Source organism: Artemia franciscana, chromosome 13, assembly GCF_032884065.1.
Source record: "Artemia franciscana chromosome 13, ASM3288406v1, whole genome shotgun sequence".
NCBI lineage: Eukaryota > Metazoa > Arthropoda > Branchiopoda > Anostraca > Artemiidae > Artemia > Artemia franciscana.
The window spans coordinates 37268722-37329669 of NC_088875.1; the positions used below are offsets into that span (position 1 = coordinate 37268722).

Here is a 60948-nt window from a genome sequence, read left to right on the forward strand (position 1 = left end):
TACTTTCAGTAAAAAACTTTTTCATATTTATTTTTTCATTGTATTTTTTAATAATGCTGGAAAATCCTGTGCTCCCTTCATGGAAATTTTCTTCCCCCATGATAAATTCCTCAAAGGAAAGTTCACCCAATATATCACCCTCTTCTCACCCCCCCCAAACCAAAAATCCCCCTGAAAACGTCTGTACGCTTTCAAATAATCATTTCTATATGTAAGCACTGGTCAAAGCTTGTAACATGTAGTCTCTCCCACGGGGACTGTGGGGGAGTAAGTCGTTCCCAAAGACATAATTATAAGGTTTTTCGACTACGTTGAATAAAATGGCTATCTCAGAATTCTGATCCGGTGACTTTGGGAATATAAATAGCGTGGGAGGGGGCCTAGGTGCCCTCAAATTTTTTCGGTCTCTTAAAAAGGGCACTAGAACTTCTCATTTCAGTTAGAATGAGTCCTCTCGCAAGATTTTAGGACCACTGGGTCGATACGATCACCCCTGGGAAAAAAAACAAACAAATAAACACGCATCCGTGATCTGCCTTCTGGCAAAAAATACAAAATTCCACATTTTCGTAGATATTAGCTTGAAACTTCTACAATTGTGTTCCAAGATACGCTGAATCTGATGGTGTGATTTTCGTTAAGATTTTATGACTGTTAGGGGTTATTTCGCCCTATCTTCTAAAATAAGGCAAATTTTCTCAGGCTCGTAACTTTTGATGGGTAAGATTAAACTTAATGAAACTTATATATTTAAAATCAGCATTAAAATGCGATTCTTTTGATGTAGCTATTGGTATTAAAATTCCATTTTTTAGAGTTTTGGTTACTATTGAGCCGGGTCGCTCCGTAGTACAGTTCGTTGCCATGAACTGTTTGATTAACAGTAATTGGAGCCCTTTCTTTTAAATCGTTACTTTTCTTTTTGTCGATTGTTTTTAATTTTCTCGTATTTATTCAGAATAAAAGAGAAAGAGGGTAGACTGGACATTCTTAAAAAAAACAAAAAAAAACACGAGAACAGGAGCACCTTATTTCTCACTTTCATAATTTGATAATTGTTCAAAGGTTTTCTAGAGAGGGAGAGAGGCGGTGCATCTCTCATCTCAAAATAATTATAGCAAAGTAATTATAGTTAACATATTTTGCATTCAGCCTTGCTATACTTTAATTCCCCCCCCCCTTAATTTGCAGATATAGCCCCAAGTTTATATTTTCAATGCATTCTGCAACCGTAACTTATTTTTCCAGTAATGTTTCGTCACAGTTCATTTAATTTACAGGAAGATTTGCGGATTGAAATAAGAAGCACTAATAGCTAGAATAGCTGGAATATATATAATTTGGGTTATATACTCGCATATCAGGAGGGGGGGGGGTAAAGTAAAGTAGGGCTTCATGTAAGGTGTGCTAACTATGCTTATTCTGCATATTATGATGTAAGAATTGTTTTCTTAACATGTTTCCTTCTCTCCAGTTAGTTCTCTAGGTGCTGCGGTGAGTTGTTAGTAGTAGTGATAACTTTAATATGGTCGGCTAAAGTCCCTAAAATGAGTTAAATATCCCTAAAATACATCCTAACTAAATTAAAAAAATCATTTTACGTTTCCTTATTTTTTTTTCATATTAAAAAAAGCCCATCAGACTAACCGTGTTTCAAACAATAAGTTGTAGGAAAATTTGTTTTTTTTTTACAGCTTTAAAGTGTTACAGTGAGAAAAAAGCTGATGGCTAGGAGACCTGCTGCGAATGGAAGATGGCGGATATTCACAGATTCTCCTTTTTGGTCAATCATCCGGGGCCTAACGTAAAGCAGGCCACCCTCAATTTAATTAGGGGAGGTCATATGGAAGAATTTAAGGGAAATTAGAAATTTTTGGATGGGAGTAAAGAGGGAGGCCTCAGATATGCTGGTACAGAAGAGGAGCATGCCGAGCTATGTTGGTGTTCGGCAGCCTGGTGCTAGAGTGAGTTTAAGTACATGTAAAGAATCCACAAAAAGTAGTGATCAAAACGGATTCTCACCTAACAGTCTCCCTTATTTTTAATTATAATCCTAAATCAAATTAAAGTCAAAAAGGCTAAAGTCAAATTAAGTGCTAGTTTTCTATAGTCCTAGAAACATAGGGAAACATAATAAGTTGGTTTATTTGTACTAGTTTTATGGATATATATTAGATACGCTATGAAGCAATAATTTTTGTCCGTTTTAAGCTTCAACTTCGCTCTTTACTTCCCTCGGAAACTCTTTATTTAAATTTTTTTTTTTTTTACTTAGACAGCGCTATTGTGCTGCCTATGACTTTTGTTTAGATTTAATATGGTTCGCTGATGTCAAACCTATTTATTAATATAGATCGTTGAACCCAGGAACAAACAAATTTAATAAAGAATTGAATAATATTCCAATAAATCAAGTATATTAAAACTTTAGCACAACAAATTAAATCTTACAGTATAAATCCATTAAAAATTACGAGCAAATGAATAGCGCGATACCCTGGGATATTAGAGTAGAGCTTAGATCAATTATGTGATTGAATATGTTGTGTTGGGCGTGGGGGTTTGGGGAAATAGGGACATGTACTGCAGCACTAGTGGTGAATTTGGCTGAAAAATCCGTGTGTATACAACATTCACCTTCGCCCACCCCAAAGCTTGTTTATGCTATACAACTGCAGCACATACCCTGCAGCAGCTCATTGCTGACAATTTTAGTAAAAGTCAAGCACCAAGATCTACGATGGCTTAATTTTTATGACGCATTGCGCAATGCTTTTAAATTCACTAAGTAACGATTTGTTAAATAATTACTTTTCTTCACTACTGCTTGAATAGCGCCTACTTCAATAGTGCCCCTCCCCTCGTCAATAAAAATACCGTAGCTAAGCCCCAATCCAAAACAGAAGACATTTTTAGAAGGGAAATCCCCGAAGTGGAAACACATTGCTTATTAGCTACAAATAAACAGGTTCGACAGGGTATGTGTGAAAATATATGTGCGTGCGCGTCAGACTCTGGCCTCTTTCCAACATGAATTCTCTTCATATCTTGGTTTGTTCTTGCTAGGTGAAGGTCAGTCAATATAAATGATATTATTTTTTATATTTATATATGTGAGTTTCTGTTTTGTTTTCTTCTTTTGAGTATTGAAATAGGAATAAACGCAGTTTTGGGTCGTAGTCAAAAGACTGATATTGGCGGGAATGTTTATATTAACGGACTATTCAGGTAGCTAAGAAACAAACATGTCTCCATAGGACTGTTGGAATACCAATGGTAAAATTCTAGTTAATTGACTTCTTGCTATTTCAGAAAAGGTTTAGGTTAGGAAAATGAAACTTTCAGGGATGGGTCTACAGGCTAAAGTATGTCCCGGGAAGGTATTTTAAAGTACCCACCTCCACTCCTTCTCTCTCTAGAGGGCCCTAAAATTTGCTTACATGATAGGTCTATACCTATTGAAATTTAGACAAAACAACATTTTACCTTAATTTTCAGTTACTAGTTGCTTTTTCTCTGCCTTTAGTTCTGAAAATGCAATCCCTGTTATTTGAGTAGAATTTTGAGCCATATCAATGTTTTGTTTTCAAAATTTAGGAAATGTATTTGCATATCTTTAAAACCTTATAAAATGGAATTGAGCAAAGTTATGAAGCTGAAAACAATTTTGTTGTACTTCAATTAAGCAGAAGTTCTATTTTGTAAGGTTTCACTTTTATAACACACATATTTTTAAAGGTCATCAAAGGTCAGGGCCCTCTTGAGGGAGAAGGAGTGGAGGTAGTTGCTTCAAAATACCTCCCCGGGACATACTTTGGTCTGTAGGTTCATCTCTGAAAGTTTCATTTTCCTAACCTAAACCCTTTCTGAGATTGCAAGAAGTCAATTAACTAGAATTTTACCCGGAAACAATTCATACTTCATAATATGGTGAAAATTTTAGTTAGTACATTTAAAGGTGTTTCCACTGTACTTTGCCCTAACCAGAACCATCCAAAGGTGGTGGGGCAACTGGCTCAGTTGCTCCGAGTGCCATGGCTTAGAGGGCGGTGCTGCTGGGAATTTGATCATTTGACCTAATATTTCATATAGATGCGGCTTTATTTTTTCTTATTTTTGAATTGGGAAGAAGGGAGAGGGAACGTTAATTAATTTTTCCCCGGCACCATCAACCCTAGGAATAGCTCTGCCCCCTCTTTTCCCTAATGTGCAAATATTTAGCGTAAATTAGCCTATAGCCTGGGCAATTGCCTAGAGAAGAACTCTTGCTTGATATACTTAAACCTACCCTAAGTATAGCAGTCTTGCTATACTTAAACCTACCCTTCCTCTAATGTGCAAATATAGCCCAAACTTGGTATTTTCAATGCATTGTGCCACTCATAACTTGCTTCTCTAGCATTTGTTTTGTCACAGTTGGATTCATTAAGACAGTTGGATTCAAAGAAGGTATACGGGTTGAAACAAAAGACGCATTGCGAGAATAGCTGGAGAATATATCATTTCGGCTGTATATTTGCACATCAGGGGGGTGGGAGGGGGTCTGGGGGTAAAGTATAGCGAGGCTGCATGCAAGATGTGTTAACTATGCTTACTCTGCATATTATGAAGTAGGAATTGTTTTCGGAACATGTATCCGTCTCTCCAGTTAGTTTTTCAGGGAAGTATCCCTTGGGTATTTCCCATGTATTTTGCCAAGATTTGCTCCTGTTTCAACCCCTTTACTCATAAATCTATGGTGCTTTATCATCCGGCACTATTTGTTTTACTCGACGTGCATTTGGTCACAGAGTACACTAAGTATTTTATTTTATAATAGAAAACCCTGATTGAATGTTTGTTAAATATTGAGCAGTCCACATTCCTAACCTACGAATAAAGTGCTGTCCGGATATATGAATCCTTTTTTGTCACAAATCCAATATGGACCCTCAAAGATAATTAAATTAAAAAAACAAACAAGTTTTTCAACTGAAAATAAAGAGCAACGTTAAAACTTAAAGTGAATAGAGATTATTATGCATATGAGGCTGGTTGCCCCCCCTCAACACCTCAGTCTTTAAGCTAAAGTTTTGAAGTACTTTTGAAAAAGCTTCTTATTGTTCTAGTTAAACGAACCTATTGTTTCATGAGTCATTCTTAAAGAATTGGGACAAAATTTAAACTTTAGCGTTGAGGAGGGGACAATCCCCTTCATATGCGTAATAATTTCTGTTCGTTTCAAGTTTAAGTGTTGATCCTTACTTTCAGTTTAAAAAACTTGTTTTTTATTTAATTTCTGATCGTTGTTTAAATAATACCAGGAAATGTGGCTCCACGTCCATGAAAACATCCTCCTCCCTACGGATATATCCTGTAGACAATTCCATCCTGGCGAAAACTTCCCCGGACCACTACCCTTAAGATCTCTTCGCATAAAATTGAGTCAGCAAAGATAAAGCAAGCCATAAGAAAAATGTCTTATAGGAATTCTGGCAAAATCCTCCAGTGTAAAATTTCCACTGAAAATTCACCCACTGGCAACTTCCTTCCCCATGAAAAATTATCCCTGTGGAAAATTCCAAGCAGAAAATTTGTCCCCCAACCCGGAAAGTATATATATACTTCCTAATAACAAATACTATATTTAGACAATGGGCAAATCTTATAACTTAAAGACCCACCCCCAGGGATTGTGATGGGTCGTGTTCAGAAGTCGATTTTTTGGAAACATCTGTTGGTATCAAAATTCCATTTTCAAAGTTTTGTTTACTATTGAGCCTGGTCGCTCCTTACTTACAGCTCGTTACCACGATATTTTAGATATGGTTTGTACTCTGTTAGAGTCACCCTTGTTAAAACCGGCATATCTGTAAATTGAATCGACAGTGACAAAATAGAGAATCAATAAATGCATGGGAAAAATATTGCCTAATGTGGGCTATATATTTAGGCAATATTAGAAAGGTAAGATTAAGTTTGGTAGGGTATAAAAGCCTACTGTTATTACCGTGAAAATGAAACGTCAGAAGTGGGAACGCTATATATATATATATATATATATATATCATGAAAAGAGAAATCACCAATGCAACAGCACAAACACAAAAAAAAAGAAAAAAGAGAGAGACAGAAGGAGAAAAGGAAGACTGTTTTCCTAAACTAGTGATTAATATAGACAAGCACTTGAACGAGGCCTTAACACTACTCATCCATACAATCACATAGGTCAAACAGCATAGCCACACACAATCAACCATAAAGAATAATCCATGGACAGGCAGTCATGTCGTCAATAAGTATAAGTCGTCATTTACCAAACAATAGAAAAAATAATATAGACAAATAATTCAGAGGCAACACCCAACATAAGGGCGCATCAGGAGAATACACTGGCCTATATAGGGTTTCGCCTCTCTAAATTCTCTACCCAGCACAGTGTTGTGGCTACCACAGAATATCCATGGCATCCCCGCGTCAGGTATCACCCCCAAAATACATGCCTATGAAAGAAAAAAAAAAAAAAAACAGCAAATGTAAAACAACCAAGTAAAACCAAAACAAACTTATCCTGTTAATATATCCCTCCCTTTAGCAACAATAGGTAAACTAAATATTATAAATTTTACCAAATCACAAATATTAACACATTGCAAAAAACCTGAATAAACTAAACAATTATAGAATTCATCTTTACCATGTGGCTAATTTTTAAGAAAATCCGCTCAATTAGAAACACAATTCAAAATAAATGGCGCTGCAACAACATTTCTCGAACCTCCGAAATTAGTTGAAAATTTCTTTAAGTATTTCTAGATAATTCTTTTGATATTTATTTAAAAGTTCGTTATAATGAAAACTAAACTTTTTAAATTGCCAAGTTAATTTATTTGCAGAAAAACCTCGCGATATCAATTTTTGGCTTAAGATTTTACATCTATTTTTAAAATCAATATAATTACTACAAATCCTTGCATAACGAAGTAGCTGTGAGAAAAACGCTGAATATGTGATATTTGAGTGTATATTACTTTCAGGGAATGGGAAACTAATCACTTCAAAATCAAAATCATCCGTTTTATTATACATTTTAAAACTTAATTTATTATTATCACAAATATTAATATTTAAATCTAAGAAATGATCTTCATGACCAGCGCCATGACTAGGCTCAAGAATAAGCTCTGATGGATATATATTTTTAGAAATATCAATGAAATCCTTACAATTTAAGACCAAAATATCATCTAAATATCTTTTATTATTTGACAAAGCATGTTTTAAATTAATTGGATTATTCTTATCCATCATATATTTATATTCTAGTTGACTTAAAAACAAGTCAGCTATAAATGGGCTGGCATTCCCCCCCATGGGAATTCCCACAATTTGCTTGTACAAATCACCCCCAAATCTTATATAAGTATTGTATAAAACAAATTCTAATAACTCAAAAATCATATCCAAGCTGTAACATCTAAGTGAACTGTAGTATTAAAGCAATTTGTCCATATAGCTTTTTTATTATAAATGTCTATTTTTAAGAACCTTTTACTAGATAAGAGGAAAGATTTCTTGATAACAGTTTTTAAATTATCAAACACTACATTAAGTGATAAATTAGTATACATTGTCGCAAAATCGAAAGACTCAATTCTTTTAGCTGAAACCATTGTTAAAGAATCTATCACCTGCAGTGAATTATTAACACTCCAATATGGATTAAAATTCGAAAATTTTTTAATACCAGAACAATAGGTTTTAAGTTTATTTACAATTTCCTTTAAAATTAAAGAGAGGTCAGTAGCAGCAATGCGGGTTGGACATTTAGCTGCTACAGCAGTAAACCGTGGTTTAGGGGGATTCTTATGAAATTTTACAGTCCAATTTAGGAAAGGGAACTTTTTATCATTGTCATTTATTTTAATATTAAAATTTTTAAAAAGTATTTTTTCAGTCTTTTCAATTAAATTCTCATATATATATATATATATATATATATATATATATATATATATATATATATATACCTGTGCATATATATATGTGCATAATATATATATATATATATATATATATATATATATATATATATATATATATATATATATATAGAACTAGACCTGTGCATTCTTTTGATTGCTTTATTTGTTTTTAGTTTTGTAGTAAAAGTTTCCTTTAGGCTACTTTTGATTTTTATAAATTTATCGTGGAAAGAGAAAATGTCTTCAAAAAGTATTAAAAAATTTCATAAAATCAATTGCCAACTTAACTCAGTCTCCCACTTAAATCGTTGAAGTATGGTTATGTGTGATTTCAAGGCTTCTTCACTCTCAGTGAGTTTTGTATTAACAGTTCTCGAGATACGGTAGGATAAATTAAAGAATATGTAAACCACTATAATCAAGAATGCAGAATTTTTCTTGAGAATTCGCAATCGTCAGCGCACTAGGCTACTATCGAAATGAAAACAGAAAAAATTTCTACAAAACATGGGTCAATTTCTGGCCTTTCTTTCGCCATAGGCAAAATCTTGATTATTGCCTCTCCCCTCCCCGTCTCTCAAAAATTTTCCAGACCAAATTTTAGACCCTAGTGCAACTGAACCCTCGTGCCACTGAACCACCGTACTCAGTTTTCCAAAATCCTACAAATTTGAAGCAATAGGCCTATAATTGGGTAAAACACAAACTAGAATCTTGCTTGTTAAACTTCGTTGGAATTGTTTGTTTTTTAAAGTGATGATAGAAAAGCCTGTCAAGATGATGTACAAAAAAGCTGTTTTTTTTTGTCACAAAAACAAAGAAAATTGGACGTCACAAACCATTAAAGTCAGATTTATTTCTTCTTTATATGTTTGTTTATGCTTTATGTCTTCGCCCTGTTACTGTCGGAAAATACAACCTCCCCCTTAAAATACCCCCGTGGAAAATGCCCATCACCCCCCCCCCTCTGCGGCTGGTTTGTTTCCAGTCACTTTTGATTTACAAGAAAGGACTAGAGATCTCAATTACTGATAGAATGAGCATCCTCCAAAGTTTCTAAAACCATGAAGCAGAGGTGGGAATTAGCAAGGGGCAGCCCCCTCCTACATGGAATGAGTTCTGCTCATTAAGAAGTGTAATGTCACTCTTTACTCTCATAATAACAGCGGAAACCAGAAATATTCCCAGAAATCAAGAGATTAAATATCAGTTTCACTGAAGGTCTTTTCTCACTTCCCACAAAAAATATACCCCCAAACAAACGTCATAGATATAGCCCTGGGGTTTTTATATCAATATCTACCTTCACTCTCCCACCGTCTCTCCCTTAGAACTAATTCTGTGTTTAACTCTACCATACACTGTGAAATCTGTGATCAACAAATATTTTGACTAGTTTTGGAGGGATGGAGATGCCTCAAAGGGCGCAGTTTAATACCAACACATCGAAACTCTCATTGGGCCTTCAAATGAATTTAGAATCAGTTCTAAGAAAGAAACAAGAGGAGAGTGGCGGTAGAAATTGATTTGTAATCCCCAGGACCTTATTCAGGACTTTTGTTTGTTTTCTTTCTCCGAGGGAGGGGAACAAAACTTTAAAAACACATCAAAAATGTGAAATTTATATTTAATCCCTCTTAGTTTCTGGGAATATATCTGGTCTACACTTTTACTATGAAAGTAAAGAGCACCATAAACATCAATAAGAACATAACTTATTCTGTATAAGAGGGAAACTGCTCCTTCCCCACCTCTGCCTTTTGGTCATGGAAACTTCGGAGGATGCTCGTTGGATTAGAAACTGAGAAGGGAGAGAACCCTTTTGTATAAGTTTCAAGTTCCAATATACTAAAATTTTGAATTTTACATTTTTTGGCAGATAAAAGATTGATGGGCAGCTAACCTCACTCGCCCTCTTTACGTTAATTTCTACTTTTCTACGTTAATTTTTTTTGCAGAGCTTTAAGAAAGTTTATTATTCTAATAAAACAAACGTTATTCTTAAATAACGGAACAAAACTTCAAATTTTAGCTTAAAGGGCATGGTATTGAGGAGGTGGCAACCCTATTCATATACAGAATAGCTTCTGTTCGTTTTATGGTTTTATGCTACTCCGTACTTTCAGTTTAATAATCTTTATTTTTATTTATTTTTTATTTTCATCTACCTGGTCGTATTTTGTTATGAAGTTTTATAGGGACGGTACAGTCTATCCCATATAGAATTATGCACATATTATGGGATTGGTGATGTCGGGGTATTGGAGGTGGAGGGGGAATTCCTGGTGCTTGACCCTCATACGATCCCAGTTTGATGATTTACTATCATTCTATAATATCTGAATTCTCTTTATAGCTTCAAAAGTTTGTCATCTTACCATTTAAACATCTATCCAAAGAGCATGCTTCCATTCCATCCATCCAAAGGACCAAAGAAAGGGTAGGTTGTTCCCGAGTTGCCTAGGATGGGGTCTTAAGAGGGATTGACAGGTAATCGGAACTCCTTTTTTATTGTTACTTTTCTTTTTTTCGATATATTGAAAATTTGGAAAAAGACTGCAATGATTAAAAAAGCTATTTTACCAGCAAAATTGACAGGCCAGGAGCAGCACCATCATGCCTGATTTATTTTGTCGTATTTGTTTTTGATGGTCAAGGTCAGAAAATGAGGTAAACTAGAAATTCCTAAGACCAGAAAAACCTTATTTCTCATTTTCATACTTCGATAATTGTTCAGAGATACTAGAAAGAAGGGGAGGGGGGATTTGGCATCCCTGACCGAAACCGATGGAGCTCATTTAAAGATAATTACCTCCTCAAGTGAGTGAAATACCTCTAAAACAGGTATAAGCTAAGAAAAATGATTTTACATACCCTTTATAATTTTTTTTATTAAAAGAAACCCCATCAGGCTAAGCATCTTTCAAACAATAAGCTATTGGAAAAATTGGCACTCACAGATTCTCCTTTTCAGCCAATCATCTGGGGCCAAACGGAAAGCAAATTGTCCCCAAATTAGGCGGAGAAGGTAAGGAAGGATTTAAGGAAAATTAAAAATTTTTTGGGAAGTGTAAAGAGGGAGGCTTTAGATATGTTGATACGGAGGAGGAGCATGCTTAGCTGTGTTAGTGTTAGGCAGCTTGATGCTGGAGCAAGTTTTAATATATTGAAAGAAGAGGTCACCAATGCAATAGCACAAACACAGAAATAAACATAATAAACTTACACCATAAAAAAATTAAACCATATAAACAAAAAAGAAACACAGCAGGAGAAAGGACGACTGTTTTCTTACTTCAGTTATTAATATAAATCAGTACTTGAGTGAGGCCTTAACCCTACTCATCCATCCAATTACATAGGTCAAACAACATAGCCATACACAATCAACCGTAAAGAATAATCCATGGACAGGCAGTCGTGCTAAGAATCAGCTTTTTCAGTCTTTTGCAAGCTTTGGTGGTAAAAGTTACATATGTTTGGGTTAGGTTAAATTAAGTTAGAAATTCAGAAATGGGGGAAAACCTAACCCAACCTAACCTGTCACCCTGAGACATTGCATAAAACTGAAAAAGTTGATTGTAACTCTGACTAAATCCAAGGAAAAACAAGAGCTAAGAGCTCATATGGCACTTGTGACGAGGGCGGAAGAGCCAAGAGCTCATATGGCTTGAGCTCTAGCAAAATTCTAAGAATCAGTGGATTGATTTAAAAGGAAAATCAGAGGCTTAATGTCGGCCAGGATTTAAAATAAAAGCTCTGGGACATGAATTCCTTCTAAATATCAAATTTCATAAAGATCCGCTCACCCGTTCTTAAGTTAAAAATACCTCAATTTTTTCAATTTTTCTGAATTAACCCCCCCCCAACTCCTCCAAAGAGAGAGGATCCGTTCCAATTATGTCAATCACGTATCTAGAACTTGTGCTTATTCTTCCCATCAAGTTTAATCCCGATCTCTCCACTCTAAGCGTTTTCCAAGATTTCCGGTTTCCGAGATTTCTGTTTCCCCTTCAATCCCCTATGTCCCCGGATCCGATTCGAATGGAAATGCAGCATCTGAGACATAAAATCTTTCTATATATCAAGTTTCATTAAGATCTGTTCTAACAATCGTAAGATAAAGATACCTCAATTTTCACGTTTTCCAAGATTTCTGGTTTTTCCCTTCAACTCCCCCCAATGTCACCGGATCTGGTCAGGATTTAAAATAACAGCTTTCAAGCACAAAATCCTTCTAAATATCAAATTTCATTAAGATCTGATCGCCCGTTCGTAAGTTACAAATACCTAATTTTTTCTAATTTTTACGAATTATCCCCCCAGCTCCCCCAAAGAGAGCGAATCCGGTCCGGTTATGTCAGCCACGTATCTTGGACTTGTGCTTATTCTTCCCACCAAGTTTCATCCTGATCCCTCCACTTTAAGCCTTTTCCAAGATTTCCCGTTCCTTCCGCCCCAACCCCCCCCCATGACTGGATCCAGTCGGGATTTAAAATAAGAGATCTGTGTTACGAGGTCCCTCTGAATATGGAATGTCATTAAGATCCGATCACTCCTTCGGAAGTTAAAAAATACCCCCTTTTTTCTAATTTTTCAGAATTAACCCTCCCCCCCCCCAACTCCCCCAAGAGAGCGGATTCGTTCCGGTTATGTCAATCACGTATCTAGAACTTGTGCTTATTTTTCCCACCAAGTTTCATCCCGATCCTTCCACTCTAAGCGCTTTCCAAGATTTTAGGTTTCCCCCTCCAACTCTCCCCAATGTCATCAGATCAGGTCGGGATTTAAAATAACAGCTATGAGACACGATATCCTTCCGTATATCAAATCTCATTAAGATCCGATCACCCGTTCGTAAGTTAAAAATACCTAATTTTTTCTAATTTTTCCAAATTAACCGCCCCCCCCACTCCCCGCCCCAGATGGTTGAATTGGGAAAAATGCTGTTTATAATTTAATCTGGTCTGGTTCCTGATACGGCTGCCAAATGTTATCGTCTTAGCTTATCTGGATTTAAAATAACAGCTATGAGACACGATATCCTTCCGTATATCAAATCTCATTAAGATCCGATCACCCGTTCGTAAGTTAAAAATACCTCATTTTTTCTAATTTTTCCGAATTAACCGCCCCCCCCCACTCCCCGCCCCAGATGGTTGAATTGGGAAAAATGCTGTTTATAATTTAATCTGGTCTGGTTCCTGATACGGCTGCCAAATGTCTTAGCTTATCTGGAAGTGCCTAAACTAGCAAAACCGGGACAGACAGACCGATAGAAATTGCGATCGATATATGTCACATAGTTAATACCAAGTGCCATAAAAAAGGTATTTTGGACATTCACTGTTAAATGTCGACATTAGCCAGATTTCGGACATTCACGGTAACGCAGTAATTAAATGTTTTCTTTATTTCATCCTTTACCCCCTAAGAAACTTGTCACTTAGCAGGAACTACGCGCTCTTCATAATGTAACAAGAGTTAGTTGGATTTTCGTTTAAAAATGGATGTATTTGCAGACAACCTGTCTGATTCGTGGTTTTGTGACGACATCTCTCTGGTTCTATTACCTGCCCTTAGGGAAACTGTGGTTGATCTTATAGACACGACGATAATTACTCCTTTATGCTGTGCCTGTTTGAAAAGGAAGTCATAAAAGACATATATGTAAGGCAACTTAATTTATTGTATTTCTTTTTCTAGTAGTTAATTATTGATGTGAGCTATATATCATATATGTATGTAACAATAATCGATATTTATGCAAATATCGGTGTAATTGGCCATGGGGCAGGGGGGAGGAACTGTCCACTCCCGTTAGTCCCCCAGCTGAAATTTAGCTGGTACTTTTCTGTTATAGCGATTATGTATATAGAAGCTAAGCAGAACCAGTTTCATCGTCAGTTTTTTCTGCTTAGTGTTAAACAAACTAAACAAGTGACAGAATAGATGGAAAATATATAATTTGGGCTGTATAGGCCTATTTGAACATTGGAGGGTGGGATAGAATTTTTGACTGTGTGAGATTATAAAACAATTTTCACTCCATAATATGCAGAATAATTGTACCTAACATATTTTGGATGCACACCCGCTATACTTTACCTTCATCCCTCCGAATGTGCAAATTTATAGCTAAAATCTACTTTATAAATTTATAGCTAAATTTATACTTAAAATCTATAACAGACAATTACCATTTAGTTTCTTAAAAAATATGTCAAAATTAAGATTAGCCCGCATAATTCAAGTATCCAGAGTAACATTTCATAGTTTTCTTTAGTATATTTGGTAAAATTCTAGTTAATTGACTTCTTGCTATCTCAGAAAGGGTTTAGGTTAGGAAAATGAAACTTTCAGGGATGAATCTACAAACTAAAGTATGTCCCGGGAAGGTATTTTGAAGCAACTACCTCCAATCCTTCTCCCTCTAGAGGGCCCTGACCTTTGATGACCTTTAAAAACATGTGTGTTATAAAAGTGAAACCTTGCAAAATAGATCTTCTGCTTAATTGAAGTACAACAAAATTGTTTTCAGCTTCATAACTTCGCTCAATTCCATTTTATAAGGTTTTAAAGATATGAAAATACGTTTCCTAAATTTTGAAAAAAACACATTGATTGGCTCAAAATTCTACTCAAATAACAGGAATTGGAATTTTCAGAACTAAAGGCAGAGAAAAAAGCAACTAGTAACTGAAAATTAAGGTAAAATGCTGTTTTGTCAAAATTTCAATAGATGTAGACCTGTCATGTAGGCAAATTTCAGGGCCCTATAGAGGGAGAAGGAGTGGAGGTGGGTACTTTAAGATACCTTCCCGGGACAAACTTTAGCCCGTAGACCCATCCGTAAAAGTTTCATTTTCCTAACCTAAACCCTTTCCGAGATAGCAAGAAGTGAATTAACTAGAATTTTACCGTATATTTTTGTCGTTATGGCACTATATGGCTCATTTTTCGATGCCATTTTCACTTGATTAGGGAAAATTAGCTAAAACTTCGCCCCCCCATCCCTGGATTTTGGCAAATCTACGCCAATGGATATTGGTTTCATATGGGCTACTTATAAACAAAGACCATACAACTAATAAAATTCGTATTTCTCTCGGGACGTCATTTGTGGGAGGTGGATTCGTCCCCTAAATTGTTGTATACTTTTTTTGTTTTCATTGAAAGAAATGAAAACACCCCCTTCTATACTTAGAAAGATTACGCTTTGGTAAATTTGGAAACCAATTCTTTTCTTACATAGGGGTAATGTGGACCCTATATAATGCCTTTCTATGCTCCTTCCAGATGTTTTATCTGAATGGCAAATCCCCCCCCCCTCATATGTGTCATTATATTGTCTATCTTCTCCATAATATTCCATCTTCTCCTTAATGTTCTACCGCTCTAGATGTCCCTATGAAATTTCAAATGAAGCCTATCTTTTTTTATAGCTATGACACCCAAGAAGTGAAGTTAGGTTAATCCAAATGAAACAGTATTTACTTCATAATATGCAGGATAATTGCTGCTAAAACATTTTGTATGCAGACCCGCTTTATCCCAAACCCTCTCCCCTAATGTGCGATATTTTCCAGGTATTCTCGCAATGCGTCTCTTGTTTGAAACTGTTTACCTGTATATTGAATCAACTGACGATAAAGCTATTAACCTAAGTTGGAAAAATCCAATATACCAAAAAAAAAGAAATCTTGTATTTTTAGGATTGGCCTACAACTGGGCTAAAAAAAATTTTTTTTCACATGAATGGGACACAAGAGACCATACCTGAAAAATACAAGGGTTCGAAAGCAGAGTTAACGATATAATCTTTATCCAGGATATAAAATTAAAATTCTTGGATTGATGCGCACTCTTGCTACATGAGCTATGGACAATGAGGATGGCTTCATCTATTTAAGACAAGAATATCTGATAAAGTCGGAAACTTTGAAATATTGTCGTTTTTAGGTTTTTTGTACGTTTTCTATATATTATGATAAGTATTTATTTACATATGTAATCAAAAGAGAGAGAGATTTGAACACTCCAAAAGACGGCAGAAGATTTATTAGGTGTTTTTCCAAGGAATTGGAAGATGACAGATTACCAAAGATAGTCCTTTAGGGCCTACCATCCAGGGCTAAACAAGAAGCTAGTCAACCTTAAATTGGCCGGGAGGTCATTAGGAAAAATACTATGAAAATTAAAAGGTACTTATGTCTTATAGCCACGACACCCAAGAAGTGAAGTTAGGTTAATCCAAATGAAACAATATTTACTTCATTATATGCAGAACAATTGCTGTTAAAACATTTTGCATGCAGACCCGCAATGTTTTGCCCCAAACCCCCCCACTAATGTGTCATAGTTTCCAGGTATTCTCGCAATGCGTATCTGGTGTGAACTCCTTTACCTGTAAATTGAATCTAGTGTGACAAAATAAAACTGGGAAAAACAAGTTACATCTTGGAAAATGCACTGAGAATATATAATATGAGGTATAAATTTGCACATCAGGGGGGGGGGAGGGATAAGTGTAGCGAGGCTGCATGCAAAGTGTGTTAGCTACGATTATTCTGCATATTATGAAGTAAGAATTGTTTTCTAACTTCCCGCTATCCAAATGCTTTACTTTTCCCCCTTATATATAAATATATAGCACAAATTATATCAGTCCAATGTGTTCTGTCACTCATCACTTGTTTTCCACTGTGCGTAAGCTAATTGTCTCTTAAAACAGACTGATGAAACCGGTTTGTTCTCGGGTTTTAGACAGGTAATTCTTGTGTGTTGTTGCTCTTACAGATTAGTACCGAAATGGATAGGAGTGAATGTTGTAATCAAAGGGACCTTAGTCTGGTCTCTGTAGGTACCAAATTACTTAGTAATATGATATCTTTTACAATGAGAGATTATGTTGGTTTAGGAAAGGTAGAGGATGTGTCGACCGAATGTTCACTCTTAAGGAGGCCCTAGACGGCCAATCATTTTGGTCAAAAGCTTCCATCCATCGATTGACTTTAGCATGATTGACCGTCTAGGAACCTGTTTGACGCTTGAGTCAAGCGTTGGCGGTGATAGATAGAAAGTTTGAATGAATCAATCATTTTGATCAAAAGCAGTGTGTTACATTAGCTTTGGTCAAGATTGAAGGGTGGATTGAAGATTAATTAAAGCACACGTCAATCGATTGACGGAAACTTTTGATCAAAATGATTGACCGTCTAGGGCCTTCTTTAGGTTAATAATTGAGGAGTGCCTGAGTTGATAAACGCATTTACTCCTCAGTTTTAAAGGTTATGAGCAACCATTCGATTCTGTGCCGTTGAACTGTTCGATAACGGACAAATACATTATAAGTGATTAGTGCTAGTGCGAGAATAACATTGCTGCAGTCAAGACAGGAAAGGAGGTTAACAGCAGGTTTTGTATTAAATCAATAGTTAGTAAGATCCTATCCTACCCCATTTTATATGGATCATGAGGGAGAACATGAAATCAAATGGGGAAGAAAAACTTTCCTGGAATTAGATGATGCTAATGATTTCCGGCAAATCATTTCCACGGAAGGGAGGATTTCTGGAGTCACCGAAAAAATTATTATAACTCAGCCTGTCAGCTGAAAGTTTTCTAAGGACGGGTGAATCTTCTGTAAAAAATTTTATGGGGGGCTTTCCATGGAGGTTGAGCCAGATTTACCAGCATTATTTTAAGAGATCAGAAATTAACTTCAAAAAATAATTTTTCAACTGTAAGTAAAGCAAAGCTAAAATTTGAGACGAACATACATTTTCCCGTTTAGAAGGGGTTGCCTTCCTCCTCAATACCTTCCTCATTATGCTAAAGTTTGAATGTTTTTCCCAATTTTTTAAGAATAAATCCTGAAGCACAAGGACAGTTTTATTAGAATATTCAGCTTTTTTAAAAGTGATAAAAATTTTAGCGTGAAGAGAACAGGTATTGAGCAGGGGAGGGGGGTATACGGAATAGTTTCTGTTCGTTTTGAGTTTTGATGTTGCTCCTTACTTTCAGTTAAAAAAAACGTTTTTTTTTATTTAATTAGACAATGAATCCAAGTGTGATGAAATATTAAATGTGTGAGCAATACCGGGGAGGGGGAGGACTTAACTTGTTGAGTGCATTTTACTATAACTATACTTAGGTGGAGCCCCCACTGGGCTGTAAATGTCCATTGATGTATATTTTGTGAACCAGTAAAACAGGACTATTTACAACATTTTTTTGCTTTTTCAGTCATGGAAAAGAGTCTAACCTTACACTGAAAAGAATTCAAATTTCAAAGAAGAAGAACAGTGTCTGTTGAAAAAGGTGAAAATGGAGAACAATGAGATGATGGGAGCATGTTATTAGGAGAGAAGAAGGAACTCACCGACACCCAACGCGATACCAATAGTCTATGGCGATGTAGAATGTAAGGTAGTTGACATAAATCAGGAACAGTTTTCTTTTATTGTTACTATTATTATTATTATAACTCGAGGCTTATTGAGTGTCTTAGATCTAAACAGGGTAATTATCTTTTTCGGTAACTTGATTGAAAGCTGAAATTTAAAGAGACTTACTCAGCTGGTAATTTTATCTTTTTTTTTTCTCATATTATTATGAGTAACTGGTGGTATCGTTCTCTGCTATTTTCTCTCAAAAGAAGTTCCACTATTTCCATTTGAACTAGGCATTAGGGGGAGGCTACTAGTTTTGGTGTGACAGGTGCACGCACTTGCAACTCTGAGAATCAATCTCTATTTAAAAGTTTTTTCATTTATGAGAAACATTAGTAGCGGGAAGTTTATTTGTTAAAATAGATATTGCAGTTCTCTATGTAATTATAACTTGAATTGAAAGTAAACGCTTTTAAGGGATCACATAGCCAAATTGTGGACGAGGGGGAAATAGCTAGGGAATCCGGAATGATCTTTTACCTTTTATCCTTGAATTAAATTACACTTTCATTTTTATGCCTAACGGAGGAAATCACAAAAATATTCATTAGAATATAAAATTACTAGTGAAATAGTTGGTGCGAATTCGCCCTTTGTTTTCAGTCAGAAAAATAATGTACATACTAAAGAATTTTGTTTTGTTGAAAGAAATTTAAAGGGGAAACATAGGATTGACTTTTTGCATTGACAGGATACGTCTGCGCATTCATAGGTAATCGATTAGTTGAAGCATAGTACTGTAACTTATAAGTCACATTTTTAAATATTCAAAATTTTTTATCGCAAAACAGAATTTTTTTAATAAATACAAACATCATGTAGATAAGATCTATCATTTTTTAAATAATTATCACAAGTCTGGCTGAGCCTAGCTAGTATTTTGAAGTCGAAACGAAAAATAGAAAAGTTGAAAAAGGTTATAAGGTTAAAACCATAAAAAAGGTTTAAAGATGCTTACACATAGAAAAATGGCAAAAGAACGCACCGTCGTTTTAGCACCAAAATGGCTATCTCAAACTTTTAATCCGATGACTTTTGGAAAAAAAGAGTGGGAAAGACCCCAGTTGCCCTCTAGTTTTTTGGTCACTTAAAAAAAGGCACTAGAACTTTTAATTTCCGTTTGAATGAGTCCTCTTGCGAAATTCCAGGACCGCTGAGTCGATACGATCTCCCCCGGGAAAAAACGAAACAAATAAACCCGCATCCATTATGTTTCTTCTGACAAAAAGCACCGTCGTTATAAAAAAAATAACAGTTAAACTAAAGATGAAAAAACATGTAAAATATTGGGCCATAGCATGTCATGAAAATTAAAACAGATTAGACTTGCAAATTCAAAAAGGGCCAATTAAAGCTGCAAAAAGGAGGAGATCAGCAAATATCGATAAACCAAAAGGAGTAAATTAGTAGGATGTTTTGTTCCTATTTGGACTGATATTAAGGCATTTTGATTTCGTATTTGAATTTGAAAAATAAGATAAGAACAGCCTGGAAGACGGTCCAGGATGGATCAGGTTTGACTAAGAAGGCTCTTTTGAGGGAATTATTATCCATGAAAAGGTTTTGTAGTGCATTTTTTTTTAAAACAGAGGCACAAATTACCTCTCCTGTTTAAGGCTAATGGTCTTTTTTGTTCCCGCCCAATTTCTGAAACAGATTCTAAGAATCTTAATAACGCCACTGCTAGTATCTATTCGATAGCAAACTCGTTTATGAGACTTGACAAAAACATAAACAAGTGGGAGAAAAAAACAAAAGATGTTTGTTTAGCAAAAGCACGTTAGATTCTACGGAGATTAATTTAAATGAACAGGTTATGTAAAAGAAAATATACCCACTGCTGAGCTAAAAATAGTGTTTTCTTTTGCACATCAATTTAAAGGGTAATCCTATATTTTTTCGCTCAGAGATTTTGATTCGATGTGCATTGAATGCAAATGGTAGAACTTGTACGAAAAGTAGACAAATCTTTTATTTTCGAGATGGGTGTCTGTTTTGAAATGTAAAGCGTGAACTCTCCCAAACCTCAACCGAGACCGAGTCCGTTTGGAAATGAAAATTGTTTGGCTATTGGGAGAACCCTTGGGTATTGAGAATTGCAAGCAGTTAGCCAGGTGGGTGAAACACCCACCTGGCTATTTTCTTTTAATCTTCAGTTCTCGAAGTCCACCAGTCCCCAAACTTAAACCTCGTCATGTTACTTCTGAATTCCTCTTTACAAATTGTGATGAAAATGAAATAAATGAAATAATTATGTGTATGAAATAACAATCCTGTGGAGTAGATGAAGTATCGTTAAAGCAACAAAAACAATTGTTATTTCTATTTTGACTCATCTGATTAATTTATCACTTGAAGAGGGAACTTTTCCAGAAAGACTTAAATTAGCCTGAGTGCTACCCCTTCACAAAGGGAAGTCAAAAAATGAACCGAGTAATTACCGATCCATTTCTATTTTACCTTTTTTTCGAAGATTTATGAGAAAGTAGTCCATGAAAGAATGTATGATTACCTCCAGGAGTAGAATCTTCTGTGCGATACCCAACTTGGCTTTCGCAAAGGACTTTCTACGGATATGCACCAGCTATCTGGAATTCAATCCCCTTGGAAATCCGGAACTCAAATAAACTTGCTACCTTCAAGCGAGCAGTGAAGGGTCGTTCCAGAAATACTGTTTAGATTTGAATATCATGCGGTCCTCCTCTTTTCGATCTTTTCTTTTATTTTCTTTTTTTTTCTTTTCTTTCTCTTCGTCACTCCCCTTTTTTCTCTTTTTTTTCTTTTTTGATAAATCCAGTTGATTCGTTGTTTCTGTTAGTTGATTGTTTAATTATTCTTTAGTTAAGTTTCTGCCCTAGTCAAGCACTTTTGTGCTTTCCTGGCAGATTATGTACATGTAATTATGTGTTTTTATTTAAATATATATGATTGAATTGAATTGAAGAATTCCTGCGAACAAAACTCTAGCACAGCTTGCATCAAACAATAAGTGCGTAATTGGTAATTTGATGTGTGTGTGTAGACTTGTTCCTGTGTTTGCGTACGTTTGTGTTTTTGTGCTCCTCAATCTCATCCTGCTAAATAACTAAGAAGACTAATCCGCCATTCCATCATAAATTTACTATGAAAAAGTAGCACATAAACAGAATTGATGGAAATAAAACTAATTTATTGGGAAGATAACAAGAGGAAAAGTTTGTGTAAAACGAAAAACTCAATGCATACCCGTACTAATGAACTTATTTTGGAAGAAATATAGCCTCTCAAGCGCATACGGGTTAAAGCACATAAAAAAGAATTTTTATTGAAATAGAAGAAAAGCGATAACAGTAAAAAGTTTGGGATTTCCCAAAAGGAATTTAAAAACCCTTGTCCATCGTATCTGCCCCCATTAAAATACAACAACGAAAACAAACAGTCCGCACATGCAAAAGTAAACTACCCAAAGAAAAAGGATGAATGTTTGAGAGGTTTTTCACTCTCAGAAATCATATACCTCAGGTGGCTAGTACCAAGCATGGCAGAAGTGTCCCAAGCATAGCGGAACTGTGAGAACAGTACTAAGAGTGAATGATCTGTGCCAAGCATGACATAAGTATCCCAAGCATGGCAGATGTCTGCTAAGTCTGATACAAGATCGTGATTTCATAGCAATCTGGGAATGTACATTATACAATTAGGCTAGTGAGTTAAGTAATTGAAAATTAAAGAGCCATTTGAAACAGACGGACAGAAAATAAAATCCTTCAATGATCTAAATGTGAAACGGTCAAACATTACTGTCTATGCATAATTGACTGAAAATGAAGAGAAATAAAAATAAATAATTATACCAAACATAAAAGAAATGGGTACTGCTATATACAAATAATTAAATCCTAAACGATTAAAAATTAAAATGAGTGCTAAAGTTAAACCAAAAAGGACACAAATTACTGCCCATAGGAGTTCGACTAGAGTTCCGTTCTAACCGTAAACCAAAATAAAAAATTGTCGCTAAATAGAATCTGTAAACCTTAATTGTTGATGTTTCCTGTAATTAGTATATTAAACACTAAATAATTATACATTACACATTCAGTTCATTTTCAATATCTTTCCAGTCACCTTGATTTTTATAGTGGTTTTTTTTTGTCAGTATTTTGGAATTAATAAGATGAAAGCTATTTTCCTTGTAATAAGATTAGGGCATTAACGTTATTTTGTGTTAGGGCGAGATGCACAAGATTTCGGAAAAAAACTTAAAGACGCTTTAATTAAATACCAAAAATGAACGAATTGTACAGAAAACGTAATAATTGTAGGAAAAACTATAAAAATCACAAATACTAAGCCCAAGTAACATACAAGAAATTTATAAGAAAAAAACTAAAATTGTTTGTATTAAATGTATTTAATATACTTCAGACCAGATAAGAAACTTCATTATTTTTGGACATTGACGAAGAATGAGACAGAAATTTATGGAGGAAAAAATAATTTTCCTTGCCAATATTTTTTAACACATTTTTTTTTATCAAACACGAAGATTTATCTATTCCAAATCAGACCAAATTATTTCTTCAAAATCACTGTTTTCATGCATTGAGTTCCTGGTAAATTCACTGTTCTCCCCCGATCCCTTCTGTGCGTTTTTTTTCTTGCTGTTCACTTCAACTCGACTCAACCTTCTTTTTTTTCCTCTTTTTATTTCTTGAGACAAGCTTGAGTCCTTCGGTTGGTGGGCTGTTGTACATTTTACAGACACAGGTTCTCTGATTTCCATATTCCTTGCAACCCTTGAGTCTAAAATTTCAGGAAGTAAGGATTCATTCCAGAAGGCTTCAAGCTTCGGAAATATTTTTTCCCAGTAGTCTTTCGATCGGTGAACTGTAATTATTTCCCAATCCTCAATAGAGTTATAAACTATTAAGTGGCATACCATTTTATCCAGTATCTCGAGTTGGCCTTGTATCTGGGCGAAATACCTGTGATTTTTTTTTAGCTGAAGACCTTCACTGGATAATTCAAGAAAAAATGCTTTAACTAAATTTTTTGACTGGGCCACATCATAAATGGTTTTGAACTCTGGTATATTATGCACCGTTTTTATCTCTATAGGTGTGCCATTAGGGAGCAGCCCATCTACAGATGCAGCAAGATACTGATACTGTGGATGCACACTGAGTCCTATTTGATCTCCCTTTACGACTTTTAAGTTGAATTTGTTTTCATATGCTTCTAGTGCCACTACTTCTAAATCTAAGCCCTTTTTCATTAGGGCAGAGCAGAATCTAGGTCCCAAGTTTCGAACTTGCTTAACAATTGGGGCAACTCTGGTGCTGTTTTTTCTGGTTGCAATTCTGTGGAAGTAACTACTAGTTATTCTCTTAGATCTTTCTTCAACCCAAGTGTCATTTTTGGATTGGCCCTTGGTACTGTTGAACAAACAGCTTATACTGGCAAAATCCAATTTTAAATTCTCGTCAGTATATTTTTGTATGGCCAAATTCATTTCATCAGAAGTCATGTCTGGCTTATTGCAATTTGGTCCATAGTCACGATTACCAAAGTTATAGTTTCTATTTTTAACTTAGCAACGTGTTTTCCTCCAAGAGCACTATAATAACTGGTCAAATTACGTTTAGATATTACACGGAGTTTAGCCGTTTTATTACAATATTTTTTGTTACGCTAGAAGGACTAAGCCCAAAAATATTTTTCCAAGCTAATTGATGCCATTTTGGACCTGAATTATAAGCAAGACTTGCTCCATGAACTCTTGCATGATATGAACCTCGTTTAGACCGGCTTATTTGCTTTCCTCCGATGAATTTAGCAACAACTGACATGTAGCTTTCAGCTAAGTTTGTAGTTGCGTCATTTCGAAGCTGCTCTGCTTTTCGACACACAATATCGACCTCTGTCATAACATCTTCAAACACGTGCAGGGGAAAATTATTCCACCGATCTTCTATTTTACTATTCACGGTCAATTCAGCAATCTTAGGACATCCAGAATCACATTTTGTGTGGTTTCCGAAAACATGGTACGGACCTCTTTTTAACAAGTTTTTCAATTCTTCTGCTGTTCCATTATTTTCAGAATTTATTTTTATCGCACCCCTTAAATTTTTGTCAGTTGCTGGATAATTCCTCTGGGAAGACATTTTGTGTACAAACCTTTTTTATTTTTGCACAAATTATATAGATGGGCTGTATAATTTTTTGTGACGTGATTTGCACATTCATGTTTCCGTGTGTTGGAACCGTAGGAAACACTTTGTTTTAGCTTATAAAAAACACTGGAATCACCGTCACCGATAAACTCTAAAAACTGTAATCCGTGCATCTCCTCACTGGAACGAAAGCCTTCAACTAGAATATCTGTTTCCATGCTCCTTGAATTTCCGTTATAATTCAGAAAGCAGAAATGATCTTTGGGAATTACTTTGGCGTTTGCAGAAGAAAAACATATATAACAGTATTTATTTTTTATGCCAACATATAACAGTTTTTTCGTAAATGCATCTATGATAACTGCAACACATCCTTTGGCCGAATAATCGTGTCCTTTGCTACGCTTATTCCAGCCTCCATCACATATCACTTTTGTCCAGTATGAGTCCTCCTTATACCTATCATCATGAATGGCTGATTTTAAGGCCTCTCGTCCATTTTCTAGTAAAATTTCCGATAAACTATTCATCCAAGCATTACCAAGCTGCCTTTCAATACAGGAATAAACTATTCGTGACATTGGTTTCACTCCAAGCACCCCGAAGAATTCACACAGTGTAGAATACCCTCCTCCACTACCCATGGCTCCCCAAACAGCCTTCGAATTCAAGCAGCCTTTAAGACTTGATTTTTTTTCGGAAAAAGCAACCTGTGTCTGGTCCGTAAAACTTGAAAGATATTCTTTTACGCTTGTTGCTGGACATTCTGGTTCACCTTTAATCCTCTTTTCCCAGTTACACTTATTACACTTAACTTTCAGTTCAGTTTTCAGGCCTTTCTTTTCTAATTGCTTTATAATCAATTTTCCGTGATCGCAACTGATTTTGTGTCTGAATGCTGAAATTACTTCAGCAAGGAAATACCTTAGATTCACAATGCAGTTTCCATCTGGAATTCCAGATAAGTCTATCTCAGTATTCGTATCGGGGCAATCAACACCGTGAGAACCACTACCGTTTCCCAATTTATTTGAATCGTCTATGAGAGGATTTGCTGAAAATTCTTCTGAAATTTTCGATCCATTTGACAAATTATCTTTATCTTGTTCTCCAAGCAGCACCTTTCTAAAAAAAAATGAAAAGAACCATAGAAAAACAAAACAGCGACCCGGCTCAATAGTAAACGAAAGTCTAAAAAACGAAATTTTGATACTAATAAATACGTCAAAAGAATCGGATTTTAATTAAATTTATTCCTACCCATCAAAAGATAAGAGCCTGAGAAAATTTGTCTTATTTTGGAAAAAAGGGGGAAACACGCCCTAAAAGTCATAGAATTGTTTTGCCAGAAGACTGATCAAGGGTGCGTGTTTATTTGTTTTTTGTTTTCTTTTTCCCAGGGGTGATTGTATCGACCCATTGGTCCTAGGGTGTCGCAAGAGGGCTCATTTTAATGAAAATGAAAAGTTCCAGTGCCCTTTTTAAGCAACCAAAAATTGGAGGGCACCTAGGCCCCCTCCCACTTTCATTTTTTTCTCAAAGTCAACAGATCAAAATTTTGAGATAGCCATTTTCTTAAGCATAGTCAAAAAACATAATAAGATGTCTTTGGGGACGACTTACTCCCCCATAGTTCCCGGGGGAGGGGCTACAAGTTATAAACTTTGATCAGTGTTTACCCTGACCTGATGCCCACTTAATTGGACAATCTGTCTTGGCTTTTTCTACAATTGGCCATGACTTGACTTTTCCCACAACTATTCCTTTTAATTAAAAGTCAACGGTTGAGGGGTTTTGGCTGAGGGGGGGGGGGGTAGAGGGGAGGGAGCTACGTTGAAGGATCTTTACTTAGAGGAATTTGTCACGGGGGAAAAGAAATTCAATGAAGGGGCATAGAATTTTCTAGCATTATTAAAAAAAACACTGAAAAAATAATAATGAAGAAGTTTTTCAACTGAAAGTAAGGAGCAGCATTAAAACATAAAACGAACAGAAATTATTACGCATATGAGGGGTTCATCTCCTCCTAAATACCTCGCTCTTTCCGTTAAAGTAATTTCAACTATATATTCTACGGACTTGGTGATTCTAGGGTCATTCTTAAAGAACCGGGAGAAAATTTAAGCTTTAGTGTAAAGAGCGAGGTATTGACGAAAGGGCAAACCCCCTCATATATGTAATACAAATATACAAAGTTCTAGGTGCTTTTATAAGTTACCAAAAATTGGAGGGCAACTAGACCTCCTCCCCCACCCCATTTTCTTCAAAATCGTCAGAACGAAAATATGAGAAAGCCATTTAGACAAAAAAAGATATGCAAATTTCGTTGAACGGTTAGCCAAATCAAAACATGCATTAATTTAAAAACGTTCAGAAATTACATAAAAAAAACAGTTTTTTTTTAACTTCAAGTAAGGAGCGTCATTAAAACTTAAAACGAACAGAAATTATTCCGTATATGAAAGGGGTAGTCCCCTCCTCAACGCCTCGCTCTTTACGCTAAAGTTTCTTATTGTTTTAAAAAGTATAGTTGTGAGAAAGAGTCAAACTTTAGCGTAGAGAGCGGGACATTGAGGGACTACCCCCTTTCATAAACGGAATAATTTTTGTTCGTTTTAATGTCGCTCCTTACATGCAGTTAAAAAAAACTTGTTTTTTTTTATTTAATGGACAAGAGGGAATGAAACTTGTATATGTAATTTTTACTTACCGGTATTTTAAATTCAGCCACCTTTTGTTGATAATTTTCTTCCTCATATCTCAAATGTCTTATTGACTTCAGTTGACAAGTCAACTAATCAGAGACACAATGCCTTGGAGGCGCAATGCCTAAAATTGGATAAGAATCCCGCCTTTTTTTCTATTGGCTGATGAACAACGCTATTAAGCCGGAAACAGGGGTAAAATAAGTAAAAAGTAAGCACATTTTGAAATTGTATTTTTCTGATTTTGCTTTCAAACTATTTATGATAGACATCAGAAATTTTCTGTAATGGTTGTAGATTATAAAATCTACATATGATCCAAAATTCCACCCTCTGGAGCCAACTTCATACCTTCTAGCAAGAAAAATGTTGAAAATTAAAATAATTTTTTGCACCGTTAAAAATAAAAATATAACAATTCTGCAACCAACATTTTTTTTTAAATACTGGCAGGATGAACTAAAAAAAAAATCTACTGTCATTTCCCATCCACTAAATTTTTATTCACCAAACTAAAATAACTTGATTTCTTTTTTTTGCACAATAGGTAAAGCATATACAGAAAAAGTGAAACCAACATTTTTTTCCTTTTTAACTCGAGTCATCAAAAAAAAAATCAGTTCAAAATCACCAAAATCGCAGAAGTTATTCATGATTTTCTATCATAGGAGAAATAGCATTGGACACAAATTAAGACCATTAGCCTTAAGTCGTTTTAAATTGAATATAATTGAGAAAAAAAGAATGGAACTTAATCTTCTTAGAAAATTATTCGCAAGGCTCTTCTTTGAATAGATTTAATATTATCTGACTTCTCACGAAATGTGATGATAGCGAACCGGAGAAACATATTGAAGATGCGGATGTAGAAATGAGGTAAAACTCCTTAACGAATCTGAAGGGGACACAAATTTTATTCAGGAGCTTCAGCTGAGGCATAGGTGCTTTAGGATACTATTGTTGAACATTCCATTTTAAATTAAAAGAAACTATGACAATTAGTAATTTCAGGGAGGATCCAGAAATTTCAGGAAGCATAGGATTAAGGAAAAAAAAGGGACTCAAAGGAAATATATTGGCATTGTCGTGGATTTAGAAGGGTTTACTTTTGTGTTTTATTCCAAGGCACCATAAAAGTACCTTGGGATGTTCCACTAGAAACAGGGAGGGAAATGGAATAATGAATCCTGTACTAGACAACTTGTGACCCATTTGATTTGAAAGATGGGGATCCTTTCGAGGAACCTTTAAAGGAGGCCCTCAGATTAGGACACCTTCAAATCTGCTGCGATTCTAATTTGCCTTTTTTTCTTTCTTTTTATGGCACTTGTTATTAACCGGTTATTTCGGAAAAATTAGAAAAAAAGTGAGGTATTTTTAACTTAAATGGGTGATCGGACCTTGATAAAATTTGATAATTATAAGGTTATTGTGTCTCAGAGCTGTTATTTTAATTACCGACCGGATCTGGCGACATTGGGGGGAGTTGGGGGGGGGGGGAGGGTTAATTCTGAAAATTAGAAAAAAAGAGGTATTTTTAACTTACGAAGGAGTGATCGGATCTTAATTAAATTTCTTATTTAGAAGCAACTCGTAACTCAGATCTCTTATTTTAAATCCCGACCGGATCCAGTGTCACTGGGGGAGTTGGGGAGGGGGGGGCACCGGAAATCTTTGAAGAGGCTTAGAATGGAGAGATCAGGATGAAACTTGGTGGGAAGAATAAGCACAAGTCCAAGATACGTGGATGACACAACTGAACCGGATCCACTCTCTTTGGGGGTGCTGGGGGGGTAATATGGAAAAATGAGGCATTTGTAACTTACGAAGGGATGATCAGATCTTAATCAGATTTGATATTTAGAAGGATCTTGTGCTTTAGAGCTCTTACTCTAAATCCCGGCCAGATCTGGTGACATTTTGGGCAGTTGGAGGGGGGAACCAGAAGTCTTTGAAAACGTGAAAATTTAGGTATCTTTATCTTACGAATGGGTGATCGGATCTTAATGAAACTTGATATATAGAAGGATCTTATGTCTCATATGCTCCACTTTCAATTCGAATTGAATCTAGAGACATAGGAGGCAGAGACATAGGAGGTTTGAGGGGGAAACAGAAATCTTGGAAACCGGAAATTTTGGAAAACGCTTAGAGTGGAGAGATCGGGATGAAACCTGATGGCAAGAATAAGTACAACGGATCTGCTATCTTTGGGGGTTTGGGGGGGGGGGTGTTAATTCAGAAAAATTAGAAAAATTGAGGTATTTTTAACTTAAGAAAGGGTGACCGGATCTTATTGACATTCGATATGTAGAAGGAACTCATGTCTCATAGTTCTTATTTGAAATATTGACCAGATCTGGTGACATTGGGGGGAGTTGGTGGGGGAAACCGGAAATCTCGTAAAAATGCTTAGAGTGGAGAGATCGGGATGAAACGGTATGAATAGAATAAGCAAATGTCGTAGGTACGTGATTGACGTAACCAGACTGGACCCGCTCTCTTTGGGGAGTTAGGAGGGGGGGTCCAGGGCTTTGGCGAGTTTGGTGCCTCTGGACGTGCTAAGACGATGAAAATTGGTAGGCGTATTCGAGACCTACACAAATTGACTGGATGAAGTCGTTTTCCCCGATTCGACCATCCGGGGGGCTGAAGGGAGAGGAAAAATTAAAAAATGAGGTATTTTTAACTTACGAGTGGGTGATCGGACTTTAATGAATTTTATTATTTAGAAGGACCTCGTGTCTCAGAGCTCTTATTTTAAATCCCGACCGGCATTAATCCTCTGATTTTCCTTTTAAATCAATACATTGATTCTTAGAATTTTGCTACAGCTCATTCCATACGACTTCTTGGCTCTTGGCTCTTACGGCCTCGTCACAAGTGCCATCTGAGCTCTTAGCTCTTGTTTTAATAGCTATGATTTTAGAAAATTTTTATTCTAATTAATTTCAAGGTGTTATTAATACCTATTTACTAATTTTTGGTGGCTATTAATATTTAAAGTGTAAAAACTTAAAAATGCTCAAAGGTTCAAAGTTTTTTTTTTGCTATGAATGACCTTACAATAAATAAATGCCTCACAGAGGTCCTGCAATCAAACAGAACCAGATTTACCTAGTTATCAGTCGTCTGCAAGACACCAGTTGATCCTGAATTAGTTGAGCTGTTGCCTGTTTTGGATTCCAAAATAGGTAGAAAAGGGTCTTGTTCTGTAAGTAGGTTGGAAAGAATATTTTCTTGTAGGCCAAATATTTGACCTAACTTAGTTTTATACAATATTCCAACCATTTACGGAGTAGTTTGGGACAAATGACTTCCTTTTATGGGTTAAGGAATACACTCCCTCTAAAAATAGCAGTTTCATGACATAGCAGGAGCCCCGCATTAAACAGAGGACGTTTTGGTAAAATTAATGTTATATTTGGCTTCATAGTAGATTTCTGACTTAACAATTGTGCCTATTTTTTAGCTACGTCTATCTTAATTACCTATAAAATAAACAATTCTTACGTCATAATATGCATAATAAATGTAGCTAACACATTTTGCATGCAAATCCGCTACTTCCCTTTTTAATTTTCACTGCATTTTCCCACCCATAACGTGTTTTTCCAGTTTTTTTTTCGTCACAGTTGATTCAATTTACAGGTAAATAAATAAATAAATAAAATATCCAATTTTAAATTAGAAAAAATTGTGACAACAATTTGTTTCAAGGCGACGCATAAATTTTAGGAGGTATATGATTAAAGAAAAGAGAGGAAGCTAAAAAAAAGGAAAACATATAATTCTTATGAAGTTTAAAGAGAGGAAGCTAAAGAAAGGAAAACATATAAATCTTATGAAGTTTAATGAAAATTTGCCAGATTTTCAAAAAAGGGAAAAGACCCCCTAAAACTATAGAATTTAAATAAAAATCACACCATCAAATTCAGCGTATCAGAGAGACCTACTAATCACGTTTCAAGCTCATATCTGCAAAAATGCGAAATTTTCTGTTTTTTTTTTGCCAGAAGAAATATCACCAATGCGTGTTTATTTTATTATTTTTTTTTATTATTTTTTTCCCACGAATGATCGTATCGACCAATTGGTCCTAGAACATAGTGAAAGGGCTCATTCGAATAGAAATTAAAAGTTCGATTGCCCTTTTCAAGTGACCGAAAGAATTGGAGGGAAACATAGTTATTAGGTTTTTCGACTATGCTGAACAAAATGGCTATCTTAAAATTTTTATCCGGTGACTTTGTGAAAAAATAAGCGCGGGAGGGGGCCTAGGGGCCTTCCAATTTTTCGGTAACCTAAAAAGGGCACTAGAACTCTTACTATCCGTTAGAATGAGCCCTATTGCGACATTCTAGGACCACAGGGTCGATACACTGAACCCTACAAAAAAACACGCATCCATGATCAGTTTTCTGGTAAAAAAAATACCAAATTCCACATTTTTGTAGATTAGATAGGAGCTTGAAACTTCTACAGTAGGGATCTCTGATACGCTGAATCTCATGGTTTGATTTTCATTAAGATTTTATGACTTTTAGGGGGTGTTTTCCCTATTTTCTAAAATAAGGCAAAATTTCTCAGGCTCGTAACTTTTGATGGGTAAGACTAAACTTGATTGCAACTGTTGGTATCAAAATTCTGTTTTTAAGAATTTCGGTTACTATTGAGCCGGGTCGCTCCTTACTACAGTTCGTTACCAGGAACTGTTAGATCAGTAGCTAAGCAGCGTTCAATCCCCATTTCTAATGATCGTTTTTACGAATTTCTTCCTAAGAAACTTGTCAAAGACTATGGGAGAATAAAATCTAGCAGAATAAATTCTGCTAGACTTAGGTTATCGTAGTAATTTGAGCGTCTTAGATGAAGATGTTGGCGAAATTAATGATTATTGGAGTTTTTGGGAGCTTGAGGAGCCAATAGCCAACATGTTTTAAAATTAACCTTAAGAAGGCTAAGTTTCTTGAACTTTGAAGAAGTGAAGATGAAGAGGTAATGTTGGGAATCGAGAAGGTCGATCAAGGGGATAACTTCACTTACCTAGGTAATGTTATCGACAAGACGGGTAGAAGATTGAAGGTATTAACAGTAGAATAGCCAAGGCCCAGTATATTTTTCTACTAAGTAGAAACAAAAGTTAGGAATAATTAGAAGATAAGTCAGTCAATCAAAATCAGACTATTAGAAGATACAGTGATGACAATGGTCAAGTATAGCTGTGAAACGAGGGCGCTCGAAAACACGACGCAAGGTATATTAGGTGTTTTCCATGGAATTGAAAGATGAAAGATTACCAAAGATCGTCCGTTTTGACTAACCATCCAGGGCCAAAAAGAAGCAGGCTTTCATCAAATTAGGTGAGAGGTTTGAAGGAAAAATAAAAGAGAAATTAGAATTTCTTGGGAGAGTTTAAAGAGGGAAGCTGTAAATAGATCGTGATGGAGTTGGACTTTGCGTAGCTGTCAGGAGGCTTGGGGCTAGATGAATTTTGTAATATTTGTAACAGTAAAGAATCCGCAAAATGTTTCATGAATTTTACCTCCTAAGAACTTTGTTCCCCCACCGTGAAAAACGCGTTCTATTATGGAACGAGATGCTTCCTAATTATTTGAATTTTTACTCAAAAATGAATTTATTTGTAGAAAGCCTATCTGATTCAGGTTTTGTGTGGCGACATCGCTCTGATTTATTTACCTATCCTTGGAAAAATAAGCACTTTAAGGGAGCAACAATAACTTCTTTCTGTTTTGTCCCTTTCTGTTTTGTCCGTTTGAGAAGGAAGTTTAAGAACAACATGATTTGACGAAATGCAAGTTTGAACATGTACTTAGTACTTTTTCTTTTGGTATCCTTTATTAATTGTTGATGATAGCGACAAACCATATATTGACGTGACAATAAGCAAGAGATATCTTTTGCAACAAGTACGCAGAATTCTAATTCCTGGGGATAAAGGAGGGAGCTACTTATAGAGAAGTATTGAGGTTATATTTAGTTCCGAACGTCGTTTGTGGGTTATGGATTTCCTCCTCAGATTTTTCAATCCTCCACTTAGATTTTAAAATCCATCTGTTCTGGTATTTTTCATTAAAAGATATGGAAAACAAAAAAAAATCCTCCCCATTGTAAATGGTGGATATTGTTTTTTTGGGATAAATGTGGCGGTGCATTCGCTATTTACATAAAGACAAGGTATCTATGCAAGATACTTTAAATAGATAATGTTTTTTGGTTAAATTTGGAGGCGTATTCGTTACTTAGATAGCAACTAGGTAACGTCCCTTTTATGCTTTTTCCAAATATAAAAATCGTTTCAATCGCAAATAAACCCCTTCCCTAATATACATTGTCTAAACTGTCGTAATATTCGTCAGTTTCTCCTTAAAGTTTCCCTATTGTACGTATCTGTGAACTTCAAATGAATCAGCTTAATGAATTAAAAATTTCAAAAAGTCCTCGATTTCAAGTGTTTATTTTTGAAAGACTACGGGTATCTTTGGGATTAATATGCCATCGTTTGAAATTGTGACTTTAGAAAGTTTCCGGGATATTCTGTACTGGACTGGACCAAGAAAATATTTCATTAATTTTTGCGAAACTTTGTGCAAGCAATTCAGGTCTTAAATATATAAAGCCGTCACCTATCGTGTTTGTAACTCGTGCAATGCTCTTTAAGAGCTAAAGTATTGTATGCATATTTCTTCAGTACATACACTACCGTATCAAGGTGTATTAGTTCAAGAATTACATTTGTTTTTAACTTGGAAAAAATTTTCTTTCTGACACCATTTTGTAACTCAAGATAAGTCAATTTTTGTTCGCTTACAAACATAAAAAGAGGCTATGAAATGAAAAAGAAAAGAAACAAAATGTAAGTCACAAAAAAAGATGAACTTTTATACTATTTAAGATAGACTTATTGGGTATCTTAGATCTAAATAGGGATATGATCTATTTTCGCAACGTCATTGAAAGATGAAACTCAATTAGATATAGTTGGCTGGTAATTTTATCTTTTTTTATTTTATCATATAATTATGAGCAGTAGCTGGTATCGTTCTGCTATATTCTATCAAAAGAAGCTCCTTTAGACATTGAATTCAAGCGTGATAAGCTATAAAATATGTGGGGCAATGACGGGGGGGGGGGAGGAGAAGCTCAGTTTAGTGAGTACACGTTTGTGTAAATGCACTTTAGTTGATCCCCCATTGAGCTGTAAATGTTCGTTGATGTATATTAAGTGAACCAGTAAAGCGGTATTGTTTAATTTCCAACAATTTTGTGCCCTTTTAGTCGAGGAAAGAGTCACTGTAAATTGGAAAGAGTCCAAATTTCGAAGAAGAAGAGCATCTTTTGAAAATGTCGAAAATTGAGAACAGTGATGATGACAGCATGTCTTTTGGAGAGAAGAAGAACCTCACCAAAACCCAATGCGATGACATTAACGATGCAGAATATGAGGTAGTTGACATAGGTCGGGAAGACGTTATTTTAATTTTTGGATAACTTGGGATTATTGGGCGTCTCCTATCTAAACAGGGGTATAAACTTTTTTGTTAAGTTGATTGAAAGCTGAAACTCAATTAGACGTACTCGGCTGGTAATTTATCTCTTTTTTTCAATTTACCGTATTATTTTGCGTAGCAGCTAAAATGGTTTAGTGTCTCCTTATGCATAAGGGAGTCGCAAAGTGCAGAGACTAGTTTCTGAACTAATGCATTCCAATTCACAGGGTAAAATGCTTTTGGGAGATTTTAAATGGAAATTAAATTAAGCCAGGCATAAGTTTCTTTTTAAGAATTTTTCTAGTGACATCGAGAAGATGAACTAGCTAATTAAAGTGGATTTGAGGTTCCCAAATCGCCTCAGGCGTGTAAGGAGAAGGAATATTTCCTTCAGCATGTCAGCAACAAATCCTTCATATAGTTTTAAGAAGTGAGGAGAGGGGACGAAGCTTCCTTTTTTTCTTAGCTTTCTCATTCTTCTTTCAATCTTTAACGGAGAAATAATGGGAACAAAAACAAAAATTGTATTAGCTATTATTGAATTGGATAAAAGGTCCCAGAAAATCCCTAAGACAGCTATCAAGTCCCCTTTTGTAAAGTAGTCTTCAAAGTGTGTAAGTGAAATTTACAGTCCTGAAAAGTGCATAATACTTTCAGAGTCTTAGTCTAATTAATGATAATGGACGAAAAGGTTTGACGCTCTTGGTCTCGAGAGTCACTTAAACTCCCAGGCTTTTTGTTTTCGTTGTTTAGATATATATTACTGGAGGTTCGGCATTAAATCTCAGCTTTATCTTACTAGACAAATAATATCACCGAAGTAGCCTTCGATCTTCGGCCTGTAGTAACTTAAAATAAGATTTGAAAATAATAGTGCTAAATTAATGCTCATTTTAACAAAATCAAGGAATAGTAACTGTTTGCCACAACAGTCTCAAAATTTATCTTTCGGAACTCATTGTTTTGGAGTTGCTTATACCCTCTTATATACTGGTTAGTGACCAGAAAATGGTCGGTTACTAAAGTGGTTGCCATTGAGTTTTTCTTATTTTTGTAACTTGATAGATGAATATCAACAAAAAAGAAACATGAGAAGGATGCACATGGAAAGCTAACTGGTTAGATCCTCTTAATATTACCCATGTCCTTCCAGAAGATGGATTTTTGTGAGATCGGTGTGAATATCAATTGTGGTGTTGATTGTGTCATTTTTATGGCAAACAACAACTGGATCATGTTTCCATTGATCTTTTCTTTATGTCAGGAAGGTTCTGAAAGATGTTTTTTACGTAAAAAAGTCCCTAAACTTCCTATTATTGACTCCTTTAACATTTGGCAGCCCTGTAGTAGCGGAAGGCTTTCTATAATAGAAGTATAGAACCTGTTCAGGTTATTGACGGTAACTTTGAAGTGGTTCAGGTAGATGGAAATGAAGCTGGTCCGGTTTCCTACCACAAAACTTCTTACTCTTAGAAAATCAATATTTTTATTTGCTATTAAAAACTCATGACATTATTTTTATACTAAAATTGGTCGAAAATTTACGAATTTTTCTAAGTTTACTGTATTCCGTTAGCGTCATCAATTTCTAATTCCTAAAAAACTTCAATTTCTTCCTAAGTATTATTTTAGCCGATTGATTGATGTCTTATCATTGGAGCAGTTTTGCTTCTTTTTTTTCTGGGGAAACAATTGGCTTTTTAATATTTAGTTTTTTATCGAAAACCTCCATTTTGCATCAAGATTTTGTAAATGAAAATATCATGCTTTCATCTACGTAACGAAAAGCTGAGGGAGATTACACTTAAAAAAAGTTAATAAACATGAAAAAAGGTGTTTTCTTAGTTTTGGTATTTGAAATATTGACAAATAAAATTCTCAAATAGAAAGAGAAAGTAATTTTTCTTGCAAAATCAAACAAAACTCAGCAACATATTAAATTGCAAGGATTCCCGTAAAAGGTATCAATCCATTTAATCTATAATAGATTTAAATAATACGTATTATTATGTGTTTATCATCCATTTTGTCCAAAAACTAGAGTAAAAGAAAATCAAATTTAAACCGAAATCATGGAATATATTTTTTCCCAAAATTTAAAAAAATGCGTACTCTTGTCTCTTTGCAATTTGTTAAGCGTGTGATTAAGCTACAAAAGAAGTGGAGACAGGAACTTAGATACCGCTTCCAAATGGATATTTTAGGCTTTGATCTTTTTCCCGTTGGCCTCGTTTACCAGCCTAAGATTAACAGTTGATTAACAGTTCTGAACTGGACTTTACAACCGGAGTGGTTTGTACACTTCTGGCATATAAATATCATACGTGTCGACATACTGACTGAGGGAAAAAATTACCCAGAACATCTAGCTTTGAACTTTAGATAAGATAAGATATTTATTCCAAGAAGATCTCTTATCACAAGCCCTTAAAGGGCCGAATTCGGACTTCGGAGTCGACAAAATACATGGTTGCACTAACAATGCAAAAAAACAACGGAAAATAAAAATCATAATGAATAATAAATTATGAGTCAATAAATAAACTGTAATAAGTTAATTAAAAAGTTAAAAACCGCTCAAACTAAGCTTGAACAAAATACAAGTCAGAAAAAAAAGGAAGGGGACAAAATGAGCAAATAATACACTAAAAAGAGTCCAAAAAAGCACCAAAAAAAGAGAAAGAAATATAAAACACACACAAATTAAAAGGGAAACTAAACCAAAACAGGGGGGGGGGGTGTAACCAAATAACCACAACAACCTGGGCAGCACCTCACCAACTAAAAAAGGGAGAAACTAGTTGGATATTTTATTCATTTTTTCTGTGATGAAGGGGACAAAAGTTTTTTCATATCTGGAAGTAACGCAACGGATGAGGGACAAAACCGGAATGGGCTCAGAAACAGCTCGAGGCAGTCGTAATCTGGATGGGGAGTGACATTTGTGGAAAATACTTTCCGTCCGAGCGCTCGTTATTGCATTTTAAAACGTGGTCAGTGACTGACTGAAGACGGGAAAAGTACGAACTATTTTCTCTAGTCTTGCATATATGTGTATGAAGGATCCCCATACGACAGTAAATGATTCCTCCAGATCTTTGTGCTAAAAATAACTTAGATAATTTTCTAAATTTCACAAAAAAAAGACATTTTGGTCATATATGCAGTGGCAGTGAACGTCATCTTTAGTATTATTACTACTATTACATACTACGTCAATGAATATTAATACTAACGGCGGTCACTCCATTTGTTCCCGCAATATCCATTTTTTTGTGAATTTTATCACTGTCTATCTAAAGGATTTATCCCTATTAGAACTTTTATTTATTAAAAAAAAAACTATTGATTCACCCGAATTTAGAATGATAATACTGAAAGAATCAAACAGAACAATAGCCAGTGCCATTATAGAGGGGAGGGAAAGATAAGGGGTAAGCAATGATTTTATTTTAGGTGAAATGTTTGGGAAATTGCAGATGGTTTCTTATGAAGGATAGTTGGAAATGTTGCTAGAATTAATCGTAAAGTCACCTATGTTTCGCAGAAAAGAAGAGGGGTTTTACAAAAAGTATAATGAAATTTAAAGGAAGGTTAAGAAATTCACTTTTCTTACATGCCAGGGTTTTTTGTTTTCTTTGTTTAGATATGTATTACTGGAGGCTCAGCATTAAATCTCAACTTGATCTCAATAAACTGATAAATTCACCAAAGTGGCCATTGATGTCAAATCCTTACGTACCTAATCTGTTTGTCATTGTTGCAGTGGTATCTGTAATTTAGTAAAGGACGATCTTAAGCCCGTAGAAACTAAAAAAGACTTGAAAAAAATAATGTTAAAAAAAAAACTGGGAGTAGTAACTGTTCTTCACAGCAGTCTCTAAATCTATCTTTCGGAGCAGTTTTTTCAGCATTTGCTGATAACCACTTCTGAAGAAGTTTAAAGAAAACAAAGCCAAATTAAAGAAAGGAGGTTTTTGAAATGTCGCGGTATGTGAGGATTTTCTGGTCAGTAACTGAAGTGTTTACCATTGTAGGTTTCCCATTTTTGTAACTTAATAGTTGAAGACTAAGAAAAAAAGAAATATGAGAATATCCACATGGGAAGCTAATTGGTAAGATCCTCTTAATATTACCCATGTCCTTGCAGGAGATGATGGCACTACAGACACTTTTGGATGTCCGTCGAGAGATTGGTGTGAATATTGAGTTTGGTGTTGATTGTGTCATTTGCATGGCAAAAAACAACTGGATCATGTCTATTGTTATTTTTTTAAGTTAGGAAGTTTTTCTGAAGGTCCTTTTTTCCGCAATAAAGGCACAAAACTTCCTATTATTGACTTCTTTAACCTGTGGCAGCTCTGTAATAGTGGAAGGCTTTTTATAATATGAGCGGGGAACCTGCTAAGGCTATTGGCGGTAACTTTGGGTGATTTAGGTTGATTTAAATTAAGCTGGTCTTTTTTACTACTACACATCTTTTATTCTAAGAAAATAAATTTTTTCGTGTTTTATTGAACAACTTATGACCTTAGTTCAGAATAAAATGGGGCCGATATACGAATTTCTTTCTTACTTTTCTGCACTCTATTAACTTCATCAATCTCTATTTCCTGAAAACTCAAGTTTCTTCCTAAGAAGTGTTTAAGTGGATTGATTGTTGTCTTTATCACTGGAGCACTTTTTGATTTTTTTTTTCTGGGAAATAATAATTTAGCTGTTTATGGAAAACAGTAATTTTGCATCAAGATTTTGCAGACTGAAAATATCAGACCGGTCTTTGGTATTCAGCCCCGTAACAAAAAGCTGAGGGAGATAATGCTTAAAATAAATTAATAGAAATAACATAAAAATGATACTTCCTACATTTTCCGTTAAATTTATGAGTCAAAGAAGTAGCTTTTGATAATGTTCTAGCGAATTTTCGAGTGTCGTGGTCTTTAGACCCTAGCAGCAAAGTATGAAAAGTAAAGCGGATACTGAAAATAAACAAATAGAAGTGCATGCGCGAAATGCGTTGGGGGAGGGGGGTTCCAGGCGTGTGTGATAACAAAATTATGAAGATTTTATAATGTCAACAATTGTTTATCATTTCAAATAATGAAGTGTTTTTCTGTTTCCCTTTCTTTAGTTCACTCCTAGAAATAAATATCATTTTAACGAAGGAATAATATTTAAAATCCAGGAACATACGAAATTAAAGCATACAAAGGAGTGAGTTTAAATCATTAATATTGGAAATAAGTTCCTCCCCCCACCCTCCTAATTATCCTTCTATTTAATTTAATCCATTAATCGCTTTCAAGTTCATATTTTTCTCGTAAAGTTAGTTGCTTCTATCGCTAGATTTGGTTTTATGGCTCAATTGTTTTTTCCGTCTTTTTGACTTCTGAAAATGTGGTAGTCATTTTTTTTTACTATTTTTGTTGTTGAAAAAGCGAACGATTATTTGTTCAGTATTTGGGCTTTCTAGCGAAATGCATGTGAAAGACGAACATACTTTTACTGTTTAGAAAAGGTAGAGATTGATGCAAGTCAAAGCAACGTCATCTGTCAAACCCAAAGCTTTTTTTTTGCTATACTTCAGTAATGTTCTGTCTTTTTGGCGATTCGTGAAACACTAGAACCCCCCCTATTTTTATAGTTTATATTCCATTTGGTTTCATTATATTTAAATGAAAGTGAAAATCGTTAATATACAGGGTTTGCCATATACAGTCAGATATGTAAGGCCCTTTTTAACGCTGAAGCATAATTAGATGCTAATCAGTTTTATTCCGTGTTTGTTTTTTTGCCCCTGGGTACTTCTTTTTTCCTCAGAATTAATTGGTGACACAGTGATTTTACTGAAAGAGGTCTAGAAATACGAATAATTTGCTTTCTAAGCGGATTTGATATTGAGGTGACTCTACCAAATTTCGAAAATGTATTGCTCATTGCAGGCAAAGCTCTTTGCGAGGTGAAGATAGTTTTAAAGCCAAAATCCCATAAATGAATAATTTTTTTATAATTTGATGGAAAAATTGTTCCCCTCAATCTTGCACTCCTCTTCATGGTCAGCCTTAGTGCAATTAGTCTTTGTACACTCAGTTCAACTAATCTGATGCTAGAGCTTTCAATCTTTTTCAATTTCCATTCTAAAAACGTGTCTGCAAGGCCGACAGAAGTTTGGCTGGGTTCCAAAATGGGTCTAGTCAGTTCTGCGAAATTTTGTAATATGGTCGAAAATTGACTGCAAATTGAGCGTCTACATCCTGGTTCGGCTCAAAGAACAGACTCACTTTAAAATTAAGCGTAGCTCAAGCTGCCCCTAATCCTTTTCCAATATAAAATCCATAGAAGAATGAAGATTTTGGATAAATTTCCAATGCGTCTACTAACATTAATTAAAAACTGCGGTAAAATTCTAGATGAGACTCAGAATTGCAATGAAAACTCGGCCAATTGAAACTGGAATGCCAGAAAGATTTATTGTTTCTTTCTGAAGCCTTCTGTTAGAACTGTTTGATATGGTTGAAACAATAGGTGTTACTTAATGCGGATCAAATCTGGCCTATAGTGGCCTGGATTTAAAAAATGCATAAACAGGTGTTTTACGAGAAAAATTACCATTTTTGCTTATTCAGGAATGGTATCTATCTTTTAGCTAGATTTAGTAGTAAAATATTACTTTGAGAAATAAATTAATATACATTTTTTTAAATGCTATTAGTCATCCGAAGTAAATCTCAAAATTACTTATCAGTGTTACGTTTTAATAATAAATATTTTTTTAGGCTAGGAAAAGGCAGTGGAGAAAAGTTTAAAAGGCAGTCACTTTTGGAATCGCGTTTTGAGAAAATTTGATGCCAATTTTGGAAGTCTCATAGACAAGTTTCAGGTAATAAGTGTGGAGAATCTTCACTTTTCATATCGACAACATTGCGTAACAGAACTGACTCAAACGCTTTAAACGTTCAGCCCTTGCACGCTTGTTATTTTGTTATCAGAATGAAGAAATATTTTTTACTTCTATAACTCATTTATTGTGATGATTGGAAAACTGGATTATATCAAAGTTCAATAGACAAGAATATTTAAGATTAACAAAAGCGTATTTATTGCGCTGAAACTGAACTGGGTGAGGGAAGGGGTGTTGAGATATTTTCAGATATGCTTTTTTCCATTGTAAGGGTGGGCATAACGGGCTTATTCGATTGAAAAAAGAAAGTTATAATGCCTTTTGAAGAACCAAACGGGTCTAGAGATTAACCAGCCACCCCTGACGATTATATATAAAAATAATTATCTCTGCAATTTCTTGAGAAAACTAAACTTTACCAGCTCTTGTATGCATGAACTTCTTCAGTAAAAACTCCCTTCTTTACAAATTTTAAGAGGCTGGTTGCCCAACAGTTGCTTGTGATAATCTCTTGTCATATAAAGATATAATTGACTTTTCTTTCATTTCTGTCCCTGACAAATTTCATTTATTCTCTCATAGTAAGCTTTGCTATTCTTAATTTGACTTCCTTTTAATTTTTATATTTATTTACTCATCAACCAGGCTAGTTAACCCCCCGCCCCTTGAAAGTCGATATACGTCTTTATTTCTATATGTTCTAAGTTCTCTATTGCTTTTAACTTTTCTTTGAACTTTTAATTTTATTGATTATATAATAAATACATAATAGAACTCTGTATTAATACTCTCGAAGAAAGTCGTTCGTATCATAAGCTCAGATCTTCTTTCTGATCGTCTTTACGCGACTGAGAAGACGAGACAGATGTGATAAATCAGAACATACAAAATGGAGGGTAATAAAAACAGCTATATGCCTTGTTTGGGCTGCATCTGCCAATAGTAGAATAATATTTGTAGGCATGAGTATATAATCAGTCAGAGGTAATAGATTCCGAGATTGCTTCTGCTTGATTTAGACTCTTATTGATTGGAGAGCATTGTTGAGTGGAGATAATCATACGATAAAGATTAGGCCAGGATCGCAGAAGGCCTTCATTCAACTGGAGTTCCCAGTGACTTCTTGATTTCTGGTACTAAGCCGGCTTAAGGGATTTGTGTTGATTTGAGAAGAACTCTTAGTTTCTGACCTGCATTGGCTAGGACTGATTACTTTTCTTGATTGTATTAAAATTCTACTGATTTAAATAAGACGAAACTTGGAATGTTCCAATGTTAAGAAATTTCTTCAATTTTAAATTTTTGTTTGACCAATTTTGGTTGAAATAACGAAACAGTTAAGTCTTTCTCTGGTTGGGAAAGGGTTAGTAATAGAATGCTAGTATTGGAGCAAACAGTTCGTGGTAACGAACTGTAGTAAGGAGTGACCTGGCCCAATAATAACAGAAAGTCTAAAAAATGGAATTTTGATATCAATAGTTACATTAAAAGAATCAAATTTTTACGCTGATTCTAAATAGACAAGTTTCATCAAGTTTAGCTTTACCCATCAAAAGTTACGAGCCTGAGAAAATTTGCCTTATTTTAGAAAATAAGGGGAAAACCACCCGAAAAGTCGAAGAATGTTAACGAATATCACATCATCAGATTCAGCAACTCAGAAAACCCCACAGTAGATGTTTCAAGCTCCTATATACAAAAATGTGGTATTTTGTATTTTTTGCCTGAAGACTGACTACGGATGCGTGTTTTTTTTTCTTTTCCCCAGGGGTGATCGTATCGACCCAGTGGTCCTAGAATGTCGCGAGAGGGCTCATTCTAACGAAAATTAAAAGTACTAGTTCCCTTTTTAAGTGACCAAAAAAACCGGAGGGCACATATACCCCTCCTTATTTTTTTTATAAAATAAGTTTTTTTCCTTATTTTATCCTCCTAATTTTTCTTAATCCACGCCTTTCTGCATAATGCAGTTCAGTAAGTTTCTTTTAATTTTAACCGAGATAATTTTAATTTGGGGTCGCTAGTGGCTTATCCCAGTATACTATGGTATCATTTACTGTGTATTTAGGGAACCAAAGGCATATTAAAAACATATGATTCAGCGAATATAACGTTGCTATACAATTTTGATAATATATTTTACCATTTAAACTTATTTATGTTTCCTTTATGGCTTCTTATGTCTGTGGCTTTGATAACATGATTAGATATCGGTCAATATGACAACTTTTGAAATGTCACTGCCAACGGAGAGGAAATTTACGCTCTAAAGCTTAATCACTTCCTTCTTCTTAATTTGCCAAAAAGTTGATAGTTATACGTAAATGCAGCATTTTATAGGATTTTACTGGGTAAATCCCAAAACACCTTTTGTAATATAAGAAAAAAGACTTATTTCACACTTTTAGAACTCCTAAAACTTTTGGCAGATAATTCACCCTCTAAGATTGGTTTAAGGGGTATCCCATCCCGTCCTTCAGCTAAAAACGAAATTATGTTTCAAAACCGAAATTTTTCCAAATGTTCTTATGGCACTTGGTATTAACCAAGTGACATATAGCAATCGCCAATTCTGTCGGTCTGTCTGGGTCTGTCGGTCCCGGTTTTGCTACTTTAGGCACTTCCAGGTAAGCTAGGACGATGAAATTTGGCAGGCGTATCAAGGACGGGACCAGCTTAAATTAAAAATAGTCTTTTTCCCAATTTGACCATCTGGGGGGGAGTGGGGGCCGGTTAATTCGAAAAAAATAGAAAAATTGAAGTATTTTTAACTTACGAAAGTTGATCAGATCTTAATGAAATTTGATATTTGGAAGGATATCGTGTCTCAGAGCTGTTATTTTAAATCCCGACCGGATCTGGTGACAGCGGGGGGGATATGGGAGGGGGAAACCTAAAATCTTGGAAAACACTTAGAGTGGAGGGATCGGGATGAAACTTGGTGGGAAAAATAAACACAATTCATAGATATATGATTGACATAAACGGAATGGATCCACTCTCTTTGGGGTTGTTTGGGGGGGGGGGGGTATTTCTGAAAAATTAGAAAAAATGAGGTATTTTTGACTTACGAACGGGTGATCGGATCTCAATGAAATTTGATATTTAGAAGGATATCTTGTCTCAAAGCTCTTATTTTAAATCCTGACCGGATCTGGTGACATTGGGGGAAGTTTGGGGTGGGGGAACCTAAAATCATGGGAAACGCTTAGATTGGAGGGATCGGGATGAAATTTGGTGGAAAAATAAGCAGAAGTCTTACATACGTGATTTACATAATTGGAACGGATCCGCTCTATTGGGTGGGGGGGGGGGGGGGTTAATTCTGAAAAATAAGAAAAAAATTCGTATTTTTAACTTACGAAGGAGTGATCGGTTCTTCATGAAACTTCATATTTAGAAGGACCTCGTAACTCAGATCTCTTATTTTAAATCTCAACCGGATCAAGCGTAATTGGGGGGGAGGGGGCAGTCGGGGGGGGACCGGAAATCTTAGAAAATACTTAAAGCGGTGAGATCTGGATGAAACTGGATGGGAAGAATAGAGACCTGTAAAAGATACGTGACTGACATAACCGGACCGGATCTGCTCTCTTTGGTGAAATTGGGGGAGGGGGGGGGGTAATTTGGAAAATTGAGGTATTTGTAATTTACAAAAGGGTGACCAGACCTTAATGAAATTTGATATTTAGAAGGATCTTGTGTTTTAAAGTTCTAATTTTAAATTCCGACCAGATCCTGTGACATTGGGGGCAGTTGGAGGGGGAAACCGGAATTCTTGGAAAATGTGAAAATTGGGGTATTTTCATCTTACGAATAGAATGAAACTTGATTTTTAGAAGGAATTCATGTCTCAGAGCTCTTATTTCAAACCCCGACCAGAACTTTTGACATTGGGGGGGGGGGGAATTGGAGGGGAAATCTTGGAAAAACACTTGGAGCGGAGGAATCGGGATGAAGCTTGGTGGATAGAATAAACAAATGTCCTTGATACGTGATTGACAGAATCGTACTGGATTCGCTCTCTTTGGAGGAGTTGGGGGGAGGGGTTCAGTGACCTGGCGAGTTTGGTGCTTCTGGACGTGCTAGGACGATGGAAATCGGTAGGCGTGTCAGGGAGGTGCACAATTTGACTTGATAAAGTCGTTTTCCCAGATTCGACCATCTGGGGGGCTAAAGGGAGAGGAAAAATTAGAAAAAATGGGGCATTTATAACTTACGAGTGGGTGATCGGATCTTAATGAATTTTGATATTTAGAAGGACATCGTGACTCAGGTCTTATTTTAAATCCTGACCGGTATTAAGCCTCTTATTTTCCTTTTTAAATCAATTTATTGATTCATAGAATTTTGTTAGAGCTCATACCATATGATCTCTTGGCTCTTAGCTCTTCTCGCCTCGTCACAAGTGCCATATGAGCTCTTAGCTCTTGTTCTTCAGGTCAATCTTTAGTGGTAGTAGTGGTAGTGATAGGCCTCACTTGAGCCGCTTAGGCATGCCCTTTAGATGCACAAAGGCTACATTCTTAGAATATTTCTACTAACCCGTCTGCCGGGGGGGGGGCTAGACATCTGAGAATAGGCTAGGACAAGATGGTGAATTGCTAAAAAATAAAACATATTTAATGTAAACTACAATAATTGAAGGGGGAGGAGCGGTGGACCCTAAAATTAATTTTGGACAGTGAATCCACCAGCCAAAAGTTAGTAATTTTTCAGATAGCCTTTTGATAATCCTAAATATGTCCCATTTCACTCGGAGGCAAACACACCCTCAGGCCTTACATCACAGACCTATAGCTAAACCATTCGAATAAAAAAAAAAAATATGCGTTTCTCAATCCTTATGTTTTTAATCAAATTAATTGAAAATATACTCCACCGATCATACTCCAAATATACCTCCATGTAATGTAATACCAATATAAAAACATATTTTTTAATGAAAAATCCAATTTGCAAACGATTGACGAGTTAACCACGCCAGGAGCTCTCCCTTGTCTTAGTTGTTTGCAATTAGGAAATGTAAAAAATAATATTTTACGAAAAACTTCATAAAAATAGCTATAGAAGGAATCAAACCAGATGCATTTTTTTTGGGGGGGGGCAGAAGGGGCACTTTGCCCGGTCTCAGAAAGTTTGGGGGTGCAACATTTCAAATAAATAATTTAGCGTTTATAATCATTTTGTAATCTGGAATTTTATTTTCATTAAAGTAGAGGGTGCAGTTGGCTGTACGTAACAGTAAAATGACTTCGAAATGTTTGTTTTTTCTATATCATCACGATTTCTTGAAAATAAAATTGAAATAGACAGAATTTAAGGAATTTAAATATTTTAGAATTCTTTAAGGAATTAACTTTTAAGCTAAAAGTAAGTGGACGGAATTAAAGAACTAGAAGCAAGCTTAGTTAAGAAAAGTGAGATTGAAATCAATGGAAAATTTTGTTAAAAATTGAAATTTTTTATAAGAACGGCCTAAAATTTCTGGAAGACAGTTGGGGGAGGGAGTGGTGGTGTATATGCTAAATCAAGAACCCCCACTGAATTGAGCCCATAACAGTCTTATTTATATATATTTTTTTTAACTAAATATGATAATTTGTTAAATGGCGCTGTTCAAAAAGGGAAACTTATGGTCCAACATTATTTTTGACTTGCCTCAAGGCAGATATTCATTTATATGGCATCAAATTACCATATTACTGTGACAAGATCTAAATGACTTTTAAGATCTAAGTGAGCCTTTAAAAAATAGTTCCGTCCCATCCTGAAATTGGGTCTCATCTTTTCTATTGCAAGCTTGCGCGGTATCCAGAGGGACTATTATGTGCAAACAGCCTTTTTTCTTTCCTGGGACGTGCCCGACCTGGGACGTGCCGACACTAAGCTATAGAGGTTGGCAGGATCTTATCCGCAATTTTTTTTTGGGGGGGGGGCAGGTCACAAATGAATTTTTTTTTGGGGAGGTACTAAAAAGACTTAAAAATACATCAAAGTTTGTTTATATTAATTTTTGTTACATTTTTACGAGTCAAAATACATTAAGGGGTGGGGGTTAAACCCCAGACCCCCTCCCCTCAGATACAGCCTTTGAGCTGGGTCTCATTTCCTTTGCTACAGAGAAGCAAGCATACTTGTCAAATAATTTAAATAGAAAAAAAAAGTTTAAAAGAAAAATAAAATTTTTTGTGATTCTTTTTGGAAAATATGTTATGTTTACATTTTAGAGCTGTAATTTTTGTATTTTTCAGAACTTGTTCTCATTTTCTTCATCAATGAGAAGCAAACATATCTGTTAAATAAAAAAAGTGTTTTTTTTTTGTTATTTTTTAGGAGGTGGTGGGATGCTTGGCATACTTTTCCGGAAGGTAAAAACAAAACCCTTACTTTATTATTTGCCGTTAACAGATGAACAGGTTTGTTCTACTTTCCAATTTACTTATTTCTAAATTTTATTTAATTTTATTAAAATGAATTTAGCTTTGTTAGATAAAATGATTTAATTCATGTTAATTTTATTTTAATTTGTTTCATGAATTGGTAAAAAACCTAACATGTTTCTTGGGAAATACTAGATATGAGGAAAACGTAATTGTAGACTCTTGATTAAATTTCTATTTTGTCTCTTCCCTGGCAGAATTTACTCTGGAGGTTAAAATTTTACTTTTATTAAAAAAAAACTGTTTCTTTGGGGTAGAGAAACTGAGGAAATATGAAGGTAACTGGTTATTTATTTTTTAATATAAGTTTCATTAAAAATTTCATAATTTAAAGTATAGTCTGCTGGGGGGGGGAGACCTTAAGTTAACACCCGAGGTATATGCTGGCAACAGATTTTGTTGAGATCCACAATCTTAAAAGGAAAAGCGCATTTTTGTTGAAGAGTTTAAGCAAAAGTTTTTAGCTATCATTGTAAAAAAGATCGTTGACCATGCGGAAAAATTGATTCAAGGATTCTTCAACAAAAGATGGGGAATTTAGGAGGGGGGAGCGCCGCTCATATACGGAATAATTCCTGTTTGTTCAAAGTTTTCATTGACCCTAATTAAATTAGTAAGTCTAGTATTCTGTAGAATATAAGGTAAAGAGATTGTCTTGGGATAGCCTATTCTATTCCGTGTTTGGCCCTAATTTAATATTAATTGATGTAGTATTTTATAGTCATTTTCTTAGCTTTCAATTTCAGTTGGTATCTGTTTTTCTTTTTTTTCTTCTTAACAGCCAGTCTCGTGACATTCAAAATTATTACGGTCGATGAATATGGAATGAATTTAAACTGGTTCTAAGACTTTGTCAATAAGTATATATGGCACAATTTAGGCCAAAAGGATACATTGTATTACTATGTTTAACGACATTGTTTGATACGATTTATTTAATCTATTGTACTGTTTGAAAAATTCTGACCTAATGTGCGTATTAGTAAGTTTTTCTCCTTTCTGTTTTTGTATTCTTTTAAGAAAAATAGCATTCATTACTCTTTGTTAATTTATTAAATGGTTTTATTGCAAGGTTATCTTGTTTTATTTTGCTTAAGTAATCCACCTATGAGTATTTGGTCTGAAATTTTATGCGCACGAAAGAATGCAAAAGGGTTAATTAGAATGGTGACTTATTTGTCGTATTTTGTGAAGTACTACTACTACTAATAACTCACTTTAGCACCAAGCCGCCTAAGGCCAACACAGCTACGCACGCTCCTCCTCCAACCTAATCTATTCAAGGCCTCCCTCCTTACACCCTCCCAGGATGTTTACATTCCCTTTAAATCTTTATTTAGGACATCCTCCCAACGCAGACAAGGACGACATGCTTTCCGTGTAGCCCCAGACGGTTGGCCAAAAAGGACAATCTTCAGCAATCTGTCATCCTTCATCCGTAGAACGTGCCCTAGCCATCTCAACCTTTCTTTCATTATGCTACTACTACTACTACTACTACTAATAACTCACTGCAGCACCAAGCCGCCTGAGGCCAACACAGCTACGCACGCTCTTCCTCCAACCTAATCTATTGAAAGCCTCCCTCTTTACACCCTCCTTGGAATTTCCCATTTCCTTTAAATCGTTATTTATGACATCCTCCCAACCGAGACAAGGACGACCTGCTTTCCGTCTAGCCCCAGACGGTTGCCCAAAAAGGACAATCTTCGGTAATCTGTCATCCTTCATCCGTAGAAAGTGGCCTAGCCATCTCAACCTTTCTTTCATAATAGCCGTAGAATGCGGGATTGAACCACGTTTTTCGTACAACCTACTGTTTGAAATACGGTCAGTCAGCCGGGTACCCAGAACAATCCGTAGGAGATTTCTCTGGAAAACATCTAGTAATAGCCCTAGAAAACGGGATTGAACCACATTTTTGTACAACCTACTGTTTGAAATACGGTCAGTCAGCCGGGTACCCAGAGCAATGCGTAGGCAATTTCTCTGGAAAACATCTAGTAAATTTTCATCTGCTTTTCTGAGCGCCCATGCTTCAGAGCAATATTTAACCACTGCCATCACTGTAGCTTCCAATATTCTAATCTTGGTTTGCATACTTATCTTCCTATTCTTCCAAACTTTTTTTAACTGTAAAAAAACACCCTGAGCCTTGCCTATTCTACTTTTAACATCTCCCCTGCTCCCACCGTTACTACTAATAATGCTACCAAGGTAAGTGAAGCTGCCAACCTGATCAATCTTTTCGTTACCCAACGTTACCTTTTCATCTTCACTTATTCCTAGCCTTAGTGATTTAGTCTTCTTCACATTAATTTTCAAGCCTATTCTAGCACCCTGAACTCGCAAAACCTCTAAAATTTTTATTCATTTTGCTGACACTTTCATCTAATATGCTTAACTCATCAGCATAATCCAAGTCCAGGAGGATTTTCCTCCCCATTTGATTCCATGGTCTCCAATTGCCTTTCATGTGCTCCTTAAGACGAAGTCCATCAAAATTATCTATATAAAGGGGTATAGAACACAGCCCTGCTTAAGTCCTGATTTAACACAAAAGAAGCTGCTAACCTCATTTCCTACCTTAATCGCAGCAGTATTATTCTCGTACATAGCACAAATTACTTTAATGTATTTTTCTGGTATACCATATATGGATAAGACCTTTACAAACGCTCTTCTATCAACAGAATCGGAAGCTTGCTCATAATCGAAAAAACTGAGGACCAAAGGTGTTTAATAACGAAGGGATTTCTCAATTATTAATCTAAGAGTGAAAACCTGGTCGACACATCCTCTGTCTTTTCTAAAACCGCACTGTTCTTCCTTTATAACTTTGTCTTTAGCATCTCAGTCTAAAAAGCATCATATTACTAAGTAATTTGTACCTACAGAGACCAGACTAATGCCCCGATAATTACGACACTCACTCTTGTCACCTTTCTTATACAGTGGTTTAATTAAGGTTTTCCTAAAATCATTAGGTACTTTCTCTTTTTCAAAAATCATATTCATAATCTTCGGTAGCTTATTCCTAACCTCAGAGCCACCATATTTGAGAAACTCATTTATCACACTATCAGCACTTGGAGCCTTATTATTTATTAATTCTTTTAGTACTGTCGCTAATTCTTCCTCACTAAACAAATCTTCCTTCACATCTAAGGTATCACAAACTTTCTGTTTTCATCTAGATCTTTTCCTGCAACTGTATCTCGGTTTAGCACACTCTCAAAATGTTCCACGCATCTTTGTTTAACTTTCTCCTTATCATTAATTGTGGCCCCATTCCTATCTTTAATTTGGACTAGTCCGGATTGACTACTCCCTTTCAATTTATTAACATGCCTGTATGATATTTTACTATTATGCCGTCTAGCTTTATCTTCCAGATCCTCAGCAATTTATCCATGGCTTCCACTTCACATCTGCCTAGTTCATATTTGTGTACCCATCTCAGAAAATAAGCGAAGACGTCTCGTTACACGGTTTACATTTGCTCTAGGAATATTAATTTAGGTCGTAAAAGTGGAGTCAATTTTCAATTGATGCGTTTTTAGAACTATTATTGGAATACTAAGGTTTTATACTACGATTGAGCTAATAATTTTTTTTTTCTTTAGATGTGACATTAATTATAAGGATAATAAGGTTTCTTTTTACTGTTTACATATATTTACGGTTTTTACACTTATTTGGGGCTGCATTTGGATTAAAATTTGCTATTTTACTAATAGGTTATTGGGTCATTCCATGTCAAGTCAACCAGGTCATGACACCCACCTTTTTAGATTTTGATGAAACTTGGCACAATTGTTGCATTTGCTATCCTATTGATAAATACCAAATTTTATTTCTCTATCTCTTATAGTTTTTTTTCTACAAGTTTTTTAGTTTTCTTAATTTAATGTGATTTTAGGCCTCAGACTTTGCGTCTTGCAATGTAGCTTGTATCTTAAAAAATTAATATTTTGAAAACTATTTGAGATATCACCATGAAACTTTGCACAATATTTAATTAATGTATTTAAAATAAAGAAAAAATACATTCACTAACCTACCTGAACTCCAACAAATAATAAGAATATTATAATCAGAATTTTTTTTTATTTGTAAACCTTTTTTGGGATTTACTAAAATTGCAATATCTCAGGTCTCAGACCTGGTAGAGTGTTCATTTTTTTTTAAATACTCCTAGATACATAGGCTAACAGATAAAAAAAAAGATGTATGGCTTTTTCACATGTTTAGTTAATATTCCAAAAAGTAGAATATTATTAAGAAATTATAAATATTACGGTTTACTTACATTTAATAAATGTGAAATAAAATAAAAACTGAAGTCTAAGATTCAATATCTTTTACAGCAATTATTAGTTCTGCTTGTTATATTTTTTCCACTTCCTCCAACACTTCTGTTTTTCTGATACACTCTTTTTTGAAGTAGCACATTCTGCCAGTGCTACTTGATTGCAGTGCATTAACTGTACTATAATGTGCTCCAAAGGTATTATGCACAAGTCTTCTCTTTGAGGGCAGTAAAAGCTGGCAGCAGGTCCTGGAGGGTGAAGAAAAAGAATTTCAGCATTTTCTTCTTTATGAAACACAGTTTTAACGAGTCCAAAGTACCACTTTCCATTGTAGTTTGCAGCAACAGAGTCGTTTAAAGATGGTTGAATGCAGACCCAATCCATAGCAGAATCAAAAGAGAACATTAGAGTAGGATTAGGACTATCAGTAGTCCTCCTTATTTCAATTTCATTTGTATTTAGTGGTTTGAAATAATGGACACTTCTAGTACCAGGAATAGTCTTGGTGATTAAAAATCATGATGCTAACTCCAATCTGAAAGCTTCAGCATTTTTTTTTTTGTCAATAAAGTGAAAGTTTACTTTTTCAATGTTGACTTTACAGAAGTCATAAACTGCAGTTGATGTCTTGATTTGATTTTCATCTGAAAGTTGAAGGCTGGCTTTTCGCAAAATTCTCTTAACAGTTCCTCCCAAGCCATCACATATTGATTTCCCGTGGCTTGTTGCAAAGAATGAACGCTCGGCTTTCATTCCAAAGTCTTCATGATGGTTGGTTAGGTTTTTGAAACTATTTCTATTTTTGTATTGACCAGCAAAGCCGTCAGTGAAATAATGAACTTGGTTTATTTTGGGATGATTTTCTTTCAGCCATTCTGAAATTTCTTTTTGTACATAATTCACAAAAGAAGTGTCATGTTGTAAATCATCACTTATGAAACAATGGTTAGAAATAAAAACTCCATCATCCTTTTTCTAGTAGAGTCCAACTGGATGAATTGTGCATCCACCTCTGTTCCAGTGATAACTTAGGATTTCACTTTGAATGGTGTAAGAATAATTTTCTCTGAAATCCATTACTACAATTGCTGTATTCAAAGGCGTATCTTCTTTCAGTTTTTTGAAAGTTTTAGACTGTGATTTTGTAATATATGAATGTGGGATTAGGTTTTCTACAGATTTGCTCAGTGAAGAAATACAGCTTTCAACGCTGATTGATTGCTTAACCATTTCTGTCCTGTCAGTATTAAAGCATTGGCTTATAATTATTTCTTCTTCTAAATCATAATCTTCGCTCAATTTTGCAGTTAAGTATTCAATCAGGGCATCATAAGACAGACAGTTGTCACAGTGGCGTAGCATACACTCATTGTTTTCAACATTACAAACCAACATCTTGATCAAATCTTTGTAACTTTCTTCAATTTTTACAGCATCTAGTAAAAATTTTACATTCTGGTGTATGCTGCATACACATACTGTATGGGTATCTGCTGACCCAGCAAGGACACGCCACTTTGGTCTTATGCTGAAAAATTTCGAGAATCCTATTTTCAAGTAGGGGCATCCGCATTTAAAACAAGAGTAAAGCTCTCTCAAATCACTGAGAATAAGTCTTTTTTGCATATAAATATTTTTTAATGCTCATTTTATCTTTTGCTCTGGGTAAAACTCTTGAATTCTCATCACTTTGGTAAAAGTCTGTCACAAGTTTAACTGTGTTTTCTGAGAGTGTGTTACCTTTTTTAGGGTCAGGGATAGCTTGGATACCTTTCTCTCCTTTAAGTTTTCTTGCTTGTTTTACCATATATTCGGTCACCTGAAATTCTGTAGCAACTTTTTTCTGGCTCCAAGATTCTGGCACCAAAGTCAGAATCTGAACTTTTTGGGATCTCCCAACAGACATAAGTTTTTCTTTTTTGATAAGAATTTCTTTTGTCTTCTTTTTCGTCTTCTGACATTTCAATGTCATAATCTAGAGTTTTGGAGATTTTTTCTTTACTTGTTTTGTTACTTTTTCAACTTTTCTTTTGTAATGCGGTCCCTTACTACATGGTGACAAATTATGAAGTTTAATTGGAGTTAAACCCAAATCATCTAAGGCTGCATTTGTTTGTGAAAAGGAGACATTTCTAGAATCAAATGAATCCAATTCAATCATTAGTTCGGCATCAGATTCACTTTCAGTGATTTTAGTTTTTCATTCACAGGAGTTTTGACATGAAGGAAAATTAAAAAAAAAAAAAAACAAAAAAAAGAATATCAACAAACATCCTTAAAATGGTAAATAACCCGTAAATAACCCGGTAAAATACATAATAAAAATTTGAACAATTGTCATGAAAATGAGAAGCGCCACCAATTTGTCTGGCCATGCGTTAATTTGACAACAATTTGAATTTGTAGGTCTTATAGCTCTAAGTAGATCTGGTAACCAGGTCCGCAAGGTCGACCGGTTATCACTGGGACCTTGATCTAAAATATTTTTTTTGTCACACAATTGTTTTGAAAACTTAAAGATACACTTCTTAGTGACTTTTTATTGGCTTCTTGTGTTTTTTTAATGGATCTATGCATACTGTTTGATATTTTTCACCCTTAATAGTCACATTGAGAAAGTAGTAGCTGTGATGGGAACAAACATTTTTAAATTCAATTAAATCGATTCGAGTACTAAGTTGAATTAACTCTTTTTCTTCCTCGGTTAATTCTGATACAGATTGTAATTTTTTGGAAGGTGTATAAGATGTCTTAAACAGTCTGATTGTTTAAATAGTCCAATACTAGAAGCTTCAGGATTTGTCTTTTTTATTTCCACTTACCCCATTTTAAAGTCCAAGAAGAAAATAGGTACAACCTGTAACTAGCCTATTCACTTAGTTTTACGCAATCACCGAGTCAGAGAAAATTGACTCTTGTTGATTTCCAAAATTAAAAGATGCATCTTTACTTCAAAACTAAATAGTTCTATTAAAAAACATTTAATGGAAATCACAGTTATATGCTGTAACTGTTATGTTTCACTTTTCACTTAATAAAATTAAAAGTCACAATCACTGCACAAGAAGTTTGCACTAAAGGGCTTCACTCCTTGCTCTATCAATAATTAATTGATTTTAGAAATAATTATAACAAATAAGTGGATATATAAAATTTTAAACACTTCATAGTTGATACAAACATGATCAGTAGTAAATAATTTACAATTTATCTTCATAAAGGTTTTGTAAATACTTTTAAATTCAAAGTGATTTGAGCACCCTGTTTAATTGAGTATTTTTATTCTGATAACAACTTAATACAAGAGAAGTTAAAATTAAACTTTAATTTACTTTCAAACAAAATGTTTCAAATTGTGTATTCTTTTAGTTGGTCTTTAATTTTGTTACTCATAAATAATGTTGAATATCAGTCAAACATGTGAAAAAGCCATGCATCTTTTTTGTTAATCTGTTAGCCTATGTATCTAGGAGTATATATAAAAAAAAAAAAAAGAACACTCTACCAGGTCTGAGACCTGAGATATTGCAATTTTAGTAAATCCTGACAATATTTTACATATAAAAAAAATTCTGATTATAATATTTTTATTATATTTCGGAGTTGAGATAGGCTGGTGAATGTATTTTTTCTTTATTTTAAATATATTAATTGAATATTGTGCAACGTTTCATGGTGATATCTCAAATAGTTTTCAAGATATTAATTTTCTAAGCTACAAGTTACATTTCTAGACGCAAAATCCGAGGCCTAAAATTGTGTTAAATTAAGAAAATTAAAAAATTCGTAGAAAAAAAACTATAAGAGATAGAGAAATAAAATTTGGTATTTATCAATAGGATAGCAAATGCAACAATTGTGCCAAGTCTCATCAAAATCTAAAGAGGTGGGTTTCAAATTAATTATTTACGGGGTGATTTGACATGGAATGACCCTATAACGTGTTTTTTGAATATTTCCACCAACTTATTAGGGCTATAATTTATTGCACCGTTTTACTTTCATAGAGAATCTGATGTCTATAATTTATATGACAATTTACGTGGCCAGACATTAGTGGGTGTTTTAATGCCACCACGGTTTTCCGCCACCGTATGTTTTTAGCCACTGGGGAAATCTCGCATCATCAAGAGAGTTAGTTCAGTAAGACGAAAGGGTCAAATATTTTGGTAGGTTGATCACCTCACTATGTTTCCCGCCAACTCATTAGTGCAGGTAGCACAATTAGCTGGTTCATGTTATTCCAGATCTAAATCCTTAAATGCGAAGAGGGTGTTTACCGTCACCAACGCTAACTCTACGTTAATTCTAGATAATACGAAGACTTAATCGAATGGTTCAAATAATCATTTATTTCAAGTTCTACTCAAGAAACTCTACAACTTCAAGAACTCAAGGCCCCCAAACCTCAAATTTCAAAAGGTGAGAAATCTCCCACAGAAATACTTCTCTTTAAGATTTTCCTTATCGATGCGTAGTTTTAACTTTCAGTAGCCTCTCGTCCAGTTCTCTATACACTTTGTAACGTTTTGGAGCATGGTTGGCCGTCTCAGTACACAGAAGTGTTGAGTACGCAGCTTTCTCTTCCTCTTTGAAGAACATGAGCTGTTTATAAACGGTTGGGTTACATTTGGCTATATAATTGGTTAGACGGTGGTGCATCACTGCAGTGCCAGGCACTTATCATTCTCTTGCCACTGCTTGACAAAATAGTTTTAAAGTGGACGGATGATTCTGGGGCTTGCTCAATGACGTCAAGTCATGCATCCCCTACTTCCACTACTAGGATATTTGCGAGGGCTGCAACTTTTCTGACATATACTCACAACTCTAGCCCTTATTGATTTTCGGATCGATACAGCGATACGTGGCCAAGAGCTTGCCCTTTTCTGTACAAACATTGAAGAATATTACACCCATTCTATTGTACCCCGTCAAAGTACTTTCTTGCAGCGTTCATAGCTGAGAGCTAAAAATTAGACTTCATGGTTCTGAAGCAAATCTTAGCTTTCAGAATGCGACTTTACGAACAAAGAGCCTCAAACACAAGCTCATAGGTCAACTCATGTTTTTTCCGAAAGATACGACTTAGCCTATAAAATTACTCCACACTTAATTTTGCACCCTTTTTCTTTCATAGGGAATCTGATTTCATTAATTTACATGACAATTTACGTGGCCAGACTACTAATAGCACGTGTTTTCATAGTACAACATGTTATATATTATTATTGTTTTTTGAATTATTTTCATGGCTTGAGATTAATTTCCTGACATTCCTGACATCATTGAGAAATTGATTTATTACCGTACTAGATACAGTAGGATTTTATTTCCGTATTTAAATATTAGTGTGGTAACAATTATTGATTTTACATTATTCCAAAGCAGATCAGTTCGTGCAGTACTATTGCAAAAGTCCAGCTATGAATCAAATTCAAACTTCAGTTTTATAGTTTGAGAATTGAAAATAGTCCGTCAAACATTGTAAATGGCTTTCAAGGAATTACTAAAGTAATGCAAAATTAAGCCCTAGGACCACTCCCAGTTTCTTCCGCAAAGTAAGATTATCAGTTAATTTTTAGCAGGAAAGATACTACTGTAAAATTCAACAAATACAAATGCTGATTTCCAAAAGTATATTGTTTACTCCGTTATCAGCTAGTTTATCAGTCAATTTTTTCTGTAGCCAATCAGCGAACCATTTGTAGCCATGTTCAATAGAATTCTAAATCTAATCAGGAATTGTTTTCCAACAGATATGAGTTAAATAGACTGGTAAGCCAGTGGCAACAAAATAGCAGCCATTACCTGTTTGAACCAGCCTTTCATATGCAAAATTAGGAAGTGTAATCATTAATATTGCTGGGATTACATTTATGGGTGGAACAAAAAATCGTACTTTGAAATGTTTTGCTTCTGGTTCCTTTTCTTCATTTTGATTGTTTATTTAGGTTTAAATTAGCCATGTCTGATCGTTATGCAAAACTTGCAGAATAAATTTCCCGAAATCAGTAGCCTTTTTTGTAATGTTGAGACCACTGAAAAATTTCTTTACTTGTTTTGCACTTTTTGCAATGTGATACCTTTGAGCTATCAAGCTCAAGAGAAATGTACCACGTAATAAATATAGCCAAATCCCAATCCTCAGCCATTTTTAGAAGTTTTTCAAAAATCAAAAATAAACACATTACTGTCAACGACAAGGACCAGCTGATTTTCATTAATTTCATAAGTGATTTCAGCCTCTTGAACACTGATCCCTTGCTTATCTGATTTTTAATCTTTGCTATCTGTAGCTGCCTTTACCTGAGTAATGCACTTTTTCTTTAAAGAGGAATTCTTATAACAAAATAATGTACCAAAAGAATAGTTTTTTTTCTAATATTCCTCTGCGCAAACAACCTGACAATCTATCTTCATGTTCGGAAAAGATATTGCTGGGCGAACCACTCGGCAGTCTCTTTAAATTTGAGTCTCTTTTTCTTTCAAACTTTTTTTTCTGGGTAATTTTGTCATTTGCAAAACCTTCAACTGAATGGACCATAGCCTCTGTCGGAAGGATTTTGTCATTTGAAACCTGATACACGTCTAATCTTTTCTGTTTAACAACTAAGCCAACAATTAATTTTGCTATTATTTCTAGAATCAAGCAATTTGGGTACGGCTTGTGCATCTATGTCTATTTGCCAAATTACCCGTCTGATTGTTTTGCAAAACGTGCATAATAAATTCCCCGAAATGGCGAGCATATTTTGTAACTTTGAGACTGCTGAACAATTTTTGTACTTTTTTTTTGCACTTGTTGAAATTTGATACCTTTGAACATTCAAGCTCAAGAAGAATATTCCACGGAATAAATATAGACAAATCCCAATCCTCAGCCATTTTTAGAAGTTTTTCAAAATCAACAATCAACACATTAGTGTCAACGACTTGGACCAGCTGATTTTCTTTAATTTAATAAGGGTTTACAACCTCATGAACACTGATTGCTTAGTTATCGGATTCTTAAGCTTTGCTATCCACAGCTGCCAGATTTTGAGCAATGCACTTAAAAAAAAAAAAAAAATCCGATTACAATTAATGCACCAAAAGAATTTTTTTTCTGATACAGCTGTGTGCGAACCACTTGCCAATCTATCAGCATATTCAGTTAAGATTCTGCTGTGTGAACACCTCGACAGTCTCCTTAAATTTGAGTTCTTCTTGGTTGAAACTTTTTATTTCTTGGGTAAAATGGCACTTACACGGCCTTTGACTCAATGGCCCAATGCCTTGGTCAGAAGGATTTTATTATTTAAAACTCGATTCACGTCTAATCGTTTATTTTTAAGACAACAATTACTTATACTATTATTTCTATAATCAAACAATCTTTTCTCTGGCTTGGGCATCTATGCCTTTTTGTAAAATTAGCCCTTTCTGATTGTTTTGCAAATTTTGCAGAATAAATTCCCCGAATCACGGGCATTTTTTTTTAATTTTGAGACTCCTGAATTTTTTTTAAATATTTTGCAATTTGACATTTACGGGGGGGGGAGAGGGGGTGAGTATTACGGGGTGCTTATTGTGGAAGGGGATTATTGCAGAGGTTTAATTATGATGACTAAGTGTATGTTGTGGCGGTCTAGCTAGTGAATGGCGTCCATTATTTATGACTAGAGAATCTTATTAGAGACGGATAGGTTTTATTATGTTACCTTTATCACATAGATTTCCTGTAGAGTGATCCTCGAATCACAAGAAATACACATGTTATCTGAAAGCATAAGCAAAGACAATATAATAAACGATAAGTTTATTTCGGTACTTACATACAAATTGTCTGATAAATGCACTTCAATAGATTGAGTATTCAGACAAAGAAACGAAAAGCATAAACTGAGGTTTAAAGATATATCTATGCCACTTTCAAATCCTCTCAAAGCTAAAACTTGACTGGGTACAAAAGCCTTCTTTCCTCACCTATATATTCTGTATTTATGCTCTATTTGACCTCTGTCTAAATAAGTATATCACGACTTCGCAATATCACTGATCTTTTTTCATCTTAATAAGATGTTGTTTTCTTACAGAATTGACAGGGCATATATTAGAATATATTCAAATTTACGCAATTAATATTTGCCGTAAGTCACGACTTAGTTCTTTTTTTCTAGATAAGATGTTACTTTCTTATGAATTGCATTCAAATTTATGCAAGTCACGACTTATGTCACAAAAAGTTGGTTGTATCTAAAAGCTAGTTTTTTCTCATATTTGTTTGCTAGTGCATTGAATACATCATGATAGAATAGTTTTTCACTATTTCGAAATCGGGTTGCAAAAGTAACAGTTTTCAGAGTCTTTATGGATTTTGGAGGGAATTATACGGCTGTATATCACATTTCCCCATTCCTTTCATAGAATGATGCCCTTATCATTCAGACTGATCTCCCATTTTATTATAGTTTATTTTGAAATTTATTTTTGAAAGTTTCATATTGTTCATTAATG

The 60948-nt window shown here is 35.0% G+C and overlaps 1 long non-coding RNA gene across 5 annotated transcripts; it reads left to right on the forward strand.

The window, feature by feature from the left end:
- The first annotated feature begins 3058 nt into the window (after window positions 1-3058).
- On the forward strand, window positions 3059-52011 carry LOC136034888 (uncharacterized). Of its 5 annotated transcripts, none has more exons than XR_010619273.1 (6): window positions 3059-3113; window positions 10321-10454; window positions 18213-18395; window positions 34581-34761; window positions 41569-41672; window positions 48030-52011. It is a non-coding gene; the product is annotated as an uncharacterized LOC136034888 (long non-coding RNA). The 5 variants fall into 5 exon arrangements; XR_010619276.1 differs by having other exon boundaries at window positions 34581-34748; XR_010619277.1 differs by having other exon boundaries at window positions 18213-18390.
- The last annotated feature ends 8937 nt before the right edge of the window (window positions 52012-60948 follow it).